Raw genomic sequence first — 72,089 nt, 5'->3', positions numbered from 1 at the left:
GCCCTTGTCACCCTGCTAGATTTTATGCTTGTTACCAGGTTCACTGGATATCCCATGGCTGATTCCTACCCTCGGAGCACAGAAGTCCAGCCAATATTAAGCCTGCCTAAAAGTGCATTGGGTACAACCCATTCTTCTCTATCTTATGTGTTAGAGTGCTCTGAGAGATTTCCAAAGCCTCAGCAAAGTTAAGGTGTGTTACATCCACATTATCCCTTCACTCACATGTCTTGTCAGTTTATCACTGAAGACAATCGAGATAAGCATGATCAGTCCTTAGTAAACTTTTGTTCCTTACTTGCCCTTCAATATTTAATACCAGAGAGCAACTAAACACCATGCAGTCATTCACTCACTCTGCCCAGTGCAGGATGGGGAAGAGGAGTAAAAATGAGAAAACCTGGGTTGAGATGAAGACAGTTTAATAACAATAAAAACAGCAACAGTAATAGTAAGGAAAAAGGGAAAATTACAAAGTGAGAAAATAAAACCCAAGAAAGACAAGTCATGCAAGTGAAAACAGTTGCTCACCACCAACTGACCAATGCCTAGTCAGTCCCTCAGCAAGGGGCCCATCACCAACCTCTCCCCCATCTTCATATGCTGAGCATGACAGCATATGGTGTGGGATATCCATTTGGTCAGTTGGGATCAGCTGTCTTGGCTGTCTCCTCTCAACTTCTTGTCTACCCCCAGCCTCCTCACTGGTGGGGTGGGGAGAGACACAGAAAATACCTTGGTGCTGTGCAAGCACTGCTCAGCCGTAACAAAAACACCTGTGTGTTATCAACACTGTTTTGTTCACAAATCTGAAACACAGCCCCATACCAGCTACTCTGAAAAAAGAAACAAACCTCTATCCTAAGCCACAGCCAGCACAAATGTTTAGAAAAATCCTCTAAGAATCTGTTTCTAGGTTCTGAAATGAATCTGAGTAGCCTGTAACTCCCAGATGGTTCCTCCTATCATTTATAATGCTTGGCATAATACCTTTTAAAAAAAAAAAAATTTAGAGGCTTTTCCAGATTGCCTTAATTTTTTTTGGCCACAGGTAAGTAGCAGCTTTACAGTCACCTCAGCTGTGTGCTTTCACAGTTTCAGATGAATCTCATCCAGGTCCAGGGATTTTAGTACATCAGGATCCTTCAAGTAGCCCCTAGACTGAAACAATTCCACTCTTGACTGCTCTTCCATTTCCCAAGCTTGACTGGCTTGATGCAGTGATCTGGTCTCAGGCTTTTCCTATAGAGACTGAAGCAGAGAGGTGGGGAAGGCATCAAGTACTTCAGCTTTATCTGTGTCATCCATCACTGGGCTGTCTCCTCCCTTTTGTCAACAGTGCCACATTTCCTCTGAACTTTTTGCTCTGAACCTTTTTCTGTGAGCAAACTGACAGAATTTCTTCTTGTTACTCCCCATGTCACTAAGCAATTTTAACTTCGGCTGAGCTTTGGCCTTCCATTTTTCCTCTAAGTGAGTAATGTTTTTCTCTTGTGTCTATCCTTGTTTGCAATTTCTTGTATGGTCTCCAGGTTAGCTAGAATCAATTTGATGATCATTAAAAATCAATGGTTTCACAGGTTGTTGTGTTGCTGTTTGCATTGCATTGGTTTTGTGCAGCCAGTGTTTGGTCAGTTTGTTTAATAAATAGTGGATTAACACAAACATATATATGTGTCTGTATATATATATGTGTATTTATAAAGACAGACAGATGAAAACTCACTTGGTAAGGCTGACCAAGGGCCTACATCAAACCTGTAGGCAGCAGGGAAAATTCTAGAGGCTGTCAAAATGCACACGTTCACTCTCATCAGGAAGAAACTGATTTCTAATATTTTAGGTAGTTACTTTCAAATCAAAACATATTTATTGTTTCCTAGGGCTGTGAGTCCCCCAAAGCTTCTATCCATAGGACCCCACTGTTCAAAGTTGCATAAATGCCAAAATTAATGGTTCGCATGCACATTACAGATATATTCTGAGTATTTTCTCTTGATTGTGGTTCCTGCATGCCTCTCTCCAGCTGAGCAACTTGTTTAGAGCCTTTCTAGTTTTTTTCTTAAAAACTTCTTACTTAAAAATAGCATCCAAAGGAGATACTTTACCTACAAATACCTGAACCCTGTGAACATAAAACTCCAGTTTTACTCTATCTGCAATATTGTTTTTAGATTTCTTACAATATTGGACGAGCCTGGATTTTTTTATGGGGGGGGGGTAACGTTTGTTTAAATATTTCATTTTCTTATGCTTTAGAAAAATGCATTTTCTATTTCAAAGTGATATATCATGTCTGGAAGTTAATCTATCACTATTTTAGAGTCTAAAGTTTGAGGAGCAAAATGGATAGAAATTGCATCAGTTACTCTGAGCTTTTTCTCCATTCATTTGGCTCTTAGATATAATATTTGTGACAACTAGACACACTTTATTTTGTCTCTTCAGTTAAGGAGCAAACTTAGGGAAGAATGAGAAATTATTTTCCACTCACAACTTGAAGTAGCTCTTACACTTAAAATCATAGACTTGCTAAGATTGGAAAAGACCTCTAAGATCATTGACTGCAGTTTCATATATTTATTATGTTTACATTTAATTTGTCAATAATTTACACATGAATAGGAAAAAAAAGATTTTCCCTATATAAATGCATAGGGAAAATAAAACCTGAGAAAAAATTGTTTTCTCTCTTCAGTTTATATCTGTGTCCCTCAGACACTGGGCATTTTAGCAAATTGTCCAATAGCACCTTTCTACTTCCCCAGGGAAGATGTGAGATGCACTTATGAAGTCTCAGATGACATCTGGAAGAATAAAATTCTTGGAAAGTTACAAGAAGGTCAGGCTGAAATGCTACTGGGCCTGTACCTAAAAGATGGCAAACATAATGCTAAAAGTATGGAAGATCCCATTCTTGCATATTGTGTATATTTATATCTACAAGCTTTTCTCCAGTATTCTAAATACTATTTTAAAGCTTTTTTTTTTTTCACAGGCATGATTGATTGTTAATTACATACAATCTGTGGAATTTTGTAATATTTTTAAGGTCTTAATTGGCTTTGAGATATTTGACAATTTATTAAAAAGAAACGAAATCCTATAGTCTTATTGGAAAAAAAAAAAAAGGCCAAGAATATATCTTTTGTGCTTACTTTAAAATACAGAAATGAATTTTTTAAAAAATTTTGCTTTTCCACTATGATTGTACTGTGATAGGTGCCAGAGTTGATGAATGGATGTTAATTACTGGTGTATGCCTCAGCAAAACTGAATGAAAATCAATGTTAATGTGTCTTCACCTAAACTTTTAATAATGTGCCTCTGGAGGATCAAATTCAAAAGCACCAGTCAAACCTCTGCACAAACAGGTTAATTTATGATTCAAATGTATAACCACACAAATAGAGGTATATGCAGTTCAGGAGCAAACTAGCTGTAAATTTATATTAGAGAAAAATACTTATGTCAGCATTAAAAAAAAAAAAAAAAAAAAAAAGGAAAAATAAAAATAAAGAAAGAAAAGAAAAGAACTGAATAATTTTCTCCTATCCTGTCTCTGTTTTTCAGTGGAAAATGCAGGATCTCTAAGGACTACATCAGTAGATGAGAATTCCAGACACGAATCACTCAAGCTCCAACTTACATGCTTTGTTTTGCTTTCATTTTGAAGGCTTTGGAATAGAATTAACTTGTAAAAGTTAGTGAATTTGTTTAGAAAATATCAGATGGATGGACTACAATATTAATGAACTATTTTAGAAGAAAAATAAGAACACACTGATGCTGATTTTTCTTGTATCACAAGCAGTTTACAGAAAGCCCTGATCTTTCCATGTCCATGGAACTTTACCTTCCAGGTATTGAAGACTTGGCATGGTGAAAAAGAAAAGCAATACAGAAAGGTTATCTTTTAGATAAAAGACCATTGAGGTGTCAACTCAATGTTGAAGTAGTTGAATACTGAAATCAGGCTGAAAGAATGGCCTTTTGGAAGACTTTTGAGGAGAGCATATTTATTATTATTGCAATTTTCATATATTGCCAAAGGTACTGAGAAAATGGGGTCACAATAGACAAGAGGCACAAACGTGCAATTTCTTTTGTATCAAAATGACTCTCAAATGCTTTCTTAAACAAGAGTGGAAGATGATATACTTCTTCATTGGGTGTTGCTTTAGGATCCCAAGCAGGAAAAGACAAGTAGCACATAACTGAGGAAACCACATAAGCTTTCCCAGAACATGCTGGTGTTGATCCCATGCATTTCACACTCCTCAGGAGTACAGCCTAAGCTCAGTTAAACAGCCTTGGACTCCACGTCTTCAAAATTATATTCCTAAGGAAAGATATGGTAAAGGTCTTTAAGTTCTTGTTCACCTGCTCCATACAGCTCATGAAATAATTATTGTCTAGTTCTTATAAGAAGGACTAGGAGTAGACAATAAAAACACCAGCCAAAGCCTGTAGAGTAAACTGAAGCTATTACCTTTTCACTAACAGCATATCTTTGCTCTGGAACTTATTTTTATGGCTTATATTTTGCATGCCAAAAATATCGAAGGGAAATCAGACCCATTTGGATGAAGGCTGCATAGAAGGCTGTTAAATGAAGAACTGTGTATACAGCTTTAGCACCCCTAAGTGAGCTATTCTCAGAAAGTGGGAAAATGCTGGTAGAACTATATTTGCTCTCTTACAGTGGATTCCTCAACTTCCTTTGGTAGTCACTGTAAAACTGGTCAGATGGACCTTTGCTCTCACTCAGTACAGTTATTTTATATTAACTATCCTTTCTCTTTGTGCTTTTATCCTTCCTTTTGTGTACTTTTGTTTAGGGCAGAATTTGTCAAGAAGAGGATGAAAATGCTGATCTCAGATCTCAGTAACTGCCAGCCATATTGAACTTTTTTCTGTTAGTTTCTATTTATTAACCATTTTTGTTAAATCGATTTGTTCCTGCTTATGAAATTCAAGTTACCATTTATTGTTTGAAATTTTAGATTTATTTCTGGATATCTTGAGAGGAAATATTATGTCATAGATAGCAAAATTAGAGCTACTCTTTTTTTGTCGAATAGTAATACAGCTATTCCATTTGGCATTAGAACTACTGTCCATTTATTGAACTTTTCATTTTTGAAGGTGTGTATCTATAATTTCTTGGAAGAGTGAAAATAACAATGCCCACTATAGCAAACAATTACTGTCCAAACCCCACATATTTATACCGAGGTGCTTGAAATATTTCTGTCCATTGTGTTTAGTTGAAAGATATTGAAATAAATTGTTGTCAAAATGTGCTTTTGAGATAGACTTTTGAGAACTAAACTTCATCATCTTTAGACTACTGGCCTGCGAGAAGGAGGAAGACATGTTATTGACAAATGCAACAATTTTACAATTGCTTTTCAAAGAATTAAAAAAAAATATTTATATTTTGAAATATTTTATCACATCAAATTTTGATCAGAAATATGGAAATTTTTTTTTGTAATGGCATGAAGCTTATTCTACCAAGTTATTTATGCATTTCCACTTCTCAAGAACCCTTACTGAGCTACAGTCAACATTACAGAGGGAAGCTTAGCAATTCATCTTGAATGCTGGTGCTAAAACCTCTTTTTAGAACATACTTAATTTATTTAATTTTAAATGTGCGCAGCTCATGAAATTTGATCTGGCAAATTTAGATTTTTTTTTTTTTTTTTTTTTTATCTTTTGAAGGGAAACCACAGACATGTTTAAGTAGAAAGACTTGGAGTAGGATAAAGGAGGCATGGTTATTGTATCTGTTATGCAGTATAGTCTCTCTGTCTTTCAAAACATCTGGGTTCCAATTTATCTCTAAATAATTCTTATTCAGTGTTTAGTAGTTTTCAAATCCCTTTGTGAAAGGGATCAAAATTGTTATCAGATAAAAGACAAGGAACAAATTTGTCCAAAATTTTGCACAGAATAGGATACATATATTCTAAATTTAGTCAAGTCACTAAATGACACCAACTTTTTGAATTATCTCGTAATTGTAAATCAGTTCCTAATTCTCACTCAGTCATACTGCAATGCTTTTAAACCCATACCATAGTACTTTCTTGTTTTGTAAAGGTGGGGATTAGCAGTCTATAATGTGTCCATGATTCCTTATTAAACAGTAATATTCATGATTGTTTTGGTTAAAAATATAAAATGCAGGTGGCTGATAAAACTGAGGGTTAACTGTGACTTATAGGCTCAGAGTGTTTGGGAACCCTTTGTGTGTGAGTTTTTACACAAATGCATATGGCTGTACATATATCTCTATATATGTCTATAGTACATATATCTATGTCTATATATGTGGATGTACAAAAATATATGGATGTAAAGTCACATAATACAGTAATACAAATAATGAGTAATATCTGTAAAGCCTAAAGTAATATCCAGTCAAGCCTTGACTGGAAATCTCAGTATAAGTCAAAAGTATTATTAAAAAGTTAGAAAAGATGAAAGAGGGTTATTTTTAATATAAAACTGTCAGTTTGCTAAAATCTTGTTTCAGATTTCTGTAACAAATCTATCATTGACAGTTTTACTTTTTTGTGATAACTCTGAGAATTTTTGACATTTTTGCAACTATTTTTTTAAACTTCTTTTGAGATTGTTGAGACACTATTAACAGTATTCTCCTTTTAGGATTACTTAGAGACATCTTCTATTCCTCCTTACTATAAGGATTCCAAAGAATAGTCAGTCTTCTACCAGGATTTCAAATCCCAGTTTCCCTAATCTGAAGACACTACTGTCTTTTGAGATCACTTTTAAAACAATGGCACCCTGAGGCAATCGGCCATAAGCAATAGTGTCTGCAATTAGTGTCACATTCAATCCAGACCAGGCGTATAATGCATTTGGTTTTTACAGAAACCTTATTGGCTATGTAACTCAATTTTATGATGATGTTTTAAGAATTCCCAAGTCATATACCCTGAAAAGGTCTACATACTCATTAAGAAAGAGTCTTACAGTATCTTAAGGAATTTGAACAGAAATTGGATTTGTGTTTGAAGAACTTTGCCAGAGAAATTAAACCTTTTAAAAAAAATAAAATTTGGTAGTGAAACAAGAGAGTAGCATTTCAGTGGAATAAAGCAGTGGCTCAAGAGATATTAGTATGTTCAGATGGCAGTAAAAAGAACATGTTAATTTCTATTATTGATAGTTTATTTTAACTGCTGTGAAAGCTAAAGTTTTCCATCAGGATCCCACTCTGAACATCTGTGAAGAAATTCTCTTTCCCCACATGGGATATTTCTGTCCTTCCAGTTCTCACGTGCTGTCATGCAAGATACACTCTCCCTTCTAAAGATTCTACCTGACCAAGATGCAACTCCCAAAGTGATGCTTGGTACACAAAGCTAAATGAGGGCATGCTGCTCTGCATATGCCTAAGTGGATGCTTGGGTTTGAGCCTTACTTTACTTGCAGTTCACACTGTCAAGCTTTTCTATCCTTAGTATTCTAGCTTTTTGTTGTGACTTTCATAGCCAAATAATCTGGATATGTAAACAACACCTTTTGGTATGACACCACTTGGAAGAACATTACCAGGACAAGAATTTAAGTACTGAGAACCAAAAATTAGCAGTGAAGAGACAGTGTACAACTTTAAAAAGCTTTTTTCAGATGTATTTGAGTCCTTAAGTAATCTTATACTCTCACAGAGCAAAGTCAGAAAACTTACACCATTTTCAATGATGGATTAATTAACCTGTTTCATTATTTTTGAGTACAAATATGTTATTAAGCACTTAACGATAGAGGCATCATCCATATCTGAGCTCCCAGCTCTGCTGTGGTAACTGACTGTGATTCTAGTCTGTGATTTAAGAGACCTAATTGAGCTTACACTAAAATGAACAAAGAAACTTATCATGGTGTATACACAGTTGAACAACTTACCTGGAAAGTCTCCTCCAAATATTGAAAGGCAACAATAAGAGCCTTTCCTTCTCCAGGCTGAGCAACCCCAACTCCCTCAGCCTATGTTCAAATGATCTATAGCTTTCTGATAATTTTGTGGCCTCCTCGGGACTTGCTCCAAGAAATCCTTGACTTTCCTGTGCTGAGGACCCCCAAACTGAATGCAGAACTCCAACTGTATCACCACAGTGAAGCAGAGGAGAGTCATCCCCGAACTTGCCAGTCATACTGCTTTTTAAGCAATCCAGGATATGGGTCTGCAAATGCACATTGACAGCTCATGTCCAGCCTTGAATCCACCCATATTCCCAAGTCCTTCCCAGCAGAGCTGCTGTGGATCTGTTCAGCCCCCAGCCTGGATTGGTAATTGGGATTGCTCTGACCCAGGTGCAGCACCTTGCACTTGACCTTATTGAACACAATGAGACTGCCATGAGCCACTTCTCAGGCTTGTCCAGGTCCCTCTGAATGGCATCTTATTCTTCAGGTGGTCCAGCCCACCACTCAGCTGGTGTCACCTTCAAACATGCCGAGGGCTCACTCAATCCCTATGTCTATGCTGCTTATGAACATACAAAACAGTATTGGTCTCAATACAGACCCCTGAGGGACACCACTTGTCACTGATGTCCATTTGGACATTGAGCTGTTGACTACTGCCCTCTGGATGTGGCCATCCAACAATTTAGAGAGAGGGATATTGTGGTGTACCCTGTTAAAGGCCTTACAGAGTCTCAATAAAATGTTTTAAATTGTGTAAAGAAAAAAAGAAAGGTAAATACCAAAGATCTCAGTCAAGATTACACTTTTCTATTTTTAGCTAATTGGAAACTTTTTTTTTAATTGATGTTTCTTCTTCTTTCTAGGTGCTTAGACCTTATTTTAAGGTTCTTTAAAATCAGAAGTGGAAATGCAAGGGGAGTACTTCTGTCTGACAAGCAATATATTAATTAATTCATTTGGTATTTTTTAGGGTGCTTAAGCCCCAAGAATATGTGCAAGAAATAATTACTGCATAAAAGTATTGTGAAATTAGTTGCATTTATATGTCATTTATTGTGTTCCAATGCTGAGAAAATGTGTTTATTTTGAGAAATCCACTGATTGTGACCACTACACAGATGTCCATGGACTGGTATTGCTTCAGAAAAAAGTTAGCTATGTCTTTCTCAGAGACTTTAAAAATTACATTGGCAGAGATGATAAAGGTAAGTCACTGTTTGTTGTGGTGCATTTTGGACTTTACTAAGTTTCTGCATGCTTTTGTTCTTTGTTTTATAATAGTTTGTTTCATGTCCCCCATGTTTTACCCCATTATGGTTTACCCCAGTTATTGTTATTGATCAATCATCGTTTACGTGACACCTGAGTCCTGCCTGTCACTTTGAAGCCTCATCCTGATATCTAGAAAGTTCTGGTGAGGACATCGAGTGGTTGATGGAGTCCAAGTGCCCCTTCCCCCTTTGTCCCTTGATTTGTCCTGTAAGTTATAATTTATGTTCGGGATCACTCCTTTCCCATTCTGGATTAGTTCCAAGTTGTATCCTCCTCACTTCCCCACCCCCATATTTAAGGTGAAAACCCACGAGTTTAGTAAGCATCGGCGGGCTGACTCCTGGGTGAAAGAAGTTGTGAGAATTTAATAAAACCCAGTTGAAGTCCCCCAACGGAGTTCCATCCCTTTATTTCTCACATCGTTCATGCCTCTGCTGAGGCAAGAACTTAGAAGATTGGAACTGTATTCCAGGATACAGGACCATACCTTTTTGTGACACCGGTGCCAGAGCTGGCCAGGAAAAGAAGGCGAAAGCCCCGAGAAAAGCACCGCACTATCGCAACTGTTGAAGTAAGAAACCAGCTTCCTTAAAATACTGTAATGATTCATAGTCTAGTTTTTATTCCTATAAAAGGGTGTTTTTACTTGTAATTTCCCATTGGAGACAAGAAAAGAATCAAAAGTAAAGGACTTCAAGTGATAATACAAGCAACTTAGGTTTTACGTGTTTTGGCGCTTTTTTTGACAGGACTCAAGAGGAGAAAAAAAAGTAATGTATCATAGCCTCAAGGGAAAGCAAACCAGCTGTCAGCTTGAAGGAAACATTGGTTAAATTATAAAGCTTTTGTTAGACCTCAACAGCAAAGAAGCCCCAGCATGCTTTTGCATACACAGATTCTATTACAAATTATCTTTGCACATTTATCTGTGTACAAAGTGGACCTATCTCATGGGTTATATACATGATCCTACCTCAACTGCTAGGTTAAAAAGACCCTTACTCTCTCAGCTCCTACCAATTAACACAATCCTCAGTCGATTTCTTTATTTTTCTATCCTTTTTCTGTTGTTCTCCCTTAACAATACCATTCTTCTGCTTTAGCACTTTTTTTCACACTGTGAACAGTATACACTTCTGTGCTTGATCACTCCTTTTTCCAGTTTTTCATTCCTCCTAATACAATCTCAGCAATCAATGAGCAAAATGCCAAGGTGATACAAACAAGATACATTCTAAAAATAAATAAAATAAATCCAGATCATCTGCATCCTTAGTTTCTCAAACATGAATCCATACAAAGTACCCAACAGAGGTGACTGCTTTCAACGTGAAAAGCTAATCTCTGTTTGCATGCTGGAAAGGATTAGGTCTGAGACATGTTCAGCCTTGCCTCAGACATATGTTTCTTTTCTTGCTTACAGATATTGGTCCACTCTAGGTGAGCCAAAAAACATGATAATTTTTGTGGAGAACAGAAAGGCTTTTTATTCTGTTTGTCTTCAGTTGGACCAAGCTTTATACTCTGTCCTGAGGAGCCACAAGCTAAGATTTTATCCAGGCCAAGTGCCTGTTCTGTTTTCAATGAGATTTCTCACATGCAGTCACCACTTCCTTTTGGTCATATCTTTCAAGTCATACGCACTGCACATAATATCTGAATCTACCTGGGAGAGTCATGCTTTAGAGCCCATCAGCATGGTACCCTGCATCTCGGCATAGTCTGGCCAGCAGGTGAGGGAGGTGATTCTGCCCCTCTGCTCTGGTGACACCCCACCTGCAGGGCTGCATCAGCTCTGGGTCCCAGCACAGGAAGACATGGACCTGGGGAGCAAGTCCAGATGAGGTCACCAAGTTTTTCAGAGGGATGGAGCACCTCTGCTGTGAAGAAAAGCTGAGAAAGTTGAGTTATTCAGCCTGGAGAGGAGAAGGCTTTGGGGTGACCTAATTTCACACTTCCAGTAACTGAAGAGAGCCTATAAGAAAGATGGAGAGAGAGTATTTACAAGGGCACATAGTGACAGGGCAAGGGGGAATGTCTTCAGACTGAAAGAGAGCAGGTTTAGATTAGATATTAGGAAGAAGTTCTTTATTGTGAGAGTGGTGAGGCACTGGAACAGGTTTTCCAGAGAACCTGTGGATGCCCCATTCCTGGAAGTGCTTAAGGTCAGATTTTATTGGGCCCTAAGCAACCTGGTCTTGTGGAAAGTGGCCCTGCCCATGGCAGTGGAGAGGGAGCTAGATGATCTTAAGGTCCCTTCCAGCCCAGGACATTCTATGATTCTATGATAGCTTGTTTCAGTCTGCCAGAAAATGCCCTTTGCAGTTCATGCTGAGCCATATCTTAGACAGTGGATTTCATTTTAGATATCTACGATTTGTTCCGTTTGCTGAAGAAATTCCTAAAGCAATGCATAATCCATGATCAACCAACAAAGTAATTAACCAGGAGATGCTGCTTGAATTTCAGTAACTAAATAGGCCATTTTTCTGCTAGGTTTTCTCAATTGCTGAATATTTACTCCTCATGCTGTAACAAATGTGTTCAGTACTACTCCCAGCAGCATGAAAACTGCTTGTTGATGTTTCACACTTCTCTTTTGTGTATGTCCATTTGAACAATTAATTGTTTAGAGTGTACATAATTTCTCTTTGAACATCAAAAAGGTTTATTCTCAGGCCACTTTCTAAACTATTGTTTTTGGGACCTTAATGAATTTTAATGCCAGGGCAGCTAGGGTGAAAATAGGGTTCCAAATAATCTGTCCAAATTAGTCTCACAACACCCAGAAATAAAACTGCCCCCTGTTTTTTTTTGTTCTCAAGATTGCACAATGATATAAGTCAGCAACTGAGTCAGAAAAGAGCTATCTCACAAAGAAGAGCAGCATATTAATCATACTGCCAGTGAGAGCTGTGCTTCATAGATAGCAGCTCTGTGCTTACTGCCATTACAGTGGATACTCATCATTTTAGGTACAGATTGCATCCATGTCTAAGGGAGCAGTTGTTCATGGACAAGTGTCCTGAGCCAGAATGCAATCCATAAACTTTTGAAAGAGGATCATCCAGGCCCAAAAAGCATCCTATGAAAGTAGAACAGGTCTTCATCCAGGGACTTTGTTTTGTAACAAAGAAACTGGATCTTCTGCATTATTTCCAAAGATTTCACATTCGCTTTTCTAAATCTACAGCTAAACAATTTATTCCACCTTTATTTTACAGATTTCTGCATTATTATGACCCATGAGTTATATCCAGGCTCCATAAGGACGGAAGCACACTGCCATCTGCCAAGCACTGGCAAATGTATTGCCTGTCCCATTTTGGGATTTTTCAGACCTATTACTGTTTAAGACCACACAGGGCACTTCTGTGGTGAAAGCAGAATTTTTCTCTGTACAGGGCTGCAGAGAACCAACCACTGTTTTTCTTTGTGTTAATGTGATGGGCTGATATTTAGAAAGGCTTGCTGAATGGGATAAGGGTTCCAGAAGCGTCAACAAGACATGTTTCTTCTCACACCAAGATGATCTTCACACAGTCAAGTCCCATTTCCTCACGCATCTAAAAGGCAGACTGAGACTTGCCTGTCCATGAGGAAAATAAAAATACAGATTCTTGCACATAAGGGTCTCAAAACCAAAAGATTCTTGGGTTTTTATATGACAGTAGGGGAGTAGGGGTTGTTGATACAATCAAGAAGCCTTTCATTTCTACCAACACCAACCTGTGGATTTTGTGCAGCTGACTGTCCATATATGCCATCTCATCCTCAGCTGTCCTCACGTCTCCTCAGTGAGCATGTCCTCATCCCACACAGGATATGAATTGTCACAGCTCACAGCCATGTAACCATGACTCTCTAACCTGAGCAATTTCCTCTACAGACCACCAGCTCGGCTGTCCAAGCCGGGTTTTTAAAAATCTGCAGTTTGACAAAGGTTCAGACTTGAGAGAAAGCTGGTACACTTCATCCACTGAGAGGGAGAGCTGTTCTCCACAGCATGCGGGGGATATGGTGCTTTCTGCTCAAGCCTCCTAAACCTTGCTAAGTGGAATATGTTTCATTTGTTCAAGGAGACAGTCTGTCCTCTGGCTATCAGTGCTTCTTTTGTCCTGTTGGCTCTGTACAACTCAGGTGTCCTAGTAGATACTGCTGAAGATCCATTTGTCTCACAAGCAGCTCTGATATTTTCACTACAAATATTCCAAATAAAATCCAGTCAAATATTTTTAAAAAATTCTGTTGCATTTTTTTAAATATAGCAAAATTATAAGCAATTGTCCTGCCACTCTCCTTTTAAGGAACTTAAGAACTTCTATAATAAAAATTACTCTTAGTTCCCCATGTAACAAAATACATCTTCTCTGTGCACCACATGTAGCATGCTGTGGATCTTCCTGCTTCTTTGTATTGAACTATGCCTTATGCTTTTTTCTTTTTTTTCTTTTTTTTCTTTTTTTTTTTTTTTTAAATTTGCTTTTTTTCCCCATTTTTTAAAAACTGTTTCTTTGGAGATCTCTTAAATTGAAATTTCACTGGAAGCTACACCAAGATATTTTTTAGCTTACCTACTGCTAATCTTATTAATTTAGTTGATATGCAGTTTGATCTTCAATAATAGAAGGTGGATTCTGACTCTTGGTGAATACTTTGCACCTGGCCTCCTGCTCTAATGCATGCACACAAAGGGCTGCATTGAACTCAAAACCACTCGATATGTCTGTGTTTAAACCCATGGTTAGGCTGCTAAAGAAAAGTGACTTGAGAAAAGTTATCTTCCAAGAACTAAATGGTAGGCACATAGACTTACACATTAGAATGGGTCATAATGTGTAGTTTATTCCTGAGAAAATGTCAGTAAAAAAAGTAATGTTTAGAAAATATATGGCATGAGGATAAACAAAAGTCTGGGTTTTTAAAAATCTGCAGTTTGACAGAGGTTCTGACTTGAGGGAAAGCAGTAAACACTTCAATCATAATTGAGATATTTGTGAAAATTGTGTAAATCACAATTTTTTTTCTAGCAGTACATATGTAAAAAATGAGAAACAAACCAAAACAAAGTAAGATTGTATTTTTCAAGGAACTACAAAAAGTTTCTGTAGGATCTACCCCATTATAAATTGATTATATTTGAGTTTTCATTAGGCCTTAGACATTCTGTTTAGCTAGATTAAATTTCTGAGCAATCTGCAAGGCAGTTAGGAGCAGCTACTAAAATGACCACATAAAAGAAACAAAAAATACTTTTCTTGTTTAAAGTACATGTATGTTAAAAATGAAGGTACGACTCTTATATGTGCACTTCCAATTACACAGAGAAAAATCCCTGATGATTTCAGGAAAGAGCATATGGTCTGCTTGGGTTTTTTATCCTATTTTGAAGCTCAAAAAAACAGTTATCTAATGTTAACTACTGATTTTGCCTTCACCTTTTTGTTTATGAAAGCATTCTATATACAGATTAATTTTATTTACTCTATGTTTGCTATTGTTTCATTTGCTAATAGACAAAAAAATTGCAAAAGCTTTAGGACAGATACATAACACAGTTTAGTCCCAGATTTGTAAAAAAGAAAGAAGCCAAATACAACTTGATAGAATTCAATTCCAACAATACAACTTGATAGAATTAAATTCCAAAATTGTTTCTGAAAGTCTCTGCAGTGCCCTTTCAGCAACTGCACATTCAAGAAGCTGTTTCTCTTTCTTCAGCAATCAGAAAATACCTCTGCCACAAAGTTTTGCTCAGTGAGGGAAGGCTGCTTTCTGCAGTGATGTCAACAAATAAGTGCTGTTCTTCAAATGCTGACCTTTAAAAAGTGCAATATTAAACCTAATACATTATCTTACAGAGACTGTAGAGCAAGCAGGAAAGAGGCTTCTCTTTACTAGAAGAGATACCATTGCTCTTTCACCCAGTGCTTCCAAAGTTTGTGAAAGTGCCAGATTTTCATATTTAGAATTGCTCTGCACTAGCCTTGTTTGCCATGCCTGGGTAGGCGGATCTGCACTAAGGAGCAGGTTTTTTCCCATTCCCAGATGAGCTGAGTAGCACAGCTGGTTGAAGACAGTTAATTGCTCTTCATGATGATTAGAATGTTGTTAGGGTTTTCTCAGAGGGAGAGAAAAGAACATGCATGTGGTTTGAAAGGTCACGGTGGAAACAAGATATAGCAGGCACAAGATAGTGTTATATTGACAAGTGTTTATCATAAGAAAACACACTTGGCATTAAAACCTACTAGCTCTTCCAGTTGATTACAATGTAATATAGTTTCATAAAATAACACTATGATTTCATGTCCCTTTGTAAAATCACTTTTTTTTTTCCCCACTGCAGAAGATTTCCATTTTTGCGTTTTAAAAGCAATGCAAATATGCTAGAAAGGTCTTAAAAAACTAACCTCCATTATGTTACCTCCATTAATTTGCTTCTGAAAGTGAAGTATATTTTCTAAACTATCTTTTCTATATACATGGAAACAACATACATGTTATATTTATTTTTATTTTATCATACACTGTCATTACTTACACTTACTGATTTAGCCATGGATTATGCTTTATAAAAGGGATGTATTTAAGTTGCCTTAACCGATGTTGAGAGCTTGGCCGCATTTGATTCCCTCCTCAATATCCAGACACAGTGGTCCATCCAGTACAGGTACTGGAAAATTGCACTCATGGCCTGATGGATAAATGCAGATCAGTGGAGTTGAACTGCAGAACATGTGCAGTAGAAACAAGTAATGGAAGTGAGGAGTAAGATATTAATCTGATTATCCCATATACAGTAAAAGGGTAGCTTCTGTAAATAGGCAGGGCCTCTCAATTCCATTTGACCATCCTACACACTAAAAAAGGCTGGTTGCTCTATCCTGGCCAGATGTTTATGGTGTATCACATCTGCTTTTTCTCCAGGATACCACAGAACCCAGCAAAATAACACACACTCTTTCATCCTGGCCAACAAATTCTAGCAAACATAGAGGAAATTCAAGGTCATCCTTTCAAGCATGCTTGTTCAGTTGTGCCTGTTTTAATTGCTCTTGATTCTCTTTGTCTCCAGATACAAGTATTTACTGAGCAGGTTTATCTTCTTTGTCCTGAAGGTTTCCCTTAGGCTGGGCAGGTTTTCTTACTCAGCACTAACATTTCTACTTTTCTCCTACTCCTGTATTCATGGAAGGTTGTGCATAAATAATTCTGATGAATCCATGCAACATATTATGAGCCCAAAAAGAGACAGCTTTGTATACTATTTCCAGTCTCCACTGTTGGAGTCCAGGGCATTCTTCTGGGTGCCCTGAGAGTCCACAGACCTTGGCAGAGAGGTTTGGGACTCGAGCAAGAGGGTCTTGCATCTGTACAGAGGGGTCTTGGAGCTGTACAGGGGGGTAATAGACCCTGGCACAGAGCCCAGGAGGACACTGCCTTTGATTTCAGCCCAACAACATTGAGATGTTCCAACATTCACAAGGATGTGAAAACAGTAGTTTAGCTTAGTATAGAATGAAAAATTATGAAGTTTTGAGTTTTTAGAATGTAGGTATGTGGGAACAAGATGGAGGATTTAGAGTGGTGCCCTTAGTTCTTCCTTCTTCTCCCCTGGCCTGCATCTTCTGGTGACAGTGGCACAAAGTAGTTTAAGCAGATTAGGTCAGAATAGAGTTGACCCCTTTAGTATAGGCGATAGGTGATAGGTGATAGTATAGGTGATATGTAATTTTCTGTATAAAGAGGCTGCGACATTCTACTGTGACGTGTCATCTCGTGGCCTAGCTGCTGTTCAGATCTCGGCTGGGCACAGAGAACATGGTGAGATAGGAAATAATAACACGAGAAATCAAGAAAACAAAACCTTGAAGACTCCACTTCTTTCTTGTGACCTGGCTCAGGGCTTTCAGCAGCAAAAAACTCTTAACCACCTTAATCTTGTGTTGCTGTTTCTTTTCTGCAACGGCGGCGGCCTGGTCTTTAGGAACGACAGCACGGTGTACACATGCTCCTGTGTCGCCGGGCTACACATGCTCCTGTGTCGCCGGGCTTAGTAACACGCTTACGCCAGTTTGGTGGACGGTTACAAGCGTTTATTATCTCAAACATGCAGTTTAAATACTCTGGGGTTCTTCACTACGTCAGAGGGGTCTTGCCACACTTCCTGAGTTTAGTAGGGAGAATGGAAAAGTACTGGCACATGTTAGTAGGCTACATTCTTGTGGTGATAGCTTATCTTTGGGGGGTTGGAGTGTTCTCTGCTCTTCCCATTACAACCGAGATCTTCCGAGCACCTGTCCCTATCCAACCACAATCTTGGGTGAATAAACCCAACCTGAGACCCCACAGGCTTTACTGTCTCATGACTGACACTTCAAGAAAGCAACTTGTTTTCTGTGACTACTTATGTTGTTAACACCACTGAAAAAACAGGCCAATTTTACTCAAAGGATGAAAACTAGAAATTTTAGGTGCATGACATTTTATGTCACCTTGATATGAGAGATCAATATCTAAAAAATATAGAAATGTCATCTTTCTGGGTCTTCTTTGAGGCTTTACCACATTTTTTGTTTGTTTTGGGGTTTCTTTGATTAAATTTTTTAAAAGAAATAATTCTTTTTACCAAGGCAATAGTTGTATTTAAGTGATAACATTAACAAAAAAAACTGACTTTCATTGCTGCCAGATATTCCAAATGCACGTTCCATTTGGATTCTGGATTTAGTGACGCTTTACTAAAAGAAATAGCCTCCAAGTTCCTTTGCTGTACGTGTATTTAAAGGCCTGCAGCTGTTAGGGCCAAAAATGCTGTGGTTCTGCTGTCAGAGAAGACCCACAGGAAAATTACTGATAACATATCAACTAAAACATCTGAATTATAGTAGTTCAAAGTGGAATGTTGAAAATATGATCATTTGCATTGAAAAAGCCAAAAACCCAGTCGTGTATGACCAATCTCTTATATAAATTACTAATTATTTTGGTTTAGCTGTTAAACTGAAAAACTAAGGTTGAGAGAGGAGTAAGTTCTCCAACTTAAACCAATTTAAAAACACAAACGCATTTTTTTTGTCATCAAAACAAAGAATAAATAATTTCCTGTAAAAAATGGTTCACAACCTCAAAAACATTTGATTTGATGGCCTTGCAACAACAACAAAAAAGTTACTGAAAAATCATTGTGGGATTCATGGAAGTTTTCATGGGCAAGCTGCAGTTCTATATAAACACTGGCTTCATTGTCCTGTCTTTTGATTCTTCCTCAGATTAAGCAGGAAATGTGTGTGTGAGGGGGGGTTCAGCCAACGTTTCAAAAAATCAGAATTTTGTGGCAGATTTGTCTTCTGTACCTTTTCTCTACACTGTTAAACTGAATGCATACAACTCAGCCTTCAAGTCTTTTTCCTTGTAGCTGTATGTTGAAGAAATTATGCTATTAGTTCTAAAAACACAGAGTTCAACAGGTCAAATTCATCTCGAGGGTGACTTTGACTTCAGTGAGAATGCCGCAGGGAGACATTGGCTCAGCGTGTCTCCCATGTTTACTAATCACAGGAGCAGCAGCAGTCCTCTCCATTTGAGCACGGCTGCACAGAACTTTCATTACAAAGTAACAAAGCGCAGCTAACTCAACTTTGAATTTAGTTATGGCTTCATTAAAATTTTGCAAAGTTTCTGACTGAGCATGAATTTTTATAGTGGATGCTTTATGGATTCAGCTGCGTTTCAGTGTGCATTTTAATCCTAGACTCATAGTGAAATACAAAGAAATGCAAATAGCAAACAAACTTCGATATAAATGCCAACAAGACAAATGCTTGAAATTTTTCAGTTCTAATGCTGCTAACACTGACCTCATCCTACTGTGCTTTTTAACCAGGTTCTGCTTTCCTTCTTCACTGGGTGGAGAGGAAAAGTTGGTTGTCTAAATGCGTATGCCTAGGTTAGGAATGTAGGTTCTTATATAATTAAAATATACTTTTGGTGAATACTAAGTGCACTAAGGCTAGGAACTGACTCCTGTTGTGATGGCCTGAATCATGAGTGTCCCTAGAGTTACCTCCCTCCTGTATAGTATCTACATTGTCACATACTGTAGGGTGCACTGGAGTTGCAATCTACTGTACATTGTGTTGTCCTGATCCCGAAATATACCTTGTTTGCATCCAAAGCTGGACATAGATCTGCATACAGACTCTGCCTGTACATCTGTGTTTCCTTGGGATGTGTGAGGAACTACAAAGGCCAGGAGCTCTGTGCCTGTATCAGGACTCCTTGCCTCAAGAAGTTTTGGGCCCGAGTTCAGTTCTGTTATGTGCCCTGAAGTGCTGTGTCTCGGAATCAGTGAAAAAGCTGGTTCAGTCTTCAGGAAGTAAAGGATATCAAGGCAACTAACATTTTGTTGTATGGATATTCCATACTGTGTACAGCACAACTCAAGGAGCATGAGGATGATGGGAAACAGCACTTGACATATCAGCAGACCTCAGAACACTATGTACATCCCTCTTTGCCTCTGAAAGATTTTTGTATTCTCAGAGAGGCTATTTGACTCCACTAAAGTAATTGCATCGTCTGGCTTTTAGTAAACTAGCATAGAACACTCTTCATCAATATGTACTACATATGGAGGTACGTATTTACTCACACACATATATGTGTATGTGCACATTTAGTACCAGTGTCTCAAAAACTCCTTTTCAGATGAAATATATTACAAAATATTCTACATTTTATCAGATCTCTTTAGGACTTCTGAGGCTCTGCCTGAAGACATTGCAACATTACCCGAGATTTATTGACCTTCTAAAGAAGTGTAATAATGTGTAGTAATGAACAAATCTTGCTACTAACACAAGACTACATGCACAAATTTTTCTGGCCTGCTTCTCTAGTTGAAACCAACAAGTAACCTCAACACAGTATCAAGGACATCTCACAGAAATAAAAGACACACATCACTTGAAATCATTGTACTAGTCTGTAACCACTCTGTATCTTTAAGAGGAAATCTATCCTTTCCTTTTTTGCTGGAGTCTGCATATGTACGCATATCCCTTGGTAAGGAATCAATAGGAGGTTGAAGATGCTGCTTGCTACAGGGAAGAATGTCCTGTGGGACTTCTTCAGCACAGTACTCACATTTCTGTTTTAAAGGAATAGGCATGGAGCAGGTTTCAGTTGGTTTAGTGCACATTCAGTTGTGTTTGTATCTGCTGTGATCATATTCTCTAGAGGCAAAAGCAAAGCTAACTTTGTTTCTAACATTGTGCCTTCTGAACTTCCTTTCTCAACCCAAAAGCCAAACCAAAGGCCTCAAGAGATCTGTATCAGTGAACTTTGCATGTTGTGCATCCCTCTTGGTAGGGATATGTAACTCTGGAGGGGGCTGACTCAACCAGAACAGAAATTGCCTAAATGCTTGCTTTAAAGAAAATATAGAGTTAACTCCAGCAACAGAGCATTTGAGAACATTTTCATGGTTGCCTAGCAAAAGGCTGTAGTCCTTGAGAAAAGGTATGTTGTCAATAGTGCAGTGCCTACATCATATTTTACTTTCAGAGAGCAGGTCTCAACCCACCGCTGGTGTAAAAACAGCCAGAAGTTTCATTTCTCGTTTAGGATGTTACAAGGAGGACAGCACACATTACGTGTTTCTGTTCAGGTCAAGAGCTGTAACATCACGACTGGCCCCAAGAAGTGCCAGAGCCCCTGTGTGGGATGTCACTGGCCATTGATAGTGTGTGGAAGATCCTCGGGCACTGTGACAATTGCACACAGCTACATAACTTGTATATTTGCTGAAGATCTCAAGCATGTGGTTGCTGTTCACGTAGTCAGCATGAGGGCATATTTTAAAAAGGGATGCATTTCATTTCTACTGCAGGTATGGATTCAGAAAAACCATTGTGATGACAACAAAGTTTTGGGATGTTCTTTTGCAGTGGTCAAAAATCATTCCTCTTTGAAGTGAAATATCCCAGGCTGCACTGATTCTGCTAACAGAACAGTGTCTCAGATGGCAGCATGGCTACTGCTGAAGGCTCAGGTATGTGGATTCCCCTGTATATGTGGAATTTTCCATAGTTTAAGAAAAAAAAAATTTAAAATGGTCAGTTTTATGCAGGAATATAGGCTGTGCAATCACATTCAACAAAACCATCTTCTAAATTCATGCAGGATTCCCAAATGGCTTTTCAGAGCAGCCTCCAGACATCCCTTTTTTCCACCTCTCTGCTGAGATTGTCCAACAGGCACCATTCTTCTACTGTGCTGACACCAGCTCCTGCCTCCTGTCCTCCTCCCTCATGTCTCCCCTTGGGTGCTCTCCCAGCTCAATCCCAAAGACAACAAAGTTCAGCTGTGCATCCTGGGTACCTGATAGGCATTTATCATAGAATTGAAGTCAGAGGATCATTTAGGTTGGAAAAGACCTCTAAGTACAATCATTAATCCAGCACCACCATGTTCACCACAGAACTATGTCCCCAGGTGACACATCCATACAGCTTTTGAACACTTCCAGGGGTAGTGCTTCTCTGGGCAGCTTCTTCCAATGCCTGACCAATTAGCATGCATTAATTCCACATTTAGTATATCTGACTCCATCCCTGCTTACAAAAGCAGCTACAGCTTCTCAGTCGTTTTGGACTTACAAATGCTTCATATGTCCTATAAATGACTTGGTATAATTTTGAGTTTATTGTATGTTTTTCATGAAAAAAATTAAACCATAGTGTTACACTAGTTATGAGGTCAGAAGGAATTGGATGGTCTTCCCTTCCATACTGATGTAAGCTACAGTATTGTAATATCATAGTGTAGATGGCCCACCTGTGGTTTCTCTAGACTGAGCCCACTAAGTTCCTCATGTTCCTACAGAAAATCAAGAGGCCACTAGGACCCAGAGGCAGTCCTGTACTGCTACCTCAGAAAAATGTGATTTTCCAGAAAGACGAGAATAATGTGTGTGCCACAGTTCTAACACCACAATAACTAGTATAAGTACATAATAATGCAAAATAGAACCTTGGATTTTTTCCAAACTGTAATAAAAATTTCATAAATGTTTATTTGCATCCAAACAAAACCACCATTCAAAGCTGATATTTGAAATAAATTTCCAGAATACCTGGTTGATAGTAATTTTCAACTTTTCCATTATTTTTTCTCCTTTTGAGAAGAACACTTGATTCAAGTGTTGCTTGACTCAGTAGAATCTGATGCATATAGTATAATCAATGGTAAGGTTGTCAGAGCATATCTCCAGAGTTCATGGCCAACAACAATCATGATATGAATCAGTGACGAAGAACAGAATATGCAGTACACTGGGAGCTCCAGAAACACAAAAACCCTAAATCACATACTCGAGCTGAAAACCAGAGCATATTGACAACTCTGCTACTGGAGGTTTCATGTACAAATGCAACTCAACCGTGAATTGAAAGTGCATTGTAATTACAAATTTTTGCTCAAAACATTTAACATTTATCAGGTTGGAGAAAAAAACACAGGGATGTAATTAAAAGTGTTTTTACTAGATTTTTTTTTTACTTGTTATCCTGTAGATGTAACTGTTCCTTTCAGTGAAAATGAACTAGATACAAAATAAAAATATTTGAATATATGTGCCATCCATGAAAGAGAAGAAATGATTCTGCTTCAGCCAGAATTATGAGCAAACAATCTACAAACCAGAATCAAAACTTCTCAGTTATGAATGTGTCTTTATATAGCTTCAGAAACTTCACCTCAAAACAGAACTAGGGTGAAAGCCTTTAAAAAGCCACTGTCAGGGAGATAAGAGGACAGAGGAGATACATGAAGATGGAACAGTGCAGACACATGCAATAGGCCAGACACAATGCTGTTCCTCTCATAAACTCTGAAAATCACAGGACTTCATAAAGTAGAACTCCAATCTAAATTATTTCAGAACACTTGCCAGTGAAGTTTTGCTGGATTTATATGAATGAGCAAAAGTAGCCCACATGTGCTTGTGTCCAGTTCAAGTGATAAATGGAGAAATTAACATCTGTCTGAGCACATACAGAACCATACAAAGATTCTCAGCAGCACAACCATCACAGTTACGTCCAGCATCTTGGAAAGCAGTTACATTTCACTGCATCTTACCTTGCACCTAAATAATGTAGGTTAGGTTCTCTAGTCTTCAAAGAAATTACCAGAAGATGACTGACTGGTGTTTCATCACATTTTATTTCCTGCTTATTTAGAGACACTGTCATTACAGAAATGAAAATTGCAATATAAACCTTCAATAAAAATGAACATAAAAATAAAAATGAAAAACATCAGTGCAAGGAATGGAAAGCCTTGATAATTGCAACATGATCTTTCTCTATATGAATCCCTTTACTGCCCAGACTTTGTGAAAACAGCCTTATGGTAATACAAGAGTGGTATATATTTATCATGTACTAGAAATTTACAGGGTAAAATAGATTTGTTTGTTTCAAACACTATAAATTGTACCTACAGTGGTACACATTTGTGTGCATACACCTGACACACAGGCAGATCAACATTGCCTATTGTTAAATAACTTCATTTTCAGAGATTATGGAATTTCTCATAGCAAGAAACTACAATTGTCCTCTCTGGCTGTGCTATTACTTAATCACATTCAAGTGTACAAAAATAAAGTAACAACAGATGAGGTCTAGATGGTTTTAAGAGTTTCTTTATTTATAAAGTAGAAAAGCCTTTAACCACCTTTAAGCAAACAATGTTTTTTTAACATTAAATGAGTCTAGTTTACAGTAGCTTACAGTTTCCCCCAGCAGTGTAGAACACTGATAAAACAGCGTGTCCAAAAGCCACCTAATGGAAGTGAAGTCAGCAATTCTTATCTCCTAGTAGGTAAAGTAGATTTTGACCAAGCTTCCAACAGGTTGTTTCATTTTCTGAAGTCCATGGGACTGATTCATATGCTTTATTATCTGAAGGTTATGAATATGGTGGAATGGAAGAGCCATTGCTACTCATTCTTATTCTTACTGGTGGGCTTACTGCCAAGCCTCAAAGCCCTCTTCTCTTTTTTGCTACAGTTTTCTGAGTTCCTGTGACTCTTGATTTTTTGCAGTGACACAGTCACAGTGAGAGGCATGGAGGAAAGCACTCAGCTTGTCTGCCTGTGCTGCAGGCTGCTGTGGATAGGGCAAGGAAGTGGGTTGCAGACATTTCAGCTCAATGGCACCAGACTGCAAAGGAGTTTTCCACCTCCTGGGCAGGTGTTCCAGCCACTGAACTGCAATATGAGAAACAGGGATTCTGTTCTCTTATCTAAAAATAAAGGTAACTGAGGGCACTCTGAATTGCTCCTCAAAGGCAAAGCTCCCACAAAAATAGCACAGTGTAGCTGATTTGAGGTACAAAATGAGGACGTGGACCTACCTATAGGCAGCCTAACCTGAGCACTGGAAAAGGGGTCAAAGTGCCTATCATGAAGTGTTGCAAATCCTTTGCTGGGGATAGGGGTCAGGCTACAGTCACACTTGACATGCCAGTCAGAGTGATGTGGCTGGAGAGGAGCATTAACTTGGGTAACACAAATCAAGGCAGTGCATTCCCCATTTCTGCCTCCCAGCCCCACTGAAGCTTGTGTTTCATATTCAGTGCATTAGACCATGAAGTAGAACAACAAAAATCATCCCATGCCAGTTGTGTACGCCACATTCTTAGGCCAATAAAACTCCATTATTGTTAATGCAGGCTTTCACACTAATGATTGGGCCTGCGGGGTTTATGGTAGTGCTACAACCTACAATATTTTGATGAAGATTTACTTGATGCTTCTACAGCTGCACTGTATATTTTGTTATCTCACATTTCCACATGGAGCCATTAAAACTATATATTTGTCCCATACAGAGAGCGGGTAAGTAAACAAGTTTCAAAAGCTTATTTCTTCTTCTTAAGGCCAGGTCCATGTTGACCTTCTTGCACTTCAGTTCCATGGAGATCACACACTGCAGCTCCTGTTTTAGATCAAACCTGAAGAAGAGGGGAGTTAAGCTTACCTGCACTGTGAATAGAAAATACTTCTATTCAGTGTAATTACTCCTGGTCAGAAAACATCCCTTGCACTTTTTCATTTTTAGATGTCTTTGCTTACTACATAAAGGGTTCCTTTTCCCTCTCCAGTAGCCTGAAAAAAGTGTATTTGCTACAGGGCATTAGGAAATATATTCCCAGATTGCTAAGAATTCATTTTTGTTTGCTTGGAATAAAAGCACAAGAACAAATGCAGCTAGATGAAAATGAAAAGCATTGCCACAAAGCAGAAAGCACATATAGTGGTTTTTCTTCAGTAGAATATATACCTTCAGCAGGAGACCTGATGGGATTGCTTTAGGCAATAGCCTCAACTAGTTCCACTCTTTGGAACTTTCATCTTAATGAGGCTGCAGTCTTCATAACACTATACAGTGAACCTTGGCTTTCAGTGCTGCTAACTTTTGGTAGGAAGGGACAAGATTTAAAAACATACCTGGTAAAGTCACAGTATGACGTGTTTCCTTCATAAATTATCATTTTAAGAATAATATAAAACCCTAGGAAACATTTTGGATGTTCATTCTATCACATAACATTATTTGGACTGTTCCAGTCATTGTTTTTTCATAAAACTGGGAGTCTCTCACACATACAGTCCCAGAATGGATAAGACAAATAGCTGCTGCTGCTTCTCTGCAGCCAGCCTGGGGACTGTAGGAGCCTGGCTGGGCCTACAAATGATGGGAAATATTCACCTTTGTGCAATGGCTCTGTTTGCAGGCAAGGGATGACATGTCATGTGGAGGAGACACCTCATCTCATTCAGTCTCTAGATCTTAGCACTATGTGAACCTCCCCACTTCAGTCTTTGTGGTATAACCATGTCCATGTGCATGTTGGCTTTTTGTCTGCCCGTAAGATGAGACAATTTTAAAATTTAACAGAAGCACCACTCCAGAAAATAACTTCCATTCTCAGTGGCTGCATCATACAATTTCTTTGGTTTATTACAGGCACGTAACAACCTAAAATCCTAAACAGTTTTTGTATTTTGGTACTGTTTTAGAGATTAAATTTTGTATTAGTTATAATTTTATTCCCTTACCTAAACCTTAAACTTTATTAAAAATATAAACAAGGGTTTAGGAAAATATTGGAGGTGAAATCACAGAGCTGATACTAGTTTAATGAGGTGGCAGTAACATGCATCTTTTAGTTATCTACGGAGAACAGAAAAATAAATTTTTACCCAATGTTTTCCAACATGAAATGTCTACAAACAGTATTAATTTAAGTTAGTAAAATATTTTATTTCCCAAAATAGTGTCTTGAGCAGTAACTGTAAAATTAATTGCAAACATCTCATCTGTTGTAAGTGCTACAATTACTCCATTCACTATGATTTTTTATAGCACCCCTGTCCCATTACTGCTCTATTGCACTTTTCTAAACTTAATTTAGAAAAATAAAGAAGAAAATTTACTGCAGAAAATATTAAGATAGCTAATTTAAGAAACAGAACAGCTTTTCATTAGCAGTCATATGACTGGTATTCATGACTTACTGGTAATTATATCAGAGATAATACATTGCAGTTAGAAAAATTTCTAATTTGCTTTAATAAGAAAGAATAGACGAAGCAGATGAAAAGAACTGAAAAGAATGCTATTGGTATCATTAGCTAAGATGAACAAGAGCCTCCCAACTATCTGCTTGGTTATCTTTAGCATCTCCAATTGTAAGAACACAGATCAATTAGAAGTGCCCCAAGTGTGAGTAGCTATTGCTCACAGCTAACAGTACATTTCAGTGTCTCATGATCTGCCAGTGAGGAGGTGCACAAAAACTGGGAGGAAACATGGCCAGGAAGGCATACTCCTTCATAAAGAATGTCATGTTCAGTATATTCATTGGGGAGAGTTTGCTAGGAGCCACCAATTGCTCTTGGTGGACAGACTGGGCACCTAGGCACTTGTGTCTGAAGTGGTAAGAAATTGTACGGTGCATCACTTGTTTCTCCTGGATTTTATTTTTTCTCTGTCTCTCTATTGCTCTCTTTCATTGTATTATTAGTAGTAGTATTATCATCATTACCATTATAGTTACTTTTTAAATTTACTTCCTGTATTAAACAGTTCTAAACTTACATGTGTTACTTTATTATTATTATTATTATTATTATTATTATTATTATTATTCTCCCCATCCTACAGGGTGAAGGTGGAGGGAAGTGGCAGAGTGAGCCAGTGCTCAGTTACTGGCTGGGGTTAAACCGTGACAACAAGCAGCAATTGCAGTCACCTTAAATCTTGTGGTCAGTACCTTGTGCTTGCAGCACCCATGTAGGCATTAAGTGCATTGAGACCCTGAGCAGGCCAGATGTTTGTGATAGATCTGCTTAGGCTTCTTATAATGACCTCTTTAAAGCAATTTTTTCTTAGAACAATGGTAGGATCACTATCTTTAATGACAAATCTCTCCAACTGACAAAGTATAAACAGAACAAAAGTAGGAAGATTTCTGCACAATTCTTCCCCCGGCCCACAGTGCCTTTGCTTCTGGCTCTCTCTGCAAAGTCGTTTACCCTTGCACAACCTTCCTTGCGGTTCCTGGATCCCTGCTGGGCCTCTTTGCTGCCTCTGCCACTCTCCCTCTCCAAACAGGTTCATTTTCTTCTCATTCCTCCCCGGGCTCCAGAAAAAAACATGTGACAACTTCTGAGAAGGACTACAGCATGAATTTAAACAGAGGAGACAGCTGTGGTCATACCTGGCCATACTATTCATTTCACTTAATTTAAATTCACCTTCCCAAATCTGCAGGAGGAGGGCACCAGACTGTACATGAGACTTGGGGAATGGTTGAAACCCTCCCACTATAGCTGTGTGGATCCATGAAAGAGAAAGCATGGGGAAAGAGGACACAGAAGTAAAACAGGTATATATATAAGATCCCACAATGAAAGATATAGAATTTCCACATTCTGGTCCCTGTGGTAGAATTCTTTCTGTTCCAATTCAGCGGGGGTATGGCAGACAGGACAGTGCTTGCTGCACTCTGTGCTCCTGGCTTGCAGGCTGTCTTCCCTCATGAGAAATGACCACAGCAGGTGAGATATTTCGAGAAGCTTGGGAGCTGACTCCTGCCCTTGGAGCAATCCTCCTGTTACAGCTGCAGCAAGGAGCTGGCAGTCTGCGGCTCCAGCAGGGAGGATGCTGGCAGAGACAGGAGCAGACAGGCAGGTCATGGGAATGAAGCAAGAAAGGCTTTCTATGGAACAGAGAACCTGTTGGGAAGGTTGATGCACCTTTCAAAGAGACTGTATTTCATTCAAAGGCATTCAGAATTGAGTTAAGAGCTGCCAAAGTGCCAAAAAATGCCTTGTGGTCTTTAAAGCATTTTAAGGCATCTTGCATTTCTGCTTAAAGACTATCTTATCTGTAAAAATACCTTCTGCATCCATGTGCTAGAAAAGTGCCTGAAACCTTGTGGATAAGTTGCTTATAAGCAGCTTTGACTGTCCTGATGGTAAGTCAATTTGAGTGTCTCTGTAATAAAACCTTAGGCTCAAGGCTGTCTCTGCAGCATCTTCTGTTACTATTCCTCTATTAATTATAGTTTTTATCTAGATCTTGTAGATGCTTGAACCAGCTTGACTACTTAACAAGTCTCAGGAGTATCCCATAAAATCGGCTGTATTTCACTTCTGGGACTTGCAGGTATATTGACCTTTATCTGTAGGAGGCAAAGGGGCCACGAGGTGAGATGGTCCCACAGGAAAGCTGGGAGAATGGAGAGATCCTGCTTTTAGGTATCGCCCTACTCTTCATTAATGTTGGCTCTCCAAACCAAATGCATGAGAAAACTGGCTGGAAAATTCTTCTCCCTCTAATTCCTCTCTCAAGAAATGTTACTGAGGATTTACTTCAGCTGTGAATTTAGAGGACAGTGATTCTAGTTGGTTTTGCCATTCCTCACAGATTTTAATAAAAATGCAGTCTTGCAAATCCCCAAGCCTGGCTTTCAAGCCTTTCTGCTTGTCACCTTGACCTTCTTCCACTGCCAGAGGAGAAATAGAATGAACAGTAACTAGTAGTGGACCTGTATACTGGGCTTGTGTAATAACCAGAAAGGTTTGAGCCCCTGGCCTGCTTGGTTATTTTACATTCCCTTGATCTCCAACTCCACTCTTTCTAGCCCTTAATTTCCACCCTGGTAGAGAAGTTACTCTTGTTCTGGGAAACTTGGGCAGGAAGTTCTGTGGGTTCCTGCTGCTCACAGTGACCCTTCTGGACTATCACTGGTGAAAGTCCCTGAGCATCTCCTAGTTTCTATCTCTGTGCATCTCTCCGACTATCATTTCCCCATTCAGGATTCTCCCCATCTTCTTTCCTGGTTCTCTTTCTTCTCTCCAAAACCGCTTTTTCTCTTTGGACACCCTAGTGTTTTAACTTCCTTTTTTTATGGTCATCCCAAGCCCAGGGTTCTCCCTATCTAGTTTACATGCAGAAACATGATCATTATTCTAGTTGTTGGTGTGGCATATGTCTCTTTGGTAGCCAGAGGCTCAAGACATTTCACTGCTCTTCAGTCCAAACTGTAGGAAAATTCAGAGACAACTTGTATTAGTTGCAGTTAGCAATCAGTAGGCTTCAGTTTGAAACCTCAAAATGAAAATTTTGGACTTTTGCTGGAACATACACACATACACCCAGTTATCTGGCACATATTGCCCTTCACAATTGAAGATGTTTTTCACTGGTGACACCCATATATACTGACCCTTTTTCAGTGAGAGAGTTCTCCAGCATGGATCAGGTTTGTGCAGTTAGATCTACCATGTCACAAGATAGTGAAAAGACTCCTGGTCCCTAACCCAGTTTCTTCCACACTTTAGCTAAACTCTTATTTCTTTAAAACACAATTCATAGAGTTATGGTTCCTGCATTCCATTTCCTCTCTTTTTGCCATTTAATTTGCTAGTTCAAAATAGATTGCTATAAAATTATACTACTTGTATGTTTTGTAATGATCTCTTCTCAGGTAATGAAAAGTAGGGGTAAGCTCTGTCAAGTGAGTCATAAGATAATGCCAGGCAATTCTCTGCCTGAACACAATTGCTCAATCCAAGTGCAGATACAGATCAAACTACTACACCGATTCTTTCCTGAATAGCTGTGAAAAGAGACATTTAGATTTCATTTCTGACCCTCCCAGGTTCTTACCTCTATTAGAAAAAGACTGTTAATCAGATGCCTCTTCAGTAGAACGGGAGGGGTGTTTAAGTGATTTATTGTGTCTTTTAGAAGAAAGGATGTACTTTAGAAGCTTACAATTTTTTAAAGGGTCATTTAAGATTTGCAATAAATGTAAGTATTATTTAGAGTGGTGATAATTCTCTTGAATTTCATCTGAATGCAATCACGAATTTATTGAGTGCTGAATGTCTAAGATGCAAACTGGTAAACAGGTAATTAAATGCCTAACTGCATGGACACAAGAAGCTAAAAAATGAGCTAAAGATATTTTGTTATATAAAGCACCTGTAAGAATGGGTAGCTCTTCCATTTTCTTTTAAGATCCCGGATAATATTACTTCACCTTTGCTTGCTTTCTTCAGTTTTAATATTCAAGATCAGTTGTTGTTTGAATCTTATTACAATAGAAGACAGTGAGAGTTGTTAGCTAGGGAAGCTGCATACCCTGAAACATCCCTTGTAGTATACCTAAGCACAAAACAATGGGGTGGAAATTTGCATAAATTTTCATATATTTGAATAAATATATGGATAAACTATTTCAAACACAGATTTTAGTTTGTATTGTGTAGCAACAGAACTACAGTTTGTCATTATTCTTTTCTTATTTCAAGTTTTCTTCATTAACGATTATCTAGAATAGATTTTAAATAGTAGTAATAGAAATAATTCCTAAAAGAAAAAAGGAAGTAATGTTTCTCTATATTGTTCATTCATATCTCACAGTGAGTTCTTCATATTTTCCTAAGTGTGAATTTTGCTTTTGTGAATAATCAAATGGCTGTGTCTATAGTACCAAATTTCCACCTGACATGGTGAACGTAGATATGGATTTTTCCCCCATATTTCTGTTCCATAGTGCAGTAAAATTAAGTACAGGTGGGACTGGGAAATATTTTTCTTACTGGTTTTAAACTTCTCATCTTCAGCCTTATGGCTCTAAAATTTGAGTTCATCTCTAGTATACCCAGAAATCCAGAATGACATTTTGGGGGGCAGTTTGGTATTTGAACTTTTGGACCTCAAGAAAAAACACTAGAGGATTAATCAAAATAGGTCAAGGCTCTTATTTAAAAACAAACCGTAATTAGCTGGTGGAGACTTTCTAGTTTCTGTTTGCTCCATATCTGACATGGATTCTCCTCATTTTATACACTTCATTTCTGTGCAGAACTCATGGTCCTCCCTTTGATCAAAACCCACGCCTTTTGAAAATCTAAAAGTGCACTGGGTGACGGAGACTTTCTTATCATATCATTATGAAATGATCCCCGTTTGTGAATTTTTGCAGGAAAATAACAGAAAAATCCATGTGCAGACATGATAAACTGTTTCACTTATTAAGTGACAAATTCAGTGTTGAGGCTGAACACAACTTGCACAGCTGTCCTCATATTTAGCCTTGAAGCCAAGATTCTGCAGAACAACATCAGGGTAATGATAGATTGCTTCAGACAAATAATGCACCGACTATTTCACTTCATAGCAATAAGGTTGAACATATCCCTATATACATATACCTCAGGAGACTGAAACAGTCTTCACTGAATCCAGTGGTTATTTTCTCCATTGATAAGTCTTGTTTAACTGTTGCATTAAAAGCATATTTGGGCCACAGAAGCACTTTATAAATGCTCAGATCCTGTAAAAGACTTTATCTATGTTACTGATCAGGCAGGGAGTCATGGAGTCCAAAGAAGCTCCTATCCGTGTTAAATGCCAGAGAGACTGTCCTTGGGGTTGGCCTAAGACCAAGACAAAGTTAATTTCTGTATAGAAGCTTAAGGTGGTCCCTTAGGGTACCTTCTAAGAGGATCTTTCTGCAGTGTGGATGAGCCCAGACTGCTATGGAAAAGAGTTTTAAGTAACAGACTTTTGCTGTGGCTGTCATAATGGAGAAAAATATATTAAATCCTGCTCTATTAATTCCAATACTTCCTACCTCTTTGTGTAATTTTATTGAGAATGTGATATTCCTAATTAATTAAGGTGTTTTTTTTAGAGATGGTTCTTCTATGTCCTGAAAATATTTACATAGCATATAATATAATTATTAATATAGTTTTTCCAATGGAGATCATCTTCCCTAGTATTTTGGTCATAAGCGCCTTAACAAGCTCATTAACATGAAAACTAGTATCTTCCAGAGGGAAATGTTTGAGGTCCAGCATCCCAACCATTAATTCCAAGAAACACTACCCACTGGACAGCCCAAAGTACTTTTGGGAAAAACACATGGAACTGCTTCAGGTTTGTACACAGCAGGGTACAGTGGGAGCTTGCGCCTGGTGAGTACTTCAGCATTGGAGGAGTATGCATAATTCAACAGCTGGAATTAAAGCAAGTAGTATGAAAACTGTATCTGTGATAGCTCAATAAATACACACCAGGTTTGGCACAATAGTTTAAGCCAAATAACATGAACTCTGCTGCCTACCAGTTATTGATGGGTTTTTATATATCCTTTGAAGAATACACACCCTTGAAGAAAATGTAGCTACCAAACCAACACTGTGTCTCTTCTTCAATTACACAAACATTTTAGGCACTTTTTTGTTTATTATAGGACTACTTAAACTTTTCTCATTGTGAAGAGACTGTAACATGGGTGGTCATCAGAGTACTCCTGAAGGGCACTGGTATTCGCTAGAATCAGCTCCTTAATCTTAAAATTTCATGTAAGTGTGAAAGCTGCAAATCGACAAAAAATTCAGTCACATGATATGGATAACACATATACTAAAACATTTCCCAAGGCAATTTACATTCTCATGTCTTCTTTCCCAGGTTGTGTTATTAAAAAGGGAAATAGGAAATAGATACCTAGAATTAGATCTTTCACAGACGAAAATACAAAGTTAATTGTGTCGTATAAGGCACACAGGGGTGGAAAGGCACCATGACTTTAACAGCATGCAAAAGAGATGCAAGGATTCCCACTTAGTTCAGGAAGCCTGGAGAGGACAAACAGACTGCAGTATTATCTGGGACCCTACTGGAAGCACCAGTACTTGCCACCTTAAAGCCAGGGGAAAAATCTGTATTCCCTTCAGTAAAAAAAACCAAACAAGACACTACAGCTTAAAATTCATTTCCACTGAAAAATAGGTGCAAAACCTTGCATTGAGATGGTGTGGAGACGGATTGTAGCACAGGCACTTCTTCCATAAAAATTCATACCTAATCTTTTGCCATGACTGGCAGTCACAAACTGAGAGGCATCACCCAGCAAGGACTGTGCAAAAATTATTCCACCTGCTTTTTAAAAGCACAAAGGGCCTGAGAACCAACGTGGCAGACTTTTAGGCTTGGGTTTGCTCCTTTTGCTGTGGAAAACTAACTCCATATACATGCATAGACATATAAATACATATCTTTAAATAGAATAAAATTATAATTCATTAACTTTTCTACTTGTTGCCAGCTAATTGCTTCTCCTACATTTAAATATCTGATCTTTCCTGACTGCCATATCACACCAATAGGGAACTTCAGTATATATTATAATTTCAGCATGTTTCTTTCTTTACTGAATTTAAATGTTACTTTTTCTAGGATGCTTACACAACCACATATAAATGAAAATATGCACTTGCTCTTAGTTGTGTCTATTACTTTAAAACATCCAAGATGGAATATTTGAAGCTGGTCTTCCTAGTTTCTTCTCTTATCCTTGCAACTATTAGGTCTTTGTTATGTCTGGGTTGCAACTCCAAAGCTCTGCATGTGTGTTGTATTTTCATGGTTCTTCCTCCTGAAGCTCACATGACATCACAAATATGAAGCCTGTGATGCATTCATCCGGACAGCTCTGAAACAGGCAAAGTATGGGGTGGATGTAAGAGGATGTTCATCATCCTCTCTGCAGCTACAGTTAAGCATTTATGGAGTGAATGCAGCCAGAAGCAGGACAAAATTTCCCTCTCCAGCAACTCAATTGAAAAACCTGACGTACCAGCAGAAAACAGAATGGAAAGGGTACAAGGTGTCTGAATCAGTCTCCTGGATTATTGCAACTTCTACCACAAATACTGTTTATCACCTCTATCATTCCAGAAAAAAACCCTACCACAACATGTTATAAACTACTTAGAAGCTGCTTTGTGAGCTTTTGAGCCACCCCATCACAGGGGCAGCAACCCCTGAGAAGAAGGCCAGCAGACAGATAGGAGCTGAAATCTTGTCAGCTGTCTGACTTTAATCCACTGATGCTTTAGAGTCAAAACCCTAACACGTAATTTTCCTTGCAAACAAACATTCAGTGTATAGTCAGCTCTCCATTAGGCCTGGCAGATTATCCAGTTTGCTGATAAACAGTGCCACAAATGCAGACATCCATACTGGCTCTTTGCAGGCTAGGCCAGGTCTGGCAGAGCTTATTAGCTTAAGCTCTGCAAAAATACTTCTGTACAGCTTCCAGAGCCAGCTTTGGGTGCCTCCACACCGTGTTGCTGGAACCAGTGTGCTGGGGAGTGCAGTGCAGGCATCCAAATGGGTCCGTGGGAAGCCAGTTCATGTCCAGCAAGGTTTCAGGTTTTGCCAGCCCTACATTAACACCAGCTCATACAGGGGTTAAAAACACAGATAGCTTTCTGTAACTCACCCTTTTCCTGCTTGTTCCCATTAATTCATTAGCATAGTTATTGTGAGTTCAGCCTTAGGCCACAAGAAAGCTCCCAGAAGACTTTAGCCTTAGCCAGGGAATGCACTGAGCAACATCTAATTAACCCCAACCAAAAGCAAGTCCTGGGGACTGCAGCGAGGAGGGAGAGCCAGGGCCATGTTGCCAAGTAACTGTAGGAAAAGACTCCTGGAGCCAGTTCAGCGCCTTGCTCCCTTGTGTTCTTGTATTTCAAGCAGAGCCCCAGAACTCCCTCTTTAGGAAATTTTAAATACAAACAAATTCAGTGTTCGCAATGTCCTTATCAAGTAGAGTGGATGATCAGATTTAAACAGATCCTGGTGTCTTAAATTTGCAGGGAGATATGCACTGGAACATGATCAAAGTTAATAAATTATAAAATGTTTTGGTATAATTCAGGATGGGAAATATTACAGAAACACGAACACACTGCTATTTTCAATCCTCATGCCCTTTCAGGTTTTTCTCTGTTTGCTGAGATACCCCAAAAGCATGCTAATTATTTCACAGATGTGGGATTTTTTTTTTTTTTTTTGCCAAATTATATTGACATTATCAGCTCAGTTTATTTACTCATCCAAATGGCTGCCAGCTGCAGAGAGATTTGTGTTTTTGTTACTCACCTATGCCAGAGTCAGACTGGTGGCTAAGGGGTGAAAGGTCCGACATTAGATTACTGATCTCTTGAGCCAGGCGGTCCTTCAGACCAAGCACTCTCTAATGCATATTTTGTACCACATAATCAACTCACTTTTCAAGGTGACATAGTCACAATTTAAAAAAAAAGAAGGCAAACAGAAAGAAGTTGATGTTCTTAACCACAGTAACCCATTCGTCTAACACAGCAAGTTTAATTCCTGGGGTCACATCTCTCCTTCATTTCTAAAATGCAGGTGAGCATGCCAGGTAAATGAAAATGAGGAGAAACATATGCAAGCTTCCTTCAATTTATAGGGGCATATACAGATACACTTATAAATATCTGTATATGCACACAAACATTTGCACGCACTCTTTTGCAGTGGAAATATTAGCATTTTCAGGAAGAGTTTTGTTAAGTGATTTATGTTAACTGCTTAGGAAAAAATTATTCTACCAAACCTGGGAAAATAAAAACAAAGTTATTTGTTCCAGGGTGGTCCCACTCAATCAACATGCTTTGGTTTATTGAGCAGAAATGTTTCATTTGAATCATACTGATGTCAAGTTGCATCTGCTCACCACCTTGTGGGAGTCCCACTGGAACTGTGATGCAGATGCTACCTAACTCCATGATTTCTCATGGACTTCCTGGGCTGGCTGTGATGCTATGTATCTTCCCCTATGAGCAAGTCATGTAGGAAACTGAATCTCATGATTTGCAAGGCTGATGGCAAATATACTACAGCAAATTAGCCCCTCCTGCAAGATGGTAAAATACGACAAGCCAAGTACAATGCCCATAAAGCTTTCCTTTGGAAACTGAAGTGTTTCTGTGCATCAAACATTTCAACTTGATTCAATACACCGAGATGAAGTATTTCAACCTGGGATTGCAGAAATAATTAATTTCAATTAAAGTACTACAGAAAGTATTGCACTATGTACAAACTGGTTGTTTCAACTTTCTGACTCACAATAAATTTAGATATTTTGACTGCAGAAGAGAAAAACAGGTTAGAAAATCCTGATTTTTTTAGCTATATCAAATAATCTGATTACAATTCAGATATAACTCAGCTCAGTATTAAAAAAAATCACTCCACATACATGGATTTTGAGTTTTATGATAAGACATCTCCTCCACCCTTATTCCCTCACTCTCCCCATGTAGCAAGCAACAAAACTGAGGGCAGGACAGAAGATGAGGGCATACCAACCTCTCACACACAGCTTGATATCTAGAGGGAAACTCAGCAGAACCTGAAGCTTACATGCATGGAGCCAATAAATCAGCATTTCCTTATGCACAGTAACCAAAAGAACCTTATGGTCAACTGCGGCTCATTGGAATTCAAAGATATCTCCCATACAGCCAGAAGGGTAGAGCAGCAAGTTTAACACCAAGACCAAGACTGCAGAGCAAAGCTGCCCAGCCAACAGGAGTGCCCTGTTCCCACGGGCACTGGTAAATTGGCAGCATGAGGCAGCTCTGTGCAAGAAAGCGGAGGATGGTTCTCTAGGGCTCATCATGATTTCCATTCAAAACAATGGCAAAGACTTTGCAAATATACGATGGTGGGCAATAGTACATAGAAGTATAATTTTTGTATTTTGATAAATGAATAATGAATTTGGGGAGGTCTAATAGTAATTTGGGAGCAATACAAGACACAAAACAACACAGAGAAGAATTTAGGGTAGAAAGCACTGATATACCCAATATTAACTTTTTCAGGCATTTCCCTTCAGGTCAGCCAGGTTCTGGTGACACTAAGAGCACAATGGCCTTGGGCAATAAATATCTGGTTTTTCCCAGCCTCATGCTTTTTGCATTTCCCAAGTTCTCACTAGGCAGTGCAATTGCACAAGTACTTCATAGTCTAGGAGAGACCAAGAAAGAAATGTAATTACTCTTATGAAGACCTTTCTTTATAAAGCATCTTCTGGCTGTTGGGGTAGATAATATGTCCCTAATTACTAAAATAAATCACCAGTGTTTAAATTAAAATTGAGACCTAGATACAACTGACTGTTTTGACTGTTTACTTTGGAAGTAAATGTGGCTAAGAGTGCACACACTTTCCAGTTTGCCTACGGCAGTAAAAACCCCTCAAGCCAGGCCTGTCAGGAGTGGTGCTGACATGCATTAATGGTGCAGTTATGAGTAGATAATATAATGCAATTAACAGATTTCATCATGAGTCCTTAAGTGAGTGCATCACACTGCAAAATTTCGATATGCATCTCATAATTGGTGTAGCATCCGTTCAGCTCACAGTACCAGATATTCTGATTTCATCTTACACAGTCTGATCTGGTTTATACTGCACCATGATTTTCTAAAGATTGCAAACCAAGACCTGACTGACCTCCTGCCCTGACACCTGTAATATCCACAGTGAAGTTACTGGTCTCACATAACTAAGCCTTATGGACAAAAGCTCTGGAGGGGAAAGATAACTGTACTCCCTCTGTTGGTGGAAAAGGAAAAATGATGCTTGAAACACCCTAATCCACAAAGACTACATTGTCTGTAAATGTTTTTTGCTGCAGAACTTCTTATAAAGTGGATTTAGGGAGACAAAATGGAGCTGTAAGAAGGAAATGGAATTCTTATCATATATTTAATAAAAAAATATTTATTACTACCAAATTTTGGAAATAGTTTTTGCCTTTCTTTCTGTGAAGGCTAATTGAGGGCTAATACATTCTGAAGGGCTCTGCTATGTCACAAGGAAGACAAGGAGGAAAAAGAAAACTCCAGCTTTATTAAAGCAAAATCACCAAAATTTGACTAGATAGTGGTGTTGCCTAAGTAAGATCAGGAAAACTTCTCATTTTGGGCAGGACAGATCTGCAATCTGACCATGCTGGGACTAAGGGATTTGGTTAAATAAAACAGAAAACTGCTGAGGATAACCAGAGTGCTGTGACCCTCCCTTACCTCGTGAGTAACACCACAGGCCTGAAAAGCCAGGCTTTTTGCTGTTTTTGAGGGAAGTGTCATTGTTTCTGAGGTGGTAGTTGCTGCTGTGGGAGAGCAGCATGCTAAGCCCTTGTGCTGCACCAACTCACTGATGAAATTAGGAGCAGAAAACTGACCTCCAGCTTCATCTTTCACCTCCCCTTTCCTAAAGCATACCTTTCTTTCTATTCTTATCTCCTGAAAAGAGATAATCTTACTTGTAGCCACGTTATAACCATTGGTTCTGCATGTTTCATCTGCAATGGGGCTGCAGTAGATGGAGGAGGATAGTCGCATTGTAACTTGACCTGCACTCAGGTGGATGGGTTGTAGAGGGTCTGGCAAAGAAATGTGTTCATGGCAAGTTGCTGCTGGTGGTGTCTCCCTTGCTAATGGCTCATAACCTCAGGTCCTGTCCTTCACAGATCTTTTACAAAGAAATCTTGTTTGGGATTTGAATTCTTCATGGACAGGGGCTTTACTCGTCAGTTACAGAAAGAAGCCAAGCCAGGAGGTCAGGGTTCACTTTGCCACCTGTATGCACTGATGTATGACACAAGGTTCCTTTCTATTTTAGTTTATTTCCTTAATTAGAAGTGAAGAAAACACTCTTCTGTTGTAACTGCGTGTTGTTCTCCTTAGTAGGTACAGCTTTTACTACTTATGACAGCTGCAATCTTTACCTGCTCTCCTGTCATTTCACTGTGCTCTTAACTGGGATGGTTACTTGATGCCTCATTCCATTGCTGCTGCATCTTCTGAATTTTCAGGGTGAAGGTTTTCAAAGCAAATTAATTTACATGATTCCCATTTATGTCAACTGCATACCATCGCCATCACTGCAAACAAATGAAAAAGAAAATGCATTTTTCCTCCAGTCATTTGAATTAAATAACTACAATCTTTCCGAAGAAGTAGCTCCCCTTACCTTTTATTTTGAATGCTTTAAATACATAACTAAATCACTTAAATGCATTATGTATACAAGTTCAATGGATGTGCAAAAGATACTTTAAAATCACTGATTTAGATTGTAATCTACTGCTTTTGAGAAACAGCCATCTAAAGAAAAGTAAGGGTTGATTCTGTCAACAAGTGAATTAAACCAAATCATAGGTACCTTTTCTATCTGCACATCCTTAACAACTGTGAATAGCATTGCCAAATGGATAGAGAAGACCAGACTCAGGACCACAAATAGCTTTGTGCCAAATGATAAAACACAATATATCCCTCTCTGACTCTGATGGGTGATAAAATATGTGTAGGGTGATAAAGGCCAGGAATAAATAACAGTAGAGTGCACTGTTGAAAAAGAATAGTCAGCTGCCTTCATGTTTGGGAAAAAAAAGAAGAAGAAGAAAAAAAAAAGACCTTAATACAACAATTATCATTAAGAATGATTTTTCCACCACCTAACTGACAAGTAAATTATCACGTCTGTACCTGCATGTTGAGTTACTGCTTCACCTTCACCAGTAAACAAAGAGGGGGGAAAATTGCTTTCAGTTACAATTTTTTTTCCAAAGAGCCAAGCTGTTTGTGCTTTCTTCTCTTTTTCTTTCTCTACATGTTTTGTTGTTGAAAAAATCAGATATAATTAGATAAAGTGGTAGCATAAAGCCAGGAGAGCTTTTGATAGAAATCAGGGAAATTGTGTCTCATTTACTGTTATCCCTTCAGTTATCTCCCTCCATCAGTACTTTACTCCTATAGCTTTCCCTAAAAATATTAAAAGGTTAATTAATATTTAATAGAATAAAAGCCTTTATTCTACTTTATAGAATGTTGAAGATATATTAATGAGTAAATGGATACTTGTGTCAGGCCACAAATATATAGACCCTATGGATCCGTCTAAATTCAGCTCTACCTCCCTTCTTTATTTCCTGGCATTTCAAAAGGGAGAAACGTTAAATCTTTTTTCCTCTTTACTACTCTTTTATGAAACAGATATCTGGAGAAATTAATTTTTTAAAAGGAAGGACAGTGTTCTTACTGCAGCTTTATCAGAAGACTACAATAATTAGGTATTGCAAATAAGCACACTAACACAGAGGAGGCTCATAGTAAAATTTTACAAAGCTCCTAAGATGCTGAAAACATCAGCCGGATGAATCACATCCCAAAAGGCCCTATTTTTCATCAATGGGATCCTGATGTAACCAGCTTGTATATAGAGATTCATGGGACACATGCCTAAAGGTAGATGAGATGAATCCCAATACAAGGATCTGTAATTCTGCTTCCTTCTACACCCAGAGGTGTCTCAAGAAAAACAACTCTTTCGTGCTTGGAGCCAAGAAGATCCAGAAACAACTAACTTGTGGCTCTTCCCTGAGAGGCTCCATCCAGCAGGTCTTGTTGAAGCCCTCCTAGCAACATTTCAACCCACAGCCCCTGCTAGGCCATTACAGTATAGGAGCCCAACACCACAAGCCCACCACCATGCCCAAGTGGTTCAGCATTCCAAGACTGCCTCACCAGCCCCAGCAGGTCCCTTGGGGACCCCAGCCAAACCCTGAGGGAGCCAGCTGGCTGTTTGCTGCTTGGGTGCTGCAGGTCTCAGCCCAGGACATCAGGCTGAAATGCCAGCAGCCTGAAAGGCCGTGAAGGAGCCAAGGAGCTGACACACCACTCCAGCAGAAGCTCCTGGTGGCAGGACAGAGCAAACCACTGGCTGTGCAAAACTCTGGGGTGGCTCCAGGGAGATCCACCACAGTTCGTGAGTCAGGCTGCCCAGTGGTGAGGATTCATACCCAGACTGCAAGAGTCCTAGGTGTACTTCTCTTTATTTAAGTTATTTTTTCTCATCTGGTAATCTATTTCAAGGTGAAGATATTCTCACCCTATCCTATAAAAGCTATTCCATTGTACAAAACCCAGAATTCAAGGTGAGCAGTCAGGAAGAGAGGCTGCACATTACTCTCTAGATCTTCTCTCTGGGAAAGGGAGGAGTGCCAGCCCCTTGCTGCTGAAGCTATATATGCCTTTTATGTGAAAATGCCATTAGACTGAAATCCAAAATTCATGACAGGAGTATGTCTCTCTTTCTTCTTAGCTGACTGTAAAAGCAGAGTATATAGCAAAGGAGCTAACAGAAAATGCAGATGCTGATTGTAATGCATGAAAAAGGAAAAAGTTTTTTTGCTATTAAAAAAAAAAGGTCTAATATCAGTTTATATTGAACAAGAGATTGCTTTCTTATTTATACAACTATAACCCTGTCTGCCTTGGCTTAGATTTGATACACTGACAGACGGTCCTCCCAGTTCTACAGATGCCAGGGAGCAGTTTCTCTCAGCACATTCCTATGACCTTCTACACTGGAGCAGGAGGTTTTATCCTCCTTTCTCCTCCCTGCATTTTGCAACCTCTATCCTCCAGGCAACCCTAAGAAAAGCACAGTGTCATCTTAAGTCAGGACTGAGAAGCATCCTCTTAAAATACAGTGAAGCACACAGGCTGCTGGAGGTGCAGGACACTGTCAGTGCTGAATGCTGGCTTCAGCTTCATTTTCAAAGAGTATTGCAGTCACACAGTAAAACTCAAGCTAAAACTTTTTGATCTTTTATACCATCTCACATTATTGAGGTTTCCAAATGAGAGTTTAAGCAACCCACAATTTTGCTTAGTGAATACAGCAAGCTTTGGGGATCACTTTCAAAAACACCTCATTTGCATGAATTCAGCTGGTCTCTTCCTCATTGGTAAAGATGAAAGTGTGTTTCTATCTTATGTTTCCCTCTACTCAGACAATGAGGCACTCTTTCCTTTCAAAGAGGAAAAAGAACTAGATCAGCAAACTTGTTCTCCCCTTTTCCAGTGTTTCTTTGACTGCATAATTGAAATGCAGGAAAAAATGCACAAAAGCAAGAGGCACAGATGTTTACATCACAGGTACCTCAAATAACTTAAAAGTATCCTAACTGTGTATAGCCTGTGAATATATTTCATGCCTCACTCACTGAGAATTAGCATTGAAAGTCATCACAGTGAACACAGGGAACTGGATGAATTTCAATCTACTGCAGAAACCAGCCACTTATGTTGTTTGATGTCACCTGCAGTCACATCACTGCAGACATCTTTTGCAAGACTAGTAAAAGAAACGTTGTCATTTTTGACATGGCTGCCTGTCCCTCTTCACTGCTCGAGTGACAGCATTCACAGCTCTCTTCCCATTGCTCAGGGTATATAACAAACCCAGGTGCAGAGATGAGTCTCCCAGGCTTTCCTTTGAAGAATGTCAGATCAGCTCTGCTTCTTTTAAAACCGCTCCCTTGGACCAGCTGACATTTCTGCAAGCCACACAACACTGAGGAGTCAGGATTTCAGGCAACTGATACCACTTTGGGGACACACAAGCTGTAATCTAAATGCAAGCTACAAAGCCAAAATTAACAATACATGCAACTGAATGTCACTGGGATAGGAAAACACACTGCACCATTAGAAGAATTAAGGAAAAACAGGTATCAAATGGGTGAAATAATTTACATTGAGCACTGCACTTATTGGCCTATTCACTTGTCACAGAACATCAATATTGTGTTAATGAACTGCACTGTGCAAGCTCTACCAAAGAGCAAAACAGGAGATTTGTGATAATGTAAAGGAGAGAGATCAGTCTACCTAATTTTAAGCACTTATTTCAGGCACCCAAACAGGAGCCTTGTCACCCTGGACTCTTTCTATGGCAAGTGAAGTGTGGGAGAAACATCTCCAGAGGATGCTTCTGGCCTCTTGAGCTGTGAATTGGCTTCTAGTGGTGCATCTCACTCTTCATTTTTCAAGAACAAAATGAAAAGCCTTAATTTAGGAATCTCTGACCTTCTCCTTCAAGTCCTCCTCATCCTCCCCTCAAAGGCCTAAAGCTCGATTAAGCTTCAAAAACCTGAGAGCAGCACTTGAATGCTGGGATGCAGTTTCCTGCCTGGGAACAAAGTTGAAGTAACTACTGTGGCAAGGGAGAGGCTCAGGGAGCTACAGTTTTGTTCAGAAAATAACAAAGAACTTGCCCCAAATTATCCAAAGTTGTATATCTGCTAAATTGGGCTAGAAATGAGTTTGGAAATCTCAGCTCATGTGATGGGTTGGTAGTAAGGATACTTGCAGTGAAAAATAGAAATATTTAAGGCTTTCCCTGGAACTACATTTCTCACATTAGCCTTGTGGAGAAGCAAGAGCTGAAGAAAACCCATATGTGTCAGTATATTTCAGATTCTCATGGGCATCTGGGTAGAAAAAAATTTAAGAGATCAGTTCAAAAAAGCACTTTTTGTCTTTGCAATCATGGCTACTTTTCCAGAAACCAGCCTCTCAATGAAAGTTAACGTAGTTTTTTTGTCTTCAGGGTTACTGTTGGTTTACAGTTTTGAGATTTTGACTAACCTCATGAAATCACTGCATCAAGAAATGTCTTCATGTATACACAGCCACATGCAGTCAAAACCAGGTTATTTTTCTCCCACACCAATGATGTACAGATTAAATGTTGCATGCAAAAACTTATAAAACCTTTTAAAAATATTAAAAATAAATAAATTAATCAATATTAAAAAATATAGACATACTCAACACTTGAGCAAACAAACAGAAATGGAGAAAGGAGTGGAGCAAATAAAGGTAATAAATGAAATTTAATGCAGCCTTTTATTTTATCCTAAATAGAAATCATTGTAGCCATAATGCACAACAGAATTGGTAGAATTTTTTTTAAAAGTCAAAGTGTATCTAGCAGTTAAAAAAGCTTGAGTAAACACTGTTCTTGATCATGACTAATGGAGAGAGGTTAGACTGGCTTTACTGAGGCTTTAGTTGGCTGGATTTAGTTGAGGCTGCCTTATGCTGTGCAAAAATCAGCTTTCCCAAGCCTCTGGAGGGCAATGTAAAAACTCAATAGGATGGAGAAACTAATATGGTGTTAATGTTTTCTCTTTGAATTTGATGAATTTGTGATTCAGAAAACCTGACACAGGAGGAGGATCCCATCTCACCTGAAGATCATCTGCATATCCTGTTGAGAACTTAAAGCAGAGAAGAAATTGAAGCAGAACAAGGGGTGTGGGATTTCATCAGTCTGTTGTTATTCCCAGCTACATCTGCTGCTGCTACAATTTAAAAAGGCAACTCATTTTTTAAACTCAGATAAAATTTCTGCTTACTTTCAATGATTGGAGATCCTTAGAAAGTTAGTTTTAAACTCCATAAAGTCACAATATCCATACTCTGGGAAAAGGTGGGTTTGGTCTGCTGGAGTATCTGCAAAGAAAGGGCTCAGTAATGATCCTGAAGGTTTAGTGCCACTTGTCTGTGAGCATCCATGTGCTGGTAAGAGCAACCACGCTCCTGTGATGTGCCAGGGGCATGCAAGGATGAAGCGCACATGCACCCCGATACAGCTCAGTGACAGGCTCCCAGCAGCAGCTCTGCCAGGGCCTGGTGACACACACAATATATGTATTTATTTTTTTGTGTGTGTATGTATGCAAGCTTCAGTGCCTGGGCTGAACTTCCCAGCTCCCATCTGCTGTGCACAGTGTGAAACGTCTCAGTGTGCAGGAGCCAGAACAGCCATGCATGCTGCAGAAATCCCACTCATCTCGGTATATTTCCAGAGGCACAGCTTGTGCTGACCCCAGGAACGAAGGCGATTTGCATTCACACACCAGAATCAGAGGTTTAGCTGCTGCCTTCCTCTCCATTTCACCGTTTGACCCATTGTTTTTCTCCAGCTTAGCTGACATAGACACTGCATTATGCTTCCAAAGGCAGAGAGCACATTAAGATTCAGGGGATTCTCTACATCCTGTGCATTTTTCATCACATCTATTGATATTATGTATTAAAAGACTAATGATTTAGAGCCTCTAATATCAGGAAATGATGCTTCTAATGATAAATGCTTGAGCTCAGGAGTCTGCAGCATACCTTCCTTGTCTGTGTATACATTTCCTAAAAGCCTGGCTGAGTAGCGTGTTGGCCAGTGCAGCAGCTGCTTGAGCCTACACCTTTGTCTCCTTGTGGTACTCCATGTTCATCACAGAAGGGCACTGACTGCTTAGAAAACAATCCAGGACAGTGCAGGTATTTGAGTCAAAGCGTGTGTCTGCTGATGGGAGCAGCTTCATTCAGTATGTAAGTGCTCTGTAAAAAAGAAGTTTTATCTAAATTTCCTCTGCTCTGCTAGATGCTCCGAATTTTGTGTTACACAAAACCAGCTTAAATCCACTCTCTCAGTAGACAAAGAGAAGGCTGATTAAAGCAGATGATTGATCTAAAGGGGCCCTGTATTAGTTCATGTGTACAAGACATTATATGATTTGGCCCTCGAGTTTTTTAACACAGAAGCTTAAAACTTCTGGGCTGTCTGCCTTTTCACACTTTGAGACAAAAAATATTCTGCTCACTCTGACCCGCCTTATTGTTTTGCTGGTAACTTGATTTTCTGAGTTTCTCCTCATGTTGCAGAAAGGAAATTTTAAGGAAATTTTAAGTGTCAACATGAATCTTCAGCATCCAAATACTAAATCCCTTCTTCAAGGGGGTCATAAGAAAATATATTTATGTAAATGTTTCAAAGGGCAATGAAATATTAGGCAGAGTAAAGAACCGTTCTTTTTAACAGTGTTTCAACCACATGTTTTGCCTTCACTGGCAAATGTCTTGCTGTGTAAAGTTTCATTACCAAACTCATTTCTATAATTATTAGTCCAGATTTTTTTTCTGTGCAGGCTTATTTACTGTATATAAACACGATGATGTAAGGCTTGCCTTAGGGACCTGAACTAACACCGTTACTTCGCAATTTGTACATTTTATTAAGAATTTTTTAAAAACTGCTTCTTAAAAAAAGACCAGTTCCGAATCCTTTCATTATTAAAGGGCTCCTCATGTGAATATGCGCTCCCAGATATAAAGTACTGATCATCCAAAATCATAAGCATGTCATAAACATGCTTAATTTTATATACTTTGAGTGACTCCATTCAATTCCCAGAGTAATAGGACTCACAAGTTGCAACTCAGCAGAGTGCCCAGACATATGCCTAAAACCACCTTTGTTCAGCAAAACCCTTCTGCAGGGGGATTTTTCAGTAATATACTCAAGGATATATTTAATTTTAAGCACATGATTAAGTGTTTTTTGAGCTGGGGCCACCATTTCTTGAATGAAGCGTATCAGTAAGCCTATGTAGTATGGTCTCTTACTTCATAGGAAAGGCAGTCAAACATGTATTTCCAAATACATACAATGCAAAAATTAAATCAGAAGAGTAAACCACTGTTTTTCAAGATATTCAGAATCAGGATTGATTAAAACCAGTGTGCTAGATGGGAGATGCCCCTTTTTCAGTCAAGATCCCACAGGAATGCACTACACCCACCCACAATGGAAAGACAGATAGTTGAGAAACAGATCTCTGATAATTGAGGTATAATCTGTTTTGGCAGCATTTATTCAATTAATTATTTAAAGATGCAGTATGTCCTTCAAGATACATAGAATCTTAATGATCTTGGAGATATTTTCCAGCCTTACAGATTCTAAGACCAACCGTTAACCCAGCACCACCATGTTCCCCTCTAAACTATATCCCAATCACCACATCCATGCACCTTTTGAACACTTGCAGATACAATGATCCCACCACTTGCCTGGGCAGCTTGTTCCTGGGCCTGATGACATTATTGTTTTTCTAATCTTATTGAAACCTTCTCTGAAGCAACTTGAAAACATTTCCTTTTGTCCTATCACTTGTTACAACCACCTTTCAGGTATTTGTAGAGAATGACAGATTCCATGGGCCTAACTTTTTTCCTGTTCTAATAAATAAGACATTTGACAACAGAAATCAAGACAACTTTCTGTGGTCACTGAGAATATTTTGTTTTCTCTTTAAATCTTAGCCTTCCTTGACTTCTAAAAGCAGACATTAGACTATTGCATACATAATTGCATGGAGTAGTTACAGTCTTGTTTTCAATCCCTTTTCCAGTCCAGAAGCCCCAGTGTCTGCCTCAGGAAAGGTAGTCCCATTCCTTTTGTAGTCACATGTATTAAAAAATCATGGCAGAACAGAAGGGCTTCTATATACAATGTTGAAGGATATCAATTCCTCCTGGAAATTACTCCACTGATTGACTAAGATGAACTAAAAATGAAAGAAAAATAAACTTGAAGCAATCATATTAGAAAAATAGTTTTAGAAGAACAATAGTATTAGAAATTACCTCCACACCAGTCTCAGTATTATATATCTTGCAACCTCAGTATGAAGACTTAGTAATTTCAGGTGAGCTGCAAAGCTTACATTATGCCTTTACCACAAAAGGTTTACAGGCCACCCCAAACCCATGTTAAGAAACCTTTTTACTACAGTACTAATTCTTTATTAATATTGCAGACAGTTCTGAGATTTTCATCTGGAAAGATGGACAGAGATGAGGGAATTATGATAAAAAAGAAAGGCACAAAATTGATTAAATGGTCAAAAGACTAGTAAGTGGAGAATGTTGAATATAGGCAACTCTGTTATTCAAATGACAAGAAGGTGAAGAATGTAAAAAACAAGCACAAAGAGAGACCCTTAATGCCTTACAAATTAGCAACATAATTAAAATACGATAAAATGGGAGAAAGACTTTCTGTAGTTTAGCTAGAAAGAAACATCCTGTACTGCTAAGACCTATTAATATCTTTTCCTGGAGAAAAGTGGCAGAAGCCCTAGCTCCAATTTAATACTAACTGGAGAAAAACGGAGAACACTCTGCAGAAGAGCAGCACTCCCCACGGTGGTGTGCTGGATGATGAAAGAGGTTCGCCTGACACCCAGTGCTACAGCTTTAATGAATCTTCATTTTCTGAGCCTTCCCCCTTAAAAATGACAATATGCAAGTTATATAAAACATTACAGGCTCTCTTGACTTCTCTAAACTATACTGATGTTCAGGCAGATGTTTTTCACCTGATCCAGATTTTTTTCTATATTTTTTCTCCTTCTGCAGCCCTGCTTTTCCTTGCAGGATGGTGAATGGGAGCCAGGAGTACACTTGTGAGAGAGCAGCTGTTTTGAACTGGAGCAGGCACACCTCTGCCAGGGTAATACAAAGAGCAGTTAGAGAGCCACTGACAGTTCAAAGTGTCTTGCTTTCATTATGCTGCACCTGCCATCAACCTCCGTACATCTGTTAAATTCCCTTCAGAGGAATGTTGTTTTTATGAGAAAAAATGAATAGCTCCCTTTTACTAGATGAAAACCCACAGATATATGAAGTTAAGACAATTATTAATATTAAACTAACATCTACCACTTAATAGCATCTTCTCTTGAGACTAAAGCAATGACATGAAATACTATTGTTGCAGAAAGAGAGACTTGCAGCTTACAATAAAAGCAATGCTCTGCTTGTGTGTGCAAAGCCACATGTGACAAACTGTGGCAGCTTTCATAGGTTTAACGAGTCTCTTTGGAGTTCCTCTCTCTGGTTAGTCACAGGCAAAGCAAGGGAAAAGCTGCATGCAAATACATACCTCATGTGAGTAGCTCCACACCGAACAGCAGGAAGCATAATGAGCTAAGAGATGGGTTTTCCTGTGATCTCTTTTCATTGCTTCATAGATGACTGGGAAAAAAACCCCAAACAAACAAACAAACAAACAAATTAAAAAACAAAAAACCAACCAACCAACCAAACAAACAAACAAAAAAAACCAAAAAAAAAAAAACCAAACAGCAAAAAAACCCCAAAACAGACCAGGAAACAAAAAATAGTCCAAGCCTTTTTGGTTGTACTCAAACTCCAGAGTACAAAGTGTGGTACACAATGGCATGAGCCAAACTCTGCTTTTTACCCCGGTCACTACTAAGTTAAGAACAAGGGTTCCCAACTTGGTCTTGCAATACAGGAAGTAAAATAAGAATTTAGTGTACTTCCAGAACTTCCAGCTGTATGTTGGCTTCTCAAAACTCATCCCCTGACAGCACTGCAATATTGACAGCAAGAGGACATGGCAATGTTCTCTTTCCCATCAGGGCTGTAAAGAAACGGACTTAGCTGTTCCCTACGGTGCTCATCTTTGCAGCATTGACTAGAAATGTTGTGTCTGAAGTTCACTGGCTGTTTTGCTTCTAAAGATATACCAAATGGTAAGGAGCCATGGCATTGTGTTGGTGTATAATGAGGGATTTCATATCCACAAGAAATATTAGTCACAGAATCATAAAATGTTAGAATGGTTTGGGTTGGAAGGGATCTTACAGATAATCTTATTCTACCTTCTGCCAACCTTCCACTAGACCAAGCTGCTCAAAGCCCCCTCCATCTTGGTCTTGAACTCCTCCAGGGATGAGGCATCCATAACTTCCCTGGGAAAATTGTTCAGCGCCTTACCACACAGTAAAGAATTCAAGAATTTCCTCCTAACCTGAGGAGACTCCTCTCAGTCTCATCTCTTATAGTTTATATCCAGCCCACCTTGCCGTATCACTGTCTCCTGGAGTAAAATGTCCCTCTTCTTCTTTCTTTCCTTTTTTCAGTAGCCTTTAGGTACTGAAAGGTCACAATGAGCTCTCCCCAGAGCCTTCTCTTCTCCAGGATCAAGAATCCTAGCTCTCTCAGCCTGTTTTCATAGGAAAGGTGCAAACAGCCCTCTGATCCTCTTCATGGCCCTCACAGTACAGTAATTTCACACTTTAGCTTCTGTGACTTTCTCAAAACCCTGACAGTTGCCAGCTAAAGCATGTCAGGGTAAGAGTTAGCAAAGCTTTCTTCATGTGTTTTGGCTTTTATATTACCAAGGTATATATTGATTCTGAGTTCATGTTTGGAAAAAATAACTACTCTCTCTTATGCTCTCTATATGCAGTTATGCTCTGTGTGGGTAGCAGTGTAGACTCTACTGAAGTTTAACTCCCAGGGGTATAAGTCAGCTTTACAGGTCACTTATCAATGAAAACCATCATAGTTTCTCCTGTGATAAACTCAAAATGATGACCAAAACCACAAAGTTAAAATCTAAAAAATTTTGCATGACGGAATGATCTCCTTCAATTACCACCTTACGGGTGCTACCTGTCCAAATAACTGTTATAATTTGTCATGAGCAGCTGTCTTTGGTTAAGGAGTTATTTCTCAAAATGAAATTGCCTCAAATTTCCTATTTACTAGACTTCTTGTTCAGTTTCAGTTTATCCAGTCTTTGTCCTTTATCACTGCTACTTCCAGCCTTATTATCTCCTCTTTCCTTTCAAAGATCTTTGAATAATTGCTTTCTCTAATGCTGTCCTGCTTTCCAAGCCATGGGGAAGAGATACCATTCTTGTTCACAACTGTGTCAATAAAGTGTGCTGGACTGTACTTACTAAAATAGGTTCAATAAAATAATTATGAATAGCACCAGAATACTGAGTTCTCATTGAAAGCTTTTCTCCTATGTGGTAAAGTGAAGCCACAACCTGCCTGTGAGACCAGTAACTACATATTCATAGCAGCCTGTTCATAGGAAATCTATAAAAGATCTATCACTGCCAATGTTTCAAATTAAGACAGGTTTAGCAGCATAGACTCCTGCATCCGTAAAACTCTGAACAGTTTGGGATCTGCCCAGTTCTTCAGCTTCTCTGTGGAGACAGTCAAAATCCAATGTTAAAACTAGAACATAAGCAGTTCCAAACCCAGCATCAGGAATCTCCCAGAAGGCAAGAGATCTCCCACAGCACCAGAATGCAACCAGAACTTGATAGAAAATCTGATTTTTTCTTAAAGCAAAAATGCTTTTCAGTGAAGCATCTAATTTTCTTCTTTTTTTTCCTTTTTTTTTTTTTTTTTTTTTTTTGTTAGCAAGACATAATTTTCAGGTAATTAGTACATTCCTTAAAGATGTTGTAAGTAAATGACACAGAGAAAGTATCTTTACTCTTGCCTCCATAAGGGAATAACCTTTTGATAACAGTCCAGCAAGTGTGTCTTCCTATGCACTGGTCATCCTACCACCTCAAAACATGTTAACTATTGATGAATCTTCACTGAAAAGGAGAGAAGAAGAGAACATTATTAAGCTCCCTCATGACTAATAAAATAAATTTTCCATCAGTTAGAAGAGACTGACCAAATTATTTTTCTTGCCCATCATGCATAAAAAGGAAGCAGAAAAATGTCAACTTGTATGAGAAATAATGTGGGGAAGGACTGCTCATTAAACCCCAGACACAAGAGAATTTTGAGTACTGATTAAAGAGACACCAGAACTTAACCTTACAGAAAACCACCTACAAACCACAGAACTGTTTGCTTTGTGCTTGATTCTTCATGCGCTTTATTTTCAGGTTATTTATGAATCACCAGCTACTTTTCAATATCCAGTGTAGATAATCAGTAAGTTTTTTCCTCAGCCACCTTCCTTTTTGAGACCTTTTTTTTTTTTTTTTTTTTTTTTGAGATACCTGTAGTGTACCACCTTCCTTGAATCCTATTATAAGGCACCTCTACCTATTCAGTATGAGGCATTGCTCACAGACATAAGTAAATCCAACTTAAGTGGACTCCAGACTTCAAATTTCCTGGATTACCACTGAGCAATTATGGTCACCAACTGCTTCAAGATTCATAGTGATATGAGGGAAACAGCTTTTAAAACAACTGAATGAATTCACTTAGAGTGGCATTGCCAGAAATTCCAGTCATTCTAAATGTAACCTCAAAGAGAACAGATAGGCTCAAGAGCTGACCAAATACCAGCATCTTTTTATCATATGTTATTGGCTATTGAACCAGAAATGCTACCACATTTAGTGGTTCCTCTTACTGACCTGCTTTCCTTAGTAGTAAAGGGTAACTATAACTGTCTTTTCACTCCAGGGTGAAAAAATCACATTGTTATGGGATTCTGTAAAAGCATACAGGAAGCTATGGTGAAAAAAGGGTGCTAGCTATCTGATTAAGTGTGTCATCATAGCACAGGAAGTTTTTAAATAAATATTGCTGCAAGGTAATCTAGTAGCATCTAGCATCACTAGGATCCTTGAAAATAAAGCGTTTATGGATTATTCACACTGCAAACAAATAAACACCTACTCATTAAATCAAATTCTTAAATGATAAATTCTTTTGTGGGTAAACTGAAGAGAAAATATGGATGACTGTTTTGTTTCATGTTTAGGTCCTAATTTCTAGCTCTCTGATTAAGACTCTTTCTGGTCTTGCCTACTTGGACAAAGAGCTGCAACTTTTTAAAACAGAGATCAAAGCTTGATGGTAGAATTACTAAATAACCTGCAGTTGTAACATTTAGAAAGGTGAGCCAAAGGACTTGTGTCTGAGGTGGCAAGCTCCGAGTAGCATGGCTGCAGGGAAAAAATGGAGAATGGGTTGCAACAGCACCCTTGCTTCATTTTAAAAGTGAGACCAGTGAAATTTCGGGTTAGTGGCAGTTCACTCCTATCTTCATCAGGCAATACTTTGGCTAGACTGCAGTGCACTTTGTAATCTAACAATGAATACTTAAGCAGAAAATATGCCCCTGTAATAAGCCCCCACAGTAAAAAAATTAATATTAATGCAGTGAAAAAATTGTTCTTCCTTTTGAACCCAGTGAGGACTGCAAAGACAGTGATTACTAAAGAATTCAGCTGGTTTCAAAATTGACCTTAACCTGGAAAAAGCTAAGCAGAAGCAGAGGGAAAACTGATTAAAAATTCAATGCAGCATTTCATGGCCTTGGTAACCTGGGACTGGGGTACTCAAGAGCTACTGACAGCTTGCATTTCAAAGCTGATTTGTAAAGTTGCCAACAGGTCAGTAATCAGTAACTTTACAGAGCATGCAGCTGACACAGAAAGCCAAAAAGGAACAACAAAAGACATAATTGGATCTTAGGACCCAAAAGATGCCATGAATGCATTCATTTTTGGCACTACGTATGCTGCATGTTGCTACAAGATATGGTTATAATGAAGGCGATTTGCATATTTTTCATGAAGTTTGGATGCACTGAATTATAAAAATAACCCCTTAACATGAAACTATTTCACTGGTGCTTGGAAATCTTATTTGAAACGTTGACAGAACCACAAAAGTATTTAGTGATGAAAACAAAAAGGAAAAAAGTCTGTTAGGTCATCATATGCATCTGCCTTCAAATGATGAATTATTTTATTCAGCTTTTTAAAAAGTTATTCATATTTACCAAAGGAAAGAAACAATAAAGGAAACCACCAAAGTAACTATAGACTACTTAAAATTTCACAGCACTCAAATCTTTGGACTCCAATGGGAAAGTTCTTACCCAGCTACTGCTGATTTTGGAGAGCTACAGGGTCTTAAAAGGCCTATGCATATTGTTTAAGCTCCCACTGATTAAAATTCCTTTCCTTTAATGCCCCCTTGTCCTTCTCCCTGCTTATTTTCAACCCTGAGGACTGGATATCATATTCTGTATGCAGAGGTTTCCAGGTCGATGACCACATGCAAAGCTGTGTGCCCTGTCATAAGTTCTGGGTCTGTCCTCTTGTACCTTTATCCAGTATTTTTGTTCAGCATGGGATCTGCAAGCTCTAGCATCTTCTTGCTTTGGGTGGTACCATCCCAGATTTCCAGACACAAAGTTCCTGGAAACACTGGCAAACAGCCAGAGCTGTCAGAGACACAGACAGGACAGGCAGGCATCAGACAGGGGCTGTTGGAGTGGGCAGAGCCAGCAGTGGCTAACACCGCCCTGTCCCAGTCCTCTGTCACAGCAGCCAGTGTACAAATGGCAGCTGGGCCCACACAAGGCTTGTGGGTTCCCACCTTCTCCCTCACAGGGCAGGTGGCTGGGGCCCTCTGTTTCCTGCTGATGTGTAGGGACTGAACCTGTGGGTGAGAACCACGTGGGTCTGCCCTGTGGTCTGTCTTTCACTGTGCTGGGCTTCAACAGCTCTCAGCCTCAGCACAGGTGGGGTCTGCACAGCCTGGGGGGAATTCCACTGTTAATGTGTGACCTGGTTGCCAATGTCATGCCCAGCCTTGCAGTCCCACCAGCAGCAAGTCAGTCCCCGTGGACACCTCTAACTAACCCAGGGACAGAAGTCATGCCTTGAGAAGACAAAACATGGAGAAGCATTTGCAGCACATCAGATACACACAAGTGGGTCACACTAAAATACAGTGGGTCCCTGTATTTCTATGACATTTATAACAGAGTTGAATCTTAAAAGTTTCCTGTTGTCATGACTGTAGCACTCCTGGCAAATCTTTCCATTCTTTTCCATTGAAATTCTTTTTACTCCTGTGCTTGATCTTTCTGACAATCCATTTGTGACCATCTACTTCTCTGTCATTATGTATAGCCATCATGTATTTTTGCTAGAATGTTATAGTTGTATATTTGCTGTATTCACATCAAAGAAAAAAAAGTATAAAAAATAACACAGAAACATATTCCTCTGTTAATTTATCATTACTTTGCTCTTTTCAATACACGAATGATAAACATAGGCCAGTTTGAGGACTAAGTAATTTACTTTTGGGGATTTTTAAAAGTTCTTATTTCCCACAAGTTCCCCGAAGGAATCAAACTGTAAGTATCAACATTTGAATATGCAATCAATCCAAGGATTTGTGGATCCACATTTATTAGAATAGCAGACCTCTTTACTGTGGCTTCAGGACAAGTAATGGTCAGCTTTAAGTTTTGACTCTTGAAGGAGTTTTCTTTCATGCTTCTAGGAAAAAAAAATCTTGAGTCAGTTTGTTGTTATTGGATAAAATGTGCTTCTGCCTTTTGAATTAAAAGATGTAAATGCCAACAGGCAACAACATAAATGAAGCAATGAGTTTTCTGGATATGCGCCTTTGATGCAGCTTCTGCTTCTTTGCTCTACCAGAGAGCTGCAACAGAGATGCAAGGCTTGCAAAAGGTGCCGAATGTCCAAGATCACTCTTGATGAGATGAACACAATTTCCTCTACACTTTTATTTTAAAGTGTTAGTACAGCAGAAGGAATGGGAAAGAAATGGCAAGCCAAGGAATGGCAAAGGCATGGCAAGGCATTAGGAGGAGTCTACGTAATTTTCCACAGTTGTTGCAAAGTCAGTGGTGATGCCTTAAGCTTTAGCTTTCATATTTTCGGATTCTCTGCTGGCCTAAGGATGTAGTTCTGAGCCTCATATTAAGTGCTAGTAAGCTCTCTTCACAGAGTAGGTAGACAAAACAAATCCTTTTCCTGCTGAGGACTAAGGACAACTTTCAGCCCAACAGCATAAACAATGGTGGACTGAAGAGAGAAAACAAGAAGGATGAGACCTCCCAGTTGTAGGCTACAGCTGTAGTTGGACTATTAAACCTCAATATGCAAATGACCAAAATGTATAATAATGTAAGATCTTGTGACCAGTCAGCCATTTTGTGACCATTCTTAGTCCACCCTGGGTGTAGCCCTGGTCAGGCTCTTGTCCTGCCCAAGGTGGGTTCTAGAATTGTTTTAATAAATACCTACTTTATACTCTAGCTCTGTCCAGTCTTTGTTTCAGGTCAGCTTTCCCAAGGCATCAGTGTGTATCACTGCTTGATGTGATTCTAGCAACAAGAAGTGTCACAAAATGAGGATAAGTAATACAGCTCTGTCATTACAATGCCAGACTCACTCTTCTGTCCCCACCAACGTATTCTGAATGCAAATTTATTCATACCGAGCTCTTGTGAAGCAGGAATGTGATTTATTTTTGAATATGCAAGTGCCAAATTTTAGAGATGGAAGAGATATTTCACAAAATATGGTCAGAGGATATAGCTATAATTAGTGAGAGAAAATAAGAAACCAAAAAAAAAAAAATTATTGGTGAAATCTTCCTATCTATCAGTAGGAACCTTGTACTTCCATAAGGCACATCCATAGAACTAGGCATTGAAAATATTGCTATTTCAGGAGCTGTTGGCTAATGAAACTGGTGCCTACAGTGAGCTAAAGGCAATTAAATCCTTTCAAGCCTGGTTTTAATTGACCTGGACATAGAATCAGTTTGGATCTAGGGCAAATGATTTCCCACTCTAGGCACACAGAATCTCACACAGAATCACTAGGTTGGAAGAGACCTTCAAGATCATTGAGTCCGACCCATGCCCTAACACCTCAACCAGACCATGGCACTGAGTGCCACATCCAATCTTTTTTAAACACATCCAGGAATGGGGGCTCCACCAGCTCTCAGGGCAGATCATTCCAGTACTTTATCAGCCTTTCTGTAAAAAAAGTTTTCCTAATATCCAACCTATATTTCTCTTGGTGCAGCTTAAGACTGTCCTCTTGTGCTGTCAGCTCCTGCCTGGAGGAAAGAGACCAACCCCCATCTGACTACAGCCACCCTTCAGGAAGCTGTAGAGAGTGATAAGGTCACCTCTGAGTCTCCTTTTCTCCAGGCTAAACGACCCCAGCTCCCTCAGATGTTCATCACAGGGCTCATGTTCCAAACCCCTCACCAACCTTGCTGCTTTCCTCTGGACGTGCTCAAGTGTCTCAGGTCCTTCCCAAACTGAGAGGCCCAGAACTGGATACAGCACTCGAGGTGTGGCCTCACCAGTGCCCAGTACAGGGGAAGAATGACCTCCCTGCTCCTGCTGGCCACATTATTCCTGATCCAGGCCAGGATGTCTTTGGCCTTCTTGGCCACCAGGGCACACTGCTGGCTCATGTTCAGCTGCTGTTATCAGAACCCCCAGGTCCCTTTCTGCCTGGGCACTGTCCAGCCACATGGTCTCCAGCCTGTAACACTGCAGGGGGTTATTGTGGCCAAAGTGCAGAACTCAGCATTTGGACTTAATAAACTTCATCTTATTGGACTCTGCCCATCCATCCAACCATTCCAGGTTTCTCTGCAGAGACATCCTATCTTCCAACAGGTTGGCACATGCTCCCAGCTTAGTGTTATCCACAAATTTACCAATAGAAGACTCAATACCCTCATCCATGTCATCAATAAAGATATTAAACAGAACTGGCCCCAGCACAGACCCCAGAGGGACACCGCTGGTGACTGTCTCCGGCTGGATGCAGCACTGTTCACCACCACTCTCTGGGCCCAGCCATCCAGGCAGTTCCCAACCCAGCAGAGAGTGCTCATGTCCAAGCCACAGGCTGCCAGCTTATCCAGGAGTGTGTTGTGGGAGACATTGTCAAAGACCTTGCTGAAGTACAAATAGACAGCATCCACAGCCTTTACTGCATCTACCAAGCAAGTCACCTGGTCATAAAAGGGGTCCAGGTTGGTCAAACACAACGTACCCCTCCTAAACCCCTGCTGGCTGGGCCTGATACCCTCGCCATCTTTTAAGGGGTGTGTGATGACACTCAGTGTAAACTGCTCCATCAACTTACCGGGTACTAAAGTCAGGATAACTGGCCTATAATTACTAGGATCCTCCTTCCCGCCCTTTTTGTGAATGGGTGTCACATTGGCCAGCTTCCAGTCACCTGAAACCTCACCAGTGAGCCAGGACTGTTGGTAAAGGATGGAGAACGGCTTTGCAAGCTCATCTGCCAGCTCCCTCATCACCCTGGGATGGATCCCATCTGGTCCCATAGATTTATAAGCATTCAAACAGCTCAGCAGTTCTCTGACATCCCCTGGATAACAGGGGAGCCATTTTGCTGACACCATCTACCAGCCCAGGAGGACAGCTGTTCTGAGGACAAGCTGTCTTCCCACTAAAGACTGAAGCAAAGAAGGCATTAAGCACCTCTGCCTTCTCCTTGTCTGTAGTCACTAAGTTCCCTCCTGCATCCAATAGAGAACAAAGGTTGGTCTTACCCTTCCTTTTACCATTAATATATTTGTAAAAAAAGTTTGTTATCCTTTACAAAAGTTGCCAAATTAAGTTTGCATTGAGTTTTGTCCTCCCAAATTTTTTTCCTATGTGCCCTATCAACCCCCTCAAGACAGGTGTTCCTGAGACACTTGACTCTCCTTCCAAAGATGATACATCCTCTTCTTATTGTTAAGTTCCCTTGAAAGCTTGTTGCCCATCTAAGCCAGACGTTTGCCTCATCAACTCATCTTTTGGCACACAAGTCCAGTCTGTTCCTGTGTCCTCAAGATCTCTGTTTTGAAGCACACCCAGCTTTCCTGGACTCCTTTGTTTATAAGGGCTGCTTCCCAAGGAACACTCTGAATAAGTCTCCTAAATAGGCCAAACTCTGCCCTCTGGAAGTCCAATGTAAAAGTCTTATTGATGTTCCTCCTGATTTCACCAAATATTGAGAACACTATAATTTCATTATCACTGTGCCCCAAGCAGCCACCACATCTCCCACCAGCCCATCTCTATTTGCAAACAACAGATCTAACATGCCCTGGTGGGCTCACTCACCAGCTGCAACAAGAACTTGTCTTCCACACATTCTAAGAACTTCCTGGACTGCCTTTTTTCTGTTCTATTAGGTTCCCAGCAGATGTCTGGTAGGTTAAAGTCACCTAAAAGACCAAGGGTTGGTGATCCTGAAACCTTCTCCAGCTGCTTGTAGAATAAGTTGTCCACCTCTTCCTCCTGGTTGCGTGGATGATAACAGACTCCCAGTAGGATGTCAGCCTTGTTGGCTTTACCCTTAATTCCTACTCATAGGCATTTAACTTCATCATCATTAGTTTCAATACCCATGGCATCAAAATCCTCCCTAACAGAAAGGGCCACCTTTCCACCTCTTCTCCCATTCCTATCTCTTCTGAAGAGCTTGTAGCCATCCAGACAGATCCTTCCAGGTCAGAGGGCAATTTGTTGACAGGAAAGAAATAGGAGGTCTGGTAGCAACTTGCTGCCTACACTGCTGCCAGGTGTGACACTTAATTTGCAGTGACTTTTTAGCCCTTCCTACCAGAATTTGGAAGGAAAGCATGCTGTGATGTACAGGCATGCATGGCTAACTCAGCCACCTAGGGGATGTGCATGTCTTGTCAGGTGCACAGGGGAAAGAGGCAGGGCTCCACAAGGGGTGTTCTTGCTTGCCCTGCAACACTTGTTCTCATAATTTATGAAGCTGATGGCCTGTCTTCCCCATTTTAAAAACTGTTAGCAATGCATTCATTCACTAATGTGTTCACACACAAACAAGATTTTGTGAACACATGGGAGAAAGTCAAAGCTTGCAAACCCTCCTTTGTTTCAAACATTAATTGAGGTTGCTAAGAGACAATAGTGTTGATATATATTGCATCATTTCCAAACCCAGACACTCAAAGAAATTAATAGCTGTGGGTACCACACATCTCATACATAACAAAATCTGATTATACAATTCCTATCAAACAGAAAAAAATACACTGCGACTCCTCCTCTACTTTGACCCTAAAATAATATTATCAGCCTAATTTTTCAGGGGTACTTAGTTCTTGCAGCTCTGTAATATTTTAAAATGAAATAATAACTGGTGCTTAAACAAACAAACAAACAAACAAACAAAAATCAAAACTCCACAACCCAAAACAAAACCCAAGCTTTTTTTACTACCAGAAGTCTAAATGAATGTGCTTCATTGAAAGAGAATGTGAGAATGATTTATGTTCAAATTATTGTCAGGTTTTGGTCAACCACCTAGTCATATGTAATTTTGCTATTATTTGATGTTATGGTTGCTCATTAAGGTATATGATTCCAAAGAAATATCATTTATCAGATTTTAGCAAAATAACACATAGCAAATTGACTACAGGGTATTTCTTAGTTAAATGCATCTCTTAAAAGAAGGTATGTGGGAGAGATTGATTTTGCCTAATTTTTAGCCATCTGAAATTTGGGAGCTTGGCCGAAGATAGTCACTTGCACTCCTCTAGAGCAATGGAGAGACACTGAAGTAAAGAGTAATTCATCCAGTCTATCTCAGACACCTATCTTAAAATGAGATGAATTTCCATTTGGAGGAACTTATCTTTCTCCATTTAGTATAAGGGTAACCTGGACAAATAGCTTAGATGAAATCCTTAACTTTAAATGACTAAATGTAGTGAAGATGAATTCTACTCTAAATCAATACAATACAAATACTACATAAAAGCCACAATGCACAGGTCAAAGTTAAGGCCATTGTGATGAAATATGTATTTTCTCGCTCTTCTCAAGAAAAATGTTGGAATTTTGCATTCCAGGAAACTTCAAAATTTGCAAGGACCTAAAGATTTGCTATTATTCTAAACAATAAATTATTTTCTTTCTATTCTGCTCTTTCTAAGTGTCTGTGATGTTTTCCACTGAAGTCTTTTAATGATGTTTTTTTCTGAAATGGGTTACATGTTTTTTGTGTATATGGGTGCAGTTATAAATCCTAAACCGAGAATAACAGCATATCCTGGGGTTACTTTATGATGCTTGTATCTCCAATCGTCTGTTCTGTTTATGCTGGATGTTGAGTTCTGCACATTTCAGATTACCTGTCACATATGCTAAATCCAGTTGCATTTTTGAAGGCATCGTAATGATGCTGCTATCTACATTCTCTTCCAAAACAGGCAAAAAAAAAAAAAAAAAAAAAAAAGTATTATTCTTCTATTGTAAGCCAACTAGAATGACTCTTTCTCCTCAGCTTCAATTGTTTTTGTGTAAAAGAGGACATCTCCAACATTTGCTTAATGCCCTCTAGCTCTCAAGTTGAGATTCCTTCCCTGTTCTGACCGACTCCTTCATGGGACTCCCTGCCCATGTTTGGATTGTGTTTCTGGGCCCCCATAACCCTTCTGGTCACCTCCTCCTCTTCCACACCTTTATGGGGAACAACAAAGAAAGGATGCAGCTTTTCAAACACCAAGGAGGAAATGGAGCAGTGCATGGAGGGCTGTAAACTACTTATTGCTGCTTGCAGTGAATGTCAGGGTCAAACTGCTCAGAGAAGCAGATCCTACAGGACCATGAAGAAGTGCCAGTTATTTTACTGCTTCCCAAAAGCTTAAATTACAGAATCTGTAAATCTCCAGTGGATTGAATCAACTTTCTCTTAATTTTGAAAAATTTTTGAATACTTGTTTTAATTGTGTCCTGGCTTTGCCTAAGATAATTTCTTTTCAGTTTCTGATACAGTGTTGTGTTTTGGATTCAGTATGAGAATAATGTTAATAGCACACTGATGATTTGTTTGTTCCTAAGAAGTGCCTATCCTAAGTCAAGGACATTTTTGTGCCTCATGCTCAGTTAGTGAGGAGGAACACAAAAAACCTGGAAGGGAGCATAGCTTGGACAGGTGAGCTGAGCTGGCCAAAGGGGTATTCCACAACACAGAATAACACGCTCACTATATAATTATCTGGAAGAGGGATGATTGTGTTTCAGTGACAGGGGTCTGGCATCAGCCAACAGATGGTGAGCAACTGTATTGTGTATCGCTATTTTTCCTTGGGTTTTATATTATTATTATTATTATTGTTGTTGTTGTTTTTGCTGCTGTTGTAATTTACTATTATCATTATTATATTTTAATTTGTTTCAATTATTCAACTGTTCTTATCTCAACCTGTATGTTTTGATTCTCTCCCCAGTTCCACTGTGGTGGGGGTGTGGGGCCGGGGTGAGTGAGTGTGTGGTGCTTAGTTGCCAGCTGGGCGTAAGAAATGACATATTGCCCTATTAGCTGTTCGGAGGTAAAACAACAAGCTTGAAATCTTAATATCTTTAATTTATTACTTTATTTTTTTAAATGATCTTTGGATTGGGCAGAGTTTTAAACCCTTATCACGAGTTTTAGTGATTCTTATGTAGTAGTTCACTCCATGTTGGTACTACCAACCTTAAAACTCTCTTCACTGTAAATGTAACTTTGGGAGAGAAGCTACTGTTTGTTCAGCAAATACATCGGTGTGTGTGTTTTAAGTAGACTAAATATACATAGACTTTAGGTAAATATAAATAGATAGTATACATAATAAACTGAAATGGCCTTGACTACATCCTCTTCCGAAGGAGATTCGCTGTTAATTGAAATTCTGACCACCAAGAAAGTTCACAAAAGCTGCTCAAAGACGAACCTCTTCAAGAAAATCCAGAGAAGACTCACAGCAGCAAGAGCAATACTGCTCAGTGTGGAAAATTGAAGGACAATGATGGTAAAGAGGCAAATATAAACCAGTGAACATAAGTATTTTTCTAAAGCTTTGTTTTTTTTCAGGTAGATTTCCCAAAAGCAATTGATAGAAAGCCTATCAGATTAAGGCATACTAAAATCATCTTCACTGACATCAGAAAACATGTCTTGGACCATCTACTCCTGTTCTGTCATCGCAGATGTTCAGCCCTTTGTGTATAAAATCCTTATGCCTGATGAAAAGGCAGAGGAGCAGGCCTGGAGCTGGGAGGCACTTTGCAATCTCAGACAGGCTGGGCAATACCTCTTACACTCAGAAGGACACTCTTTGGCACACACATTAAGCAGGGCAAGCTTCACTATATTGTCTCAGTGATCTTAGAGTAAAAGAATTTTAATTTTACATTCTCACCACTAATATCATCACATGTTTATGGAAATACCTAACAAATAATTAATAACACATATATAGGCTAATGAAGATAAAAGGAATGAGAATCGCTGTGAATTTTTAATCTGAAATCTAAGGAAAATTTCATCAATTAAATTTAATGAAGTTGAATGTTCAGAGTTACTTTCTGACATTTTTATTTTTAGCATTTTTTTAAATGTCATTTTTGTACTGTATAGCTTTCCTTCTCCAAATTATCGGCAAATATTATAATAAAAAAACCCTTGAATTGGCAAAGCTCCTTCCTGCTGGAGACACCACAGATTAATTTGTCCCACTATCCAATTCATCATATTGATTAAAAAATCCTGTTTAGGTCATCACTGGAAATATTTCTACTGTTCACATTTATAGCACATTAAATCCCCATATCTCAGAGTCTTCGGAAACATTAATGGATCTTCACAACTTAGATATGAAAAAGGAGGTAATATTCCCCATTTAAAAACAACAAAAGGGTAAACTTTGTAGCATAAGTATGAGCTTTGGTTCCATACCCGGTGTTCCACTCAATATAGGAGATAACTAGATGAAATTCCCTGACCTGTTTTATGCAGAAAGATCAGGCAAGATGATCTAATGGTCCCTGATGGCTTAAAAATCTATGGAACTGCCAAATTACTGCTGCAGGGCCACAGGGTGACTGATGGCTGAGAGCTACTGGACTGGACATATCAATAGGAAACAATTAAACAATTATTAAGTTCCTCTCTATCAGAATAAATATCAAAAAATACAGCCGGAAATGGTTTACTAGGAAAGAGTTCTTGGCTTTTTATACTAATTTTTGATTATGATATACTGTTTCCAGGGAAATTGTTCTTAACATCAAGTCTACTGGTTAATCGTTAATATTAAAATTTTGCTAAATCCATTCCCTGATGGATTAAATTTTCAAGTCCATCAATCCAAATGACTTCTCAAATTTAGTCAAAGAACATGATAATAAATAATGCAGAAAATACCTGGATGCGTAATCCCACAGTTCTATTTGGAAACGTAAGTGAAAAGAAAGCTCTGTAGACCTCTCTGAGAGTAAAGTATCTTACATAATATAATGGGAAAGCATGGTCCTTAATGACCTGTCAGACTTCTAACAAGATCACTCTGATGAAAAAAAGTACTGTATAGTAAAATAATTAAATAATTAAGAAAATTTAACATTTAGATTTTGATTTTACTTTTGATCTTTCTTTATGAGGAAATGGCATTGATTAATAAATGCGCAGTATATTTTACAATAAAATCCTAACACAACTCAACTACTTTGTTGAACTATATTGAGTCAAAATGTTTAACTGTACAATCAACTTGAAATTATTCTTACTGTATTGCATCCCAGCCTCTAAGGAACTCACCAGTAAATTCACTTTATTATAAATATATATATATATATATATCTAAAATGCAGCTTGCCTTAGATAAATCTTTACAAATATTTTCCTCTGACATCAAAACTTTCATCAAAAAGAACAATAATAGAGGATATAATTACCTAATTCTCTGATGTAGACATTGTGTCAGTTCTGCTTTCAGATGGAGTTTTGCACATGCCACTATCACTTCTTGTTTTCCCTGAGACATATAGCTACATGTCTGTGACCCTATGTTTCCTGCTATCCACTATTTAGGTATAGTACTTTGGTATGCATTTGCTGAAAACTTTAGGTGACAAAAATATCACCTCATCTCTGGAGAACCAGTTTCTTGGAAAAAAAATTACACTCAAACTGCCTTGCAAACAGACCACTCAAGCCCAGTAGTATCTGAAACCTGTTCCTCTCTGAGGATGACATCATACAATTCTTTGCAGAGGGCACAGATGTCATTTTGAAAAAGAGCTGCTGCAAAGAGACTGTAGCCTCTATTTGTCTGTTAAGTGATGGATTGCTGTTCAAAACTATCAAAACCCACCACATCTGAGATTCCCAGATTTCCCAGCCTGCACTAAGATGACATTGTCGTCGTCCGTCCCCACACATTAAGGGTAGATTAGCTTTAGAAATAAAATATAGCTTCTGAAGCCATGGAAGGCAAAGTATTTTATTAGGTCCAGGGATTAGTTTTAAATCATGATTAGTTTTCTACAGTGTGCAGCGAGTGATACCATAATGAGGCTGCCATCACTTCCAGTTTTTTACAGACAGCTGTCACAAAAACGGCAGAATTGTTCCAAAGCACAGAACAACTTTCCATGGAGAGGTGAAAGGTAGCAAAGCAAGCAAGGTTCACTTTTTTAGGACTGAGGTGCAGTAAATGATGCTAATATTTTGTCAGGTTTTCACTGGAGCACAGTCTGAGCAATACCAGAAGAAAAGCCCCATTCTCAAGTCTGCCCTGATCTCACACCTCTGTAGTTGCTGTGCAGGACCTCTGTGAGCAGCACCACCAGCCTTCCTGTTGTTCAAATAACAAGAAGGACTAGTCAGAGGGGGGTTATCAATATATTATTAATAAATTTAGTGCATTACAATTATTATTAATTTTTTATTAAAAAAACTGTGAAATTTGATCTGTAAGTAAAATGTTTTCAATCTCCCATTGTCAAGACCATGACCAGGCCAAACCTGATCTCAGAAGATTGGTTGCCAGATTCATTTAAAGTTTCTGGATTAAAATGAGGGTAAACCACTGAAGATGGGTGGCACTCCTTGTTATTTGCAATCCAGCAGAAGACACCATGGCATCAGGGAAGCTAATGGTCTGTTAGCTACTCTCTGAGGGCCAAGCAGGGGACAGAGGAATATGGACATGCCAGATACAGTGGGAGCAGTGGGAAGGGAAAATACATTCAGAAACAGGACAGCAAATTGAGTGAGACTAATGTAGGGACCAGGAAGGATGCAGAGGAGTGGCAGACAAGCGTGAAGATGAGGACGCAGAGTCAGAGTGCAGGCAAATGTGCTGCAACAGAACAGAGGAAAATGTCAAGTAGGAATTTGTGAGGAGAAGGAAGTATGGAGGTCAAGCAAATTCTGCTGCATCAGACCTATGTGAAATCATACAAAGAAAATTCAGGTATCTGGTCCTGCAGCACGGACAGAACAACTCTGAGTCTAATAGAGGCTCCTAGAGGTTCCTAGTAGATAGAGTGTCTCAGATAAGTGAGTTAGAGGTTGCATTTGTAGAAAGGTTTTAAAAAATAAACTTCTTAAAGCTGCAAAATTACTAACAATTTTACATTTTCATTAAAATTATTGACTATTTTGGTAGTTTATGCTTTAAATATAAGCCGTTTTTCTGAGAACTGGAATTGCCAGACTTTGTTTCACAGCTATCATTACAGTGTATAAGCCAACATAAACCTACTAAGTAATTGCCACTGTTGCCTTTCTAGAAAGAGCTCACTAAAGATATATTCACTTACACAGGATAGTTTTGAATGAACTTAAACCAGGCAGATTTTTGAGGTAACACAGTCTTCTTCATTCTGTTACATGAGAAAAACAACCTCTAGGATTCTTCTTTGGAGTTTCAGACATCCAAAGGTGTCAGAGTGTGTTAATATTGTACAGTCCAGTGGCTGCCAAGATTTATCTTTGAAAGGTTTGCCAGGGTTATAGTGTACTGCTATTTTACAGTCTAGCAACTTCCAAGGTTTATCTTTTTGCACGAATCCATATAAAAGTTACAGCATCTTGGACAGTTTTGATAGGAAGCATCCATAATCACTGAAAGATTGAAAACTGTTTGAATTTGGACATACTAATAATCTCCATTGCTTTCACAGCAGGTGTGACCATTTGCTTTGGAAATGCACCATGTCAGTGTCCCCCAAGAAGGAAGAAAAAACTTCTAGACTGATGATGAGTATTGAATAGAGTTATGGGCAGATGGTTTGGAAAAGGCTTTATTTTTCTATGACTTTTTCCGTTGTGGTTCTCACACAGAAAAGAATAAAGTTTATGCTGAGATTCTGTCTAACTAGCCAGACCTTTCATGCCAGGGAGGAAACCTTAAACACTCTGTACTCTTTCTCCATGGCACCGTGAGTCAAGTAGAAACCTGGCTGAAATGTCACTGCATGTTACTCTGTGAAGGAAGGGAGAGAACTCACATGAAGAGATGGCTACAGTTTGGTTCTAGATTTTTTTCTCTCTCTAGGCGGACCTGTTCCTACACAAAAGGAGAATACTCTCAATGAAAATCTAGTCTGGTGCAGGGTAGTCAATAAGCAGTGAGAAATCAGAAACAAATAATAAACCACAATCAGATACCTGTTCTGCAGTTACTGTCTCAAAAATACTTTCCAGTCCTTGGGACAGAATTGTTACATTTTAGCAAAGACAAAATAGAACTGCTTTATTAATATTTATTTTCAAAGCCTCAGAAAAAATAATTTTCAGGTAATTTCATTTTTAGTATGCACAACACATAGTCATTATGATAGTTTTGGGTTTTCCAAAATACCTCAAAATTTTCCAGAATACCTGGAAATTTTCTTAAATATCTACAGAAAATGAAAATTGCACAATATACTTCATCTTACTGTATTTACATAGTCATTCATAAATGAATGGTTTTATTTGAGTTTTAGGAGTGACTGGGCTTTATTCAGGATTTCTCACAGCCCATTAGTGGGAATGTTATCCAATAGCTTCTGAGATGGCAAAACTTGAATTGGAAAACTTTATTTCCATTGCTAAGTAGAGTTATTTCATACACTGTAACATGTTCATAGAAACATTTTTGCAAGATTTTTATCAGAGTGAATGAACCACATTCTGTGGTTTTATTCATGTATCATGCACCAAATTGCTTTCAAAAATTTACCAGCAGTCCAGGTCCACCAGACAGATGTTCAGAAGATGGCAAATGTGATCCCATCTTATTTTCAAGGAAGGTCATGGAGCAGATCAGAGAGCACCATCAAGAAACATGTACAGGAAAACCAGGGCATCAGGCTCAACCAGCATGAACTTCTGAAAGGCAAGTTCTGCTTGACCAGCATGATCTCCTTTCAGTACCAGGTGGCTTGCCTAGTGGATAAGGAAAAGGCTGTGGATGTTGTCTATCTGGACTTCAGTAAAGCCTTTGTTACTGTCTGCCACAGCACTTTGCTGGATTAAAACTGGCAGGATGGCCAGACCCAGAGAGTGCTGCTGAATGGTGCCACACCCAGTTGGTGGCTGGTTACTTGGGGATCCCCAAGGCTCAGCACTGGGACCAGTCCTGTTTAATTTCTATCTGTGATCTGGATGAGAGGATTAAGGGCATCTTCAGTCAGTTTGCTGACAGCACCAAGTTGGGTGAGAATGTTGATCTGCTGGAGGGCAGGAAGGCTCTGCACAGGAATCTGGACAGGCTGGATTGATGGGCTGAGACCATTGTATGAAGTTCAACAAGGCCAAGTGCTGGGTCCTTTGTTCGGGTCATAACAACCCCTTGCAGTGCTACAGGCTGGAGGCAGAGGAAAAGGGCCTGGGAGTGCCAAACATGATCATGAACAGCTGGCTGAACACGAGCCAGAGTGTGCCCAGGTGGCCAAGAAGGCCCATGATATCCTGGCCTGTATAACAAATAATGTGACTGGCAGGACTAAAGTAGTGGTCTTCCCCCTGTACTCAGCACTGGTGAGGCCACACCTTGAGTGCTGTGTTCAGTTTTGGGCCCCTTCCAACAACAAAGATATTGAGGTTCCTGGGTGAGCCCAGAGAAGGGCCATGGAGCTGGTGAAGGGGCTGTAGCACAAGTGCTATAAGGAGCAGCTGAGGGAGCTGGGCTTGTTTAATCTGGAGAAAAGGAGGCTCGGGGGGAGAGAGGGAGTATGGGGGATGTTCTTATCATTGTCTACGGTTACCTGAAAGGAAGCTGCAGGGGGGTGGGTGTCAATCACTTCTTCTGGGTAACAATAGACAAAACAAGAGGAAATGGAGGTTTAGATTAGATACCAGGAAATTTTTTCATTCAAAGTGTTGTAAAGCATTGGAATATGCTATCCAGGATGGTGGTGTAGTCACCATTCCTGGAAGTGTTCAAGACCTGTATGGACGTGGCTCATGGTTGAGGACATGTTTTAATGATGAACGTGGAGAGGGTGCTGGGTTGATGGCTGGACTCGATTTTTAAGGTCTTTTCCAACCCTTAGGTTAGATTTTATGATTCTATGATCTGCTAGTGCTGCTCTCACTAACTGATGTTTGTAAGCTTTAATCTGCAGTGTCTTTACTTCTCTGGTAGGTTGGAGACAGAACTTCCACAAATCCTAACTGAGATGTGAAAAAGGAGGAGCTTTTGAACAGTGTTCTAATGGACCATACATAAATTTTAAAGAAGTGATCAGATGTAATCAGAATCCAAATCAACATATTAATTTCAAGTTGAAAAATGCAAATTTCCAGTCCCCAAAAACCAGATTTTTCTATATATGAGTATCATCATGAGAAGTCAGGCACATCAAACTCTCTCTCTCTCACAGAGAAATCAAAACAGCTTACAGTAAGGAGGTATTGTATTACAGCAGTGACTGTATAAAAGTTTCTTGGTTGGGTGCAAGAAACATGACACTGATTTTGTGGGGGTGTGAGAGTGCATGGGAAGATGAGACCATGCAAAGACCTGACTGCATTTCATCACTCTTACAAGTTTATAGTGTTGTTCTTTATGTGACTCTTCTGTTTCAAGCAACTAAAGACACAAGTGAGGAAAATAAACAGTTCAAGAAAATTTTCAAGATGGCAAGATACGTATTATTGTTTGAAATTCGTGCCTCAAACTATATGTAGAAGTCATCAGCACTGTAGAAGACAGATATCCTTGGCCATGAAGAAAAGATTTAATCTACAAAGTATATGGGTTAGTTTGTCCTAAATCCCCAAGACTTCAGCTGCAGTCCTTATTTATCTCTTGTCCTTAAGTTTCTAGTAATTCAGTCTGTATGATATCCTTTTCTTTGAAGTCTGTTGCCAACTCATTAAATTTTCCATACTTTCTAGAACATGGATTTATGGGCAATTAAGAATTTCTCAGACTCAGTAGTCAGGAAATATAGCTCATTATCTGTTGAGAAGGCATTTGGCCAATTTTAGGAAATTCTTCAATAGAAAAATTGTTTCCTAACAGTGTTGCCTAGTCTCTTCCTTTTCAGATATTTTGTCCCAAACATTTTTTTTCATACCTAAAATTGCTATAATATGAACAGCTCTTTCATTGGAAAAATGGCTATATTTTACCCAGTTGTTTTCAAATGGTAAATTTACTGTGCTCATCTAATGGCTCTGATGTAATAGACAAAAAAATTCCATTGTCTGAGTGTAAGTCTTGAGACATATATTCAGACAAATGTTTTATTGTATTGCCTTTTCCTCCTTATTTCTGGTAATATGTACACAGCATGTTTGTGGAAACATATTTTTTCCAAATTCCAAGGTCCTGCAATTCTTTCTGCCAAGTCTGCCATTTTTTCAAAATCTTTATTCTTAAATGGCAATCTCCATTTTAGACCTAAAGGAAATGTATCTGAATGTGTCACTTTATAAAGCTAGATTTTCTGAACCTTTCATCTTCTACCCCTTGGATAACTTTCCTACTTGTGTTAAAGTCTCATAGTTTCTATTGAAAAACTGCTCTTTTGGAATTTGTCACAGAGTGTTTCTCTAAACTTTATTAGCAATTTCTAACAGTACCTTTTATTTACTGGACAATTCTTCAATGCTTTAAGTAGCTGGTGCTGTAGCAAAAGCAATCACACAAGCAGCTTTGAAAGACTTATTGTCTGGCTGCAATTTTTTGTGAATGGACCTGCTGCTCAGGCTGTGTTCAATGATGTTTGTAAAAGCATGACAAAAAAAAAAGGTGCCTCTGAATTAAGACTTGCATGAAACCACTTTGAGTAATGCTGTGTTCCTTCCAGGGCCAGCTCTTAGCACTTGGATACAAGCAAAAGATCAAGTCATAGTGAAAGGCAAATTATGTATACCTACTTGGTCAAGCACAAATCTCAGTAATATCATTCAAGTACATAAGTGTTTGCACTTTCAAATCCCATTCTTGGTGAACATATTTACTGTGCTCATCCATATTTTTAAGTAAAAAAATCTTAGATTTCTTTAGGAAGAAAAGCAAAAGAATCCCAACTTCTTTTTGGGTTAAAACAAATGACAATTTACCAATTTATGAAACATCTTTAGTGTTTCCTGAACAAAAATTCTTGTTTTTTGTAACCTTTAACTACTGCCTGAATCTTCCTTAGAAGCCAAGTGGAAAATGTAATTGTATGTATTTCCAGAGTATGTTTTAAAACTGTTGACTAGTATCTACACTTTAACTTCTTCCAGCACTCTGCAAGATCACCTTAGGCTTCCCCAGAGCTACTGGTATCTGTATGCAAGATGTAGCTATAATCTCTTAATAAAAGCAATCAAATTTTTAATTTCATCAGGGTTACTTTGTGCACAAGGCAAGTAATCACTACTGAATTAATAAATAAATAAAAAGAGAATCTGTCTATTTATAGACAGATTAAATGACCGTAAGAAAAAAAAGACTACTCAGATTTGAAGTGCATTTTCAAAGATAATAAGGATTTCACAGTTTGTTTTTCTTCTCTGTATGTGATGAAGAGCCTTCCCTCCATCAGAATCAGCTTCTACCTCTAAAAGCTGTGATAGTGCTAACAGCATTTTACTTCTCTTATTGCTGGTGTTGACATATATATACATATAAGTATATATCTTTTATACATACTTACGTATCATCCAGATGTATATGCATATAGATGAATATGTGTACATGAAATATGAAATATCATCTTCATATATGTGCGTACATATATACAGAAATTCAGGAACATCAAATGATCAGGAGTGCTTTTTCAGCC

This window comes from Sylvia atricapilla, chromosome 3 (assembly GCF_009819655.1).
Source record: "Sylvia atricapilla isolate bSylAtr1 chromosome 3, bSylAtr1.pri, whole genome shotgun sequence".
NCBI classification, from domain to species: Eukaryota; Metazoa; Chordata; class Aves; order Passeriformes; family Sylviidae; genus Sylvia; species Sylvia atricapilla.
This window is presented reverse-complemented; position numbering follows the sequence as displayed.